General features: G+C 37.7%; 1 long non-coding RNA gene across 1 annotated transcript; it reads right to left on the bottom strand.

Moving 5' to 3' along the window:
- Positions 1-45697: 45697 nt before the first annotated feature.
- On the bottom strand, positions 45698-64104 carry LOC149803732 (uncharacterized). The gene is made up of 3 exons (XR_016419978.1): positions 64021-64104; positions 55823-55947; positions 45698-46149 (listed from the first exon to the last, which is right to left on the bottom strand). It is a non-coding gene; the product is annotated as an uncharacterized LOC149803732 (long non-coding RNA).
- Between the last annotated feature and the right edge of the window lie 7985 nt (positions 64105-72089).

The following is a 72089-nucleotide window of genomic DNA, read 5'->3' as shown; positions in this document are numbered from 1 at the left end:
TCCAACGTGGAGGAATTTTACCCCTCTTGCTAGGCCCATTGCTGAAAGGAGTCTTGGGAACCATGTTTGGAGGACTGGTGGGACAAGATAAAAAGGCCCTCTGAAGTCCCAAGATCTCAGAATCGACCCCTGACATCCCATGGAAGGACGAAAACTAGCTTTAGTGCCTTACAAACGATGGATGGAATACCATCGTTGGCAAGAACAACGCACCCCGGATTTACGCCCCTATCCCAATTTGAGCGAGATGTCCAAGTTACAACACGAATTGCAGTCCTTGATGGATCGCCAAGATTTGTCCGAAAGAGAAAAATCGCAAAAGTACGGTCAACTCTTGCAACGACTGCAACTCTTTCACCAGAAAGCCTCAGACGAAACAGCTCCTCCCACTCTGAAAGATTTTAAGACCTTGATGAAAAGTCCAGCACCATCACCAGTACCACCAACACTGTCAGTGACCAAGACAGAAAAAGGAGGAGAAGAAGAAGGGTTTCAAACTCCACCAGAAAAAGTACGCAAGTTAACAACACCACCTACCTCCAGAATTGGATGGATTAAAAAGATGATGACCACCCCTTCTTCATCACAAGAGAAAAAGAAGGTGAAGACAGAAGTGAAACAAGAACCGATAACCCCTGTTCAGACATCTTCCTCTGCGACACCTATTACCGGTCGCACACGCAAAGCATTGCAATCCAAGAAAATACCCCAAGAGAAAAAGAGTAGCATCCTCCAAGAGTGGGTGCCTTATTAACAAACAAACAAAAAATGTAAAAAGTGTTAGCCAGCATTTACTACGATCCTGGAGGTTACGCAGGAGTTCAAACATTGTATCGTGCTGCCAAAACTCGACTGAAAAGTCTCCGTTTACCTCAAGTGCAACGATGGTTACAAGAACAAGCTACTTACACTTTACACAAACCCATTCAACGCAAGTTTTCCAGAAGTCGCACCCGAGTGGAAGGCATCGATCATCAATGACAAGCCGATTTAGCCGATGTCTCTCATTTGGCCAGCTACAATCGCGGCTACAAATATTTGTTTTGTGTCATCGACGTCTTTTCCAAATTTGCCTGGGTCGTACCCCTGACTTCCAAATCGAGCAGTGAGTTAGTGCGAGCCCTGCAACGAGTGTTGAAACAAAGCGGTCGTTACCCTCTTCGATGGCAAACGGACAAAGGCACCGAATATCTGAACCAAGCGTTCCAAAAAGAATTGAAGAAACGTGACATTCATTTTTTTACCACCGAGAATCCCGAAACCAAAGCCAGCATCGTGGAGCGTTTTCAACGCACTTTGAAAAACGCATGTGGAAATATTTTACGCATCACCACACTCTGAAGTACATCGAAATCTTACCGCACCTGGTGCAAGCGTACAACCAATCTTACCATCGAAGCATTGGACGTGCCCCGCAAGAGGTGACTCCCGAGAACGAAGTGCTGGTGTTTGAGCGCCTGTTTGGTACGTCCCCGACGAGGGCAGTCCCCAAGAAAAGCGGAGTGTTGGCCGTAGGGGATTGGGTATGCATTGGCAAAACCAAACGCACTTTCGACAAAGGTTGCTTACCTAACTGGACTACCGAATTGTTTCGTGTCACTGGACGAGTGCATGGCCGTCATCCTGCCGTCTATAAATTAGAAGACATGAACGGAGAAGTGCTCAAAGGAACGTTTTATTTGCCCGAGTTACAACGTGTCACCAAAAAAGAAGACGACGTGTACGACATCGAAAGCATTCTCGAACGCAGAACCCGTAAAGTGGGCAAACGACGTGTCAAAGAAGTCAAAGGACGTTGGAAAGGATATTTACCCAGTTTTGATTCTTGGATCGACGCTTCGCAAGTCATCGACTATAAAAAGAAGTGACCATCATGCCCTTTCACAGAGACACAGCTACTACTGCTACTACTCCTTCACCCAGTTCGTCTCTGCAAGATTTACAAAAACAACCCTTGTGGGTGTGGTGTGGAGAACGTGTGCCTAAAACGCAAATCGTCTTTTTCTGCCAAATCTTCGTGGTGTATTGTGTCATCGGGGCAGCCATTGCCAATTTGAGTTTGCAACAAGAAGACAAACAATTGTGGACCATTTTATTAAGTAGTTGCATCGGTTACCTGCTTCCCAATCCCTCCCTGAAATTCTTCTCGAACGGGAACAACGGGAACCTTGTGTCCAGTGCTAGAGTCAGTCACCACTCCAACAACAACAATAACAACCCCATTTTGGGCGGAGACACTCCTCTGACTTCCAGTAACCCCTCGGACAGCCACAGAACTCTGGAATTATGAGTCACCAAAACCAATTTTACTTAACCTTATCCAGTGACAGTTCTATGGAGGTTTTTCCCAACAACATGTTGTGCTGTTGCACAGCCAAATTACCTCAGGCCATTCAATTAGATCACGAAGCCCATTGGGAAGTGGCTTTAGTAGAAATCATTCACCCGACCCAAGTCCTTAATGTCCTTCTTAGTCAAAATATTTTTACGGTGGAAGTTCATGACGAGCAAATACAACAGTACTTGAATACCAACGTCAATTATGATAAGAAAGCCCCTAACACAAAAAATCAAAAGTGGACCGACTATTACTTCACCATTCCCCCAGGCTATTATTTTAGAAGTCAACATTTTGTCAGCACCATAGCCTCCAGGTTTAATGTCGTGCTTCTGAAAGCTTTAGAGAGTGTCAAAAAAAGTGTCACCCTGCACTACCACAAAGTAGCTCGTCGCTTCCTGATGAAATTTCCTGAGGGGGGTAAAATCATATCTTTCTTATTTTGTCCTGAATTGTTTGCCATGTTGGGCGAGGACATGGAGATGAAGAAGAAAGTAGAACAAGAAAAAAAAATTACTAGCAATTTCCGACAACGATTCTTTTGTCAAGTATTTTCGTACCCCGGTAGAACTGAACCAAGGACTGAATTCGATGTTTGTGTACTCCGATGTAGTGGAGTACAACGTAGTGGGACACACCTCCGTACCGTTACTGCGTGTCATTGCTTTCAAAGTGGATTCTGCCACGGCCGCTGACGAGGAAGGTGGAAACACTTATCACGTCCACCGCGAATTTGTACATCCTCGCTATTTGCCCGTCAACAAGTCTTATTTGGACACGGTCAACATTGCTATAAAAGGAGATCTGGGACAAAATATTCCGTTCACCAAAGGAAAAGTCACGGTGAAACTCCATTTTCGAAAACGGTTCTCTCACGACTCGTAAGTCATGTATCCAGTGTACCGAGGGGTTGCTCGACAGCGAGGACACGGTTTAGGAGATATGCTAAAATCAGCCTTTCGTTCGGTGGCCCCAGTCTTGAAACCGTTGGTGACACGCGGATTGCACGCCTTGAAAGATGCCGCACTGACGCAAGGCAAAGAATTTCTCCAAAATGTTATCATCGACAAACAAAACCCCAAAGAAGCTTTCTTAAGGGCAGGCAAAAATGTCTTGTTGCAAACGGGTAAAGACCTTTTAGGCCGACGAGAAACTCCTATAAATGCCCTGCACGCTACCGAGTCAGGCATTCAGCAAGGACAAGGCAGAAAGAGACGACGACGAAAACACCCTTTCACCATACTTCACACTTCTAAAGCTAGAAAGGCAAATAAAAGAAGAACCGTTCGAGACTTAGACGTTTTCGATTACTGAGAAACAAAAAAAAAATGATTCACCGAGAGTCTTGCGCTTGTTCCAGGTCGGAACTGGATCTGTTTGCCATGTCCCCCACCATGATGACCATGCAAGAATCCCAATGGGTGGAATTTCATCCCGTCTCCTCTTTGACAGCCTCAGCCCCCATCGAGTTTGAAATCAAAGGACAACCCGAAGATTACATCGATCTGAATAGTAGTTACCTGTACCTAAAAGTCAAAGTTGTCAATGAGGACAATACGTCCCTTGAAGGTGACAAGGTAATAGCTCCCGTCAACAATTTCATGCATTCCTTGTTCAGTGGAGTGGACTTGTACTTAAATAACAAACTGGTCAGTAGCAGCATGGATACTTACCCTTATCGTGCCTACCTGGAAAATCTCTTGACGTACGGAATAGACGCCAAGAACACTCATCTCAATGCCTGTGTGGTATGGGAAGCTGACGATGCGTACCAGTTTGAATTATTCGAAATTATTACAAATGATGAAAACAAAAAATACAATGAGGGATTTATAGAACGAAGAAACAGAATCATGGGAGCCAACAAAAGTTTGGAACTAATGGATCGTTTGCATTTGGACATGTGGTTGCAAGAAATGTATTTGCTGAACGGGGTGAATGTCCGTAGTCTGAATCGTAGTAGTACCGCTTTCCATTTGATAGGTACTACTGCTTGCAAAACTGTCATCGAGGAAGCGATGCTCTACGTACGACGCGTGGAAGTGTTACCTAAAGTGGGAAACGACATCAGTAACACATTGAGCAGAACGACTGCCAAGTATCCCATACGATGCGTGGAAGTGAAAACCTTCACCATTCCCAAAGGGCAACGATCCATGATCGAAGATCATCTGTTCCAAGGACAGTTACCCAAACGTTTGATCGTTGGTATCGTCGATAATACAGCCTTCAACGCAGACTTGGCTAAAAATCCCTTCTACTTTCGACACTTTGGCGTGTCTAAGATCGAAGTCAGTCGCGATGGCAAGACCTTGTGTACCCGACCCTTTGAACCTGACTTTTCTGTCAATAAGATGAATTACTTGAGATCGTACTTGTCCCTGTATGAAGCTACCGGACAGTTAGGAACCAACACCAGTCATGGCATTACGTACGAAGATTATGCAGGAGGCTACGCTTTGTGGGCTTTTGATTTCACTCCAGACCAAGGCAGCGACGAGGGACATTTCCACCCTATAAAAACCGGCCAGATTCGTGTGGAAATTCAGTTTGCAAACCGAAACCCTGATGAAACGGTGAACGTCATCCTGTATGCAGAATTCGATAATACGATAGAAATCAACAGTTTGAGAGAAGTCATTCTAGATCATTTGAAGTCATGGAAGACTGTTATCTCTCTTTACCTAGTGGAGAAACTTTGGAGATGGAATGTGAGGAGGCTGTGGAAGAAGAAGAAGTTATCATGATGAAGTCGAGATGGCCAGAACAAGAAGCTCATTTAGTCTCCTGTTTTGCCAAACACTTGGTCGAAAAAGTGACGGAATTGATCAAGAAAGATTGCTATGGATGTCAAAACGATCATCCCAGTCAAATTCAACACGATTAATGCCTGATGCTGAGTCAAGAAGAAAAATTGGACGAGTATCTGGACGAAGCTTGGAGTCTCATCTCGGACGAAGTCGTGTTGCGTCAGTGGTATAAAGACTTGCGTCAACATTCTTGTCCACCATTAACCACTCAAGAGATCCATCGTATCGAAGCTGTCCTGAATCAGAGTGGGGAGACAAAGCTAAACGCCTTTTACTTGTCAGACATTTTCAAGTAAAAAGTCAAGATCGAATTGATCACTTATTATTACCTGTGAAGAAGAAAACCACACAAATCAATGGATACCTGGAAACTTTATTACCTTTTGAACCACAGCTCGTACACAGCTTCTTGGAATGCTGTCGTTTGTGCTAAAGATGAACTCCCTCATCGCAAACCTCAAGACCATCTAGCTTATGTGATCAACACAGACGACAGTCATCTCCCAGGAACCCACTGGGTAGCCGTCTACTTTCCTCAAGAAGGATGTGTGGAATATTTCGATTCCTACGGATTGCCTCCTTTGGAAGACGATATCATTAACTTTATGAGAAGAAATGCTCAGACCACCCGATTCAATAATGTGAAATTACAAGGCACAGATTCCTTGATGTGTGGACAATATTGTGTGTATTTTCTGCATCATTGTAGTCGGGGCTATTCCTTAGAAAATTCAGTGACTCAATTTGATCCTCGTTCTTCTTCTAGAAACGATGTGAAAGTAGATCGATGGTTTTGTGACCATTATACTGGTCTTTTGTCTCAAGCTAGGAAACGTAGTGTCCATCAATGGCCTAATGACTTCCAACAGTGGAAATCACAATTTCATTCACAACGTTGTCAGCCCTGTCCAAAATAATGTGTTAGTTGAAAAAAATGTTTGTGATTTGAAAAAATGTTTGATGTTATATTGTTGGATTATTGTTAAAAAAATGTTACAGTTGCTAGTGTTAAGTGATTTTGAATAAAAAAAATGTTGTGTTTTAAAAAAAAATGCCTTTGTGGTTTGTTTGGCTATAGGAATCTTGATTCATGCTCTTTGACTTCTTACTATCCCTCTCATGACACTCATTGAACGTTGCGGCTCGAAAACCGTGTAGGGATGTTTTCCTTCACGTCCGCTCTTTGACTTTAAAGCCGGGGTAGCCCCCAGTCTAACCATCCATTGTCGACTCCTCCTCCTACGAAGATGTGCTCCAGACTAGCTAAGCTAAACGAAGCCTACGTGAATTTACATAGGGTCAGACACAGTCTGATACCGAATACAGAAGAGATAGAGAATGTGAGAATGTTAAAAGTCACTGAAGACCTGATAGAAGAGCTCTTCAGAGAAGAAATGAACAGGGAGAAAGAAGAATGGACAGAGAAGTACAGACTTCAGAAACAGCAGAGAGAGCAGCAACAACAACAACAGCAGCAGGAACCTGAACCTGACAGAGGCGTTGTCGATTGTCGTATCGACACCAAAGAGTTCTTCTTCTCTTTCCGAAGAAGCAGACCTATCGTCAGAAAGTCTATCGTCAGAGGACGTCGCATTCTTAGAATATAAAAGATCGCCCTAGCTTCAACTTCGCACACAAAAACAGCCCTTTTCAGGGCTACCCCAATCTCTAGAAAAGAAAGAACAATCGATTGCCTATAATAAGTTAAAACATAGAAGTGCGTGTATAATCACATTAATTGTGTTTTGTTAGTTAAAAAATGTGTGTGTGTGTGTGTGTGTGTGTGTGTGATTGTAAGCGCTCACGTACGTTTGTGTGGATAGTAGATTATGATAATGTTTTTTGTTGTTTGAAGTGTGGGGATAGTAGATTTGGGTTTGATTTGACTGATTTAAGTATGTGGATAGTACATTATTGGTTCAATGAAAATTTTTTAGAATAGTGATGGGTAGTATAAAAAAGTGAGTGATTGTTTCTTTTAAGTCCGCGCGTTGTTTGGTCATGATCTAGGTAATATAAGTCTTAGGTTTATGTGGATGTTTTCCTTCACGTCCGCGCTTTAACTATAAATTGAAAATCGCTCGGCAGTCTAGCTACCCTTGTTGATTGATCAACACTAGAGAATGAGCAGAAGGCTAGCGAAACTGTTGGAACTTCATGTGCACCTGGAATATGCCAGGCTCATACTAAATGAATTGGCCGCGGAGGCCATCGTTGAAGAGGGAAGGATGAAAGAGGAGGAGAGAAGAAAAAAAGAAGAGGAGGAGAGAAGAAAAAAAGAAGAGGAGGAAAAGGAGAGAAGAATGGCTGTACCACAGACACAAGAAGAAAATTTCAGAATCCCAGAGACAGAAGATTGGGATTCTGAAGCCACTCATTCCTCCTCTGTGCTCCCACCAAAAAAAGTAAAAGGAAACTGGAGTAGAAGATATGTGTGTGGTGCCAGGCCTGGAAGGTGCCATCATTTACCAGGTGCTCTGGAGTTCAAAACAAACAGCTCTTTTCAGGGCTACCCAAACCTTTAGAAAAGAAATAGTAATCCATTTGCCATTGTGTGTATGTAGAGTAGTGTGAATATAAACACTGACTCTTTTTTCCTAGTGTGAGTGTATGAGTTTATGTATATGATTGTGTGTTTATAAGCGCTAGCATAGGTTAGTGTGGATAGTAGATTATTGGGACTTGATTTTAATGCTTTGCGTGTGTGGATGGTAGATTTTGGGTTGGTTTATTGCTTGTTCGCGTATGTGGATAGTAGATAATATGAAATGAGAAAAGTAGGGGATGTTTTCCTTCACGTCCGCGACTTTTAAGTGATAATCTAGGTAATATAAGTTTTGGGCCTTAGGGGATGTTTTCCTTCATGTCCGCGCTTTTCGTATAAGAACCCACAATGTTTTCGTCGTTCGCACCATTCTACGGAATAACTGAGACAAAATGATTCAAGTATCAGTTTTATTTAATCTATTGAGAGACATCTATTTTTGGATAATGGATGTAGAATATGTGGTGGAAAGAATAGAAAAGGAATGGAGGCATGGAGATATGAAAGACTTGGTAACCAGTCAAGTTCAAGGTCTAAAGGCAGCCAGAGATATCATAACAGGGATGATAGAAGAAGAAGTCAGTAAGTCAAGAGGCTTCATTGACCCACCTTATGTCAGAGTGGGAAGTTTGAAGGAAGCACTGGATCATGTCATTCAAGTCCGGTGCTTCCTAGAAAAGATATTGTACTGGACAGAGTGGAGGAATGTAAAATGGGGGTTGGAAAAGATGAAGATAGGGGAGGATCTGATGAGAAAAGTAATGGAGGAAGAAGTCGAGAAGATTAAAGAGACATGGAGTAAAGAAAGAAAAGATCAGGAAAACAAAAAGAAACAGACAGAGTTTGAGAGGCTAAATCAGAATTGGATGAAGATACAGACCAAGTTCAGAGATTTGCGCCATCCTGACTGGTTACCAGAGTCAGAAATAAAGAAGAAGAAGAAGAAAGGATTATTAGGAAAGATAAGGGGATGGATGAAGAAGTGGAGGAAATAGAAGAGGAAAACCAAAGGCCTTTTTCAGGGCCACTCCAATCTCTCGAAAAGACCTTGACTTTCATTGCCTACCCCCATTTTTTTTTTTAAAATAGAAACCCCTCCCTGTTTCAATTTTCCCCCTGTTCCATTTCCATAGACCCATCAGGTCGAGACCTTATTAAAATAGGGTCCCGACCCTGTTCCATTTTCCCTTGAGGCTCAACAGACCCAAGATTTTTTTTTTTATTTTTTCTTTTTGCCTATCTTAAATTTCCCTTGAGGCTCAACTTGCCCAGAATATATTCCCATGTTAATTTCCCTTGAGGCTATCATAACCCAGGGGTTTCCGTAATGTTAAATTTCCCATTGAGGCTATCATAGCCAAGGGTGATTTTTTTTAATGCTAATTCCCATTGAGGTTACTCTAACCCACTTAACTACTAATGTACTTAACGCCATATCAAAATCATCCAAACCGCCACATAAAGTTGTGCATGATTATACAAGTAACCGCTTCGTTGCGCGCAAGGTGTTTTAAACAGATCAAGGATCTTATATAATGGTTGATATTTACGGAAGATCTACCTCTACGTGAGGGGCCACGAGTGGCCGAGTGGTCTAAAGGGCTCACCGTTCCGGATCACTGCCATCTCAACTCTGCCTGCGTGGGTTCGAGTCCAAGGCTCGGCTAGGGTAGGTACGTGGGAAAGCCTGCCAGTAGCTTCTCGTGGGTCGGTGGTTCTTCCCTGGGTTTTCCAGGATTCTTCCTCCACCAGTTATACTGGCCGCCATGTATAGCCTATCTTGTGCTGGAAAATGGCGTTAAACCCGAGAAGAAGAAGAAGAAGGAGAAGAAGAAGAAGAAGAAGAAGAAGAAGAAGAAGAAGAACCTCTACGTGTAAGAAAAGTAAGAAAAAATCCGATGACATCGATTTGTCAAAGTACGCATGTAAAGATGAACTCGCTGATATTATGAATCTTGCTGAAGTTGACCGAGATGAAGTTGTTGTTTTTCAGGACCGATATGGTGTTTTAAAAACGAGTAACATCAAATGGAATGACATAGTTCGACTGACATCGGAAAAATCAGAGACTCAAGTATATCGTTTACAACCATCAGAGATGAAATTGCAAGAAACGTTGCTAATCGCGTGAAAAATACCGGTGACACAATGACATGAGAACTCAGCATGAACGGGAATAAGATAGTAGTGTTGAGGGATCCAACATCCGACGAAGACGCAGCAAAGAAAAAATACGTCGACGTCAACTATAACACCGTAGATGGTAAATTATCCACGTTATGGGCCGAGTATGATGTTCACGTAAACGCGTTCACAAATATCCGTAGAAATTTTAGAAAAATTAACGAAACCGCAGAGGAATGTTTTGGTACTCTGCCCACCGTTGACGCAAAACTATCTGATATCAAAACGAACATCGACACGATTTAAAAAAAACACTCGAAGACATCGTAGCGGGGATTCCTGAGATCGTTAACAAAATTAGTTTGATTAAAATTCCACCTGGAATAACTCCCGGCCATATTAACAACATCGTATACACGATATCATCCGTATTTGCAACATGGTCAACGCAGAATAAAACTATTAAATATACCGCAATAGTCACTGGCGTGTACAGGCTATCTCTGTTCACTGCTGCAAAATCGTACTCGTGGTGTTTGGAATTTGTAGCTGAAACACCTCAATTGGTTACTGCATAAAATATAATGAGTACCTCAATCGACATTGCATCTCAATACAGGTATAATCAAGCGCGTGAATGGCAAGTAAAATTAAAAGATATCATCGAACAATATACGGTAAAAGTAAAAAAAAATGTGATTGTTTATTCAGTATCCGCTGTTGTTGCTTGAACAGGTGTTATATTGTCAACAATGACGATGATGGCACCAGTAGTCGTAACAATCTGTATTTCAGCAGCAACAACTATTGCAGGTGTTTTTAATATCGTAGCAAAAAAATATGCACCTGCATAAATGAAAAAGTATCCGATTACATAATAAAATTGCACACAGCGACGGTCGCATATTCCAAATTATCCTCGTTGTTATCAGCAAGCCTCAGCGATGGAATGATTTCTGATTTTGAGTTTTCAGAAATGATTAAAATATATAACAGTGCTGTTAAAGGTACGAGTATTAATAATGACATCAGTAGAGCTACTTCAACAGATCGTGACAAACACAGCTCCACCAAAAACAACAATGATCTCGATAAGATCGACTAATCCTGAATTTAGTGTTAATTTTCCAAGTGCGATTCGCGCAAATGAAATCGCGTTAGCACAATTACGAGTATATTACAGCTGGCCAAACATCAGATCGAAATCATTTAATGGTACACCAGCAAATAATTCGCTTGTATTTGCTAATAAGAACAAACCCGATGGAACAGCTGACTGGAACGTTGTTGGGATACCCACTGGTAGTTATGAGATCGAGGAAATCAATGGAGAATTTCAACGTAGAATAAAATCAATAAGAGGAAAAGAAGCAAAAATATCAATTAACGTTCATGAGCCAACTTTATCAGCAACGATTGAAATACATTCACCTGATTACGCCGTTGATATTTATCAATCATCGATAAGATCCGTACTAGGTTGGCCTGAAATTCCGCCAGAGTATCATGGATCATCAGAACCGAAGCTAAGTGAATTTCTCACCGACGAAGCAAAACTTATAACGGTTCCAGGATATCCAGCATGGAGAGATTCTGATGCTGCTGCTGGTGGAAAACTTATTACACTAACATTTCCTCATTTTGTTGTTGTTGATGTGACAGCTTCAACCACAAATGTTGGTGAAAAATATGTCAGGATTATATCCGACGAAATTAAGGCCGAGTTTACAAATGCATCAACAACATTAAAACATTTGTTTAAAAATTATATCCTGGAGTATCCTAATAACGAACTGAAAAGGAAAATTATTGAAACAATACAACATCTGAATCAAATTATATTAGATCTTAAATACGTTAATCGGTATTTTATTGATGTTATAAATGAAGGTATTCTTCCGCTTAAGACAGTTAAAGTACCAAACAAACTTATCTTGATCATTACAAGATAAATGAAGCAGATTTATTAAATTTTATGCTACCAGGATTTGCCACCGACGACTTGACAAAATCACTCAAGGATCTTATCAACGAAAACTTTCCTAAAATACTTGATGCATGGAAAAAAATAACTCCACCGGAGTTTATTCTCAGACACGACAATGACCCACAAGGAGGTGGTAGACATATTTCACCAGGAATCGTTAATATAACATCAACGATCACAGTCAATCTTGTTTGTGACGTAATCGATGGCAGCTATCAAATAGATCTTGGAAAGTCAAATCAGTCTCAACAAGGATATATTTTATACACATTTACTCCTCAAGTATCTCCTGGGAGTTTGATCGTGCAAGAGCCAACCAATCCTGTTTATCTACGTACACATAATCAGTATTTGTCACGAATCAATTTCAAACTCACCGACAACGTAGGACGATTAATTGACCTGCGTGGGGAGCAATTGATTGTGAACCTACATGTAAAGTCTTAAAGACTTTTATCGTAGATCTTCGTCTTAAAGACTTTAATCGAGGATCTTCATCTTGAGGACTTTTATCGTGATGATTTTTGATCATAGATTTTGATCTTAATATTTTATTTTATTTTTTCTGAAATATTTTATTTTATTTATTCTGAAATATTCCGACATTTTTAGTCAAATTTGTTTTTTTTTTCAGCTGTTTTAGTCGATTTTGTCAAGGAAAATTCATCAAATTACAGTTTTTTGTCAGGTCAAACCTCAAGCGATTCTCTAATTGATTTATCGATAAATCACCAAAAATCAGTAAAATTGGCTGAAAAAATGAGAATGAGATTTTTCATGCGATTTTTTTTATTTTTCTGGTAATTTTCGAAAAAAAAATGAGAATTTTTAACGATTTATCTATAAATCAATTAGAGAATCGCTTGAGGTTTGGCCCGAATGATATTGGAAAATTCATCAATTTTCCTTGACAAAATCGACTAAAATAGCTGAAAAAAATAACAAATTTGACTAAAAAATGTTGGAATATTTCTGAAAAATAAAAAAAAATATTTCTGATAAAATAAAAAAAATATTTCAGAAAAAATAAAATATTTCTGATAAAAAAAAATATTTTAGAAAAAATAAAATATTTCTGAAAAAACTATTTCTGAAAAAATAAAATATTTCTGACAAAATAAAATATTTATGAAAAAATAAAATATTTCTGAACAAATAAAATAAAAATATTTCTGATAAAATAAAATATTACACGTGCTAGGTCGTTTCATCAGTAACGAAGTTACTTGCTGACATAATTTTTCTTAATTGTCTTATACGAGTATTGATTATTTTTTTTGCTTCGTATTCGTGGGATAACTCCGATTTAATTTTTTCTACTGCAGCAGAGAGAGGAACGAATTCCTTCACTTGATCATCTTCTATAGTAGCTAGCGACTGAAACATCGGAGCCTGAATTCGTTTTATGAACCTGTATTCGGATGATAATACATAACCACCATCATTTTTACGTTCTTGTAAAATTTCAAATTCAGAAATTATTTTTTCAGCATTTAGTTCATCAGATATATTAATTCCATCTTTTTCCAATTTTTTGATAGCAACAATTACATCATTAATATTTTCGTAGTTCATTATTATACAGTGCATATATATATATATATATATATATATATATATATATATATATATATATATATATATATATATATATATATATATATATATATATATATATATATATATATATATATATATATATATATATATTTAAATTGCAAAAATATATCCCCATGTGAACCCTTATCGAGTGTTTTAGCAAGTTCAGGAGGATGTTTCAAGGACAGCATGGGGATTTCTGACAAAAAAGATAAATAATTAAATAAATATAATTTTACGTAATTACTTGATAGTGATGATAATTTAACTCATTAATAATATTGGAAGATGATTCTTTGTTTATATTTTTTGAGAAAGCGGATTTGTATATATTTTCCGCAACAGAACTTATTGAAAATCTTTCAATATCAAAATATTTACCAGCTGCATACATTGATTGAAACATTATTTCTTCGCCAGTCTCTAAATTTATGGATAAAGCTGCTCTGGCACTATTATCATTATAGCCAGTGTTTCCAAATTTTCAATTCTGGCTTTGTGTGACAACCCTCAGATTGGATAAATCATTTTTCTGAGGATTTCCGTCAATATGATCAATCACAAGATCGTCTTTGATCAACCCCTTGTGATACTCGTATGCAAATCGATGACAGTAATACCTTTTCTTCCCAGTAGTAAATCTTAGATAACCAGTATTACTAACAACACCAACTTGTTTTTTCAACCTACAATTTCTGATTACACCATCAAGATTTGATTCGTAGTTTGTTATTGTGGAATGTGGGACAAATTCATTTTGCTTCATTGTACAATAATATCTTTGTTTAAATCATAATTTGTCTGAAACTTATTTAGATAATCCTCCACGGATTTTATACCTCCGTCACTGACATTTTTTTTTATCATAGTATCTTTTAAGTTCGCGATATTTTTTACACCACAACGCGCACATAACTCTGTTTTACCATGTACTCCAACACCACATCGCAGACACGGTATCGGTCCTAAACAACCCTTACGAACGGAATGCAAGTGAATCCCGCAGAATTACTTCTTGCAGGGTTTATTGCAGGGAGTTAATGATCCGATCATCAACCATTTGCACTTGTTCTGTTGAGACATTCTATATGTGATATTTTTTATTTAAATACTTGTCTGAAATATAATATGGGAGAATTCGAGAGATTATCCAGAATCGAGCCCTGGAAAACAAGTAAATTCAACCTCGGCAGGATATCTTCTGATTTACCAATAAAACATCTAGTTGATAAGAAAAATAAAAGTTTGATCAATAAAATTCACGACGCCAAGAAAGAATTATACGCGAGAACGATATCATCGACGCTACGATGAATGACAAACGAACGGCAGCTATTATTGAGCAGCTCGATGATAGAAGTTATCTTTTTAAATAAAATTTATCGTGTTAACAGAAACAGATATATGGAATTTTCAAAAATAAGCTGTGTGGCTGAACGAGTAATAGAACATTTTGCAAACGCGGCCCGTGGAAACGGTTTAACAGATAAAAGACGTAAAGTAATAAATGAGTGGGGCGAGATTGTTAAAGATACCGGGGCGTCTATCAAAGATGTCGCTGAGTTAGGAAAAAAATTAAAATTTCCAATAATCGTAGCGACGATAACAGGAGAGATCTTATATGAATCAAAATATAAATCAAAAGGAGCTTCGATCGAAATTATTGATCATAACGCGCACGCGTGGACTAGCGCAGTAACAGTGTTTTCACGAGATCGAACTGTTAAATACTATCGCGGGGATATGTTTGATTTTATTAACGAGATAAATAAAAACGATCCTGTCTCAGTATGGCTGTTTCAGAGTTCTAACGACGAATCAGATATTGAAGAAAAAATCAAGTTTTATCAGTTTGTAAGACGGAATGGCGTTATTTATCGAACAGATCTTCTCCACGAAAAAATGAAAAATCTTGCGCTGCAATATACTGATGATACTGACGAACTATTGAGCAACTGTTTTACTGTTCCGTCAGTTGCGGCTCATTTTGCTAGAAAGAAAACTTTGTGGAAACCAACTTGGACTGATTTTCTTAAGGATATAATACTGAGTTGTGTCGAATACGGACACGGTGGATTGTGGAATACCAAGTATGATTATAAAGATGCTATTTCGGTTGATATGGTTGCATGTTATCCTGGAAGTTTTCTTGGATACGGGGATTGTTCTGTGTACTTTGAGCGATTCGGTCATCCAACGCACGAGCTGACACGAGTATCGATAAATGGACCATTACCGGATTTTGACTTAACTGGATTTGCTTGTATCGAGTCATTTGAAATGTCTAAAGATCTCCATGCGATTTGTTATGTTTGGTTTGGAAAACATTTTTCAGAAAAATGTGGGCACCAATAGTACTATTACGGTATATGCTTGATTGTGCGATATTAACACTATTGATTGTAAGTGAAGCAATTATATCAGATCGGAAACAAACCGAAGTTTGGTTACCACAACAAAAGAAATATTCCGATGATGAAAACCCCGATATAACCGATTACGAGAATAAAATCGCAAAAGATCTCGATAGAAAAATAATCAGAAAGTTCACCCAAGGAGGAGCATATGATCACAGACGACATTGTACAAGACTGATCATGGACGATGCTGAGTTAGATTTTATAATCGCTGATACAACGAACAGAAATACGTTTATAAGTCGAGAAATAGCTTTCTTGTCAAATGGAACTAAATTAGGTACAATTGTGAGTTATATGGACGGTGAGTCACCGCAGTTTACTCATTTAAGATCATCGATGCTCGCGTACGTTTCAATAAATCTATTATCGATGATAAATAAAGTTTCTACACTCGCTGTCAGAGTCGCTACAGATTCATTTTATATCAATAAAAAATATTCGGATTGCTAGAACAACTACATATCGGTACTTGTGCATCATGGGGTTCGTGGAGAATAAAAAAGGAAAATATACTCGATTATTCCGAATCAGCTAATGTTGCGGTTAAAGATATTTATTGTAAAAAAACATCAAACACTACAATTATCACCTGCACCATCGGTGTATTATCCAATAACTAGAAATAAAACAGTTTATCTAAACGGACCGGGGGGTTATGGTAAGACGACTCGAGCAATCGAATTATTTCAGAATTCAGATATGATTGTACTAACACCTACACATAGACTCGCGCGAGAGATGAAACAACGAGGAGTGCAGTCGTGTACCTATCACAGCTTCTTCCGATGAAAGGGTGATACATGGACTTCTTCGAGGATGGGAGAAAAATACATTCCAAGGATCATAATCTGGGATGAAATATGCACTGTGCTGTTAGAAACATTAAAAGCATTTCTAGATTGGTTGTTAACAAGAAATACTGCTGTAATACTGTGTGGCGATCATGGTCAACCACCACCGTTTGTTGGACCATCTCCACATGATTGGTGAAAAATTTCGTTGATTATTACGAAGAAATAAATGATGATCATAGAGCGCTTGATGCAGAATTATGAGAATTTAAAAAATTAATCAGACTACAGCCGAATAAAATTCAAAGTGAAGTAATGCGTGGAATAATTTCAGAAACACCCATGAACAACTTTCTGCAGACGTGGAAACCGAATGATCTGATAGTTGCAAATAGAAAAATAGTTCGTGATACACTTCAACGGGAATTGTTTCAGTTACATAAAAAAAAATTTCCAACATAGCCGGTTCCGTTATGTTATCGACCAGCTGATACACGGCGGCAAAATGTTGACAGTGATATCCCAGGACAGACCGAGAAACAGAATTTAGTATTAAATGATATTATCACAGTTGATATCAACGCTGTTGAAGATGCATTGTCGTTGAACAAATCTCCGTGGACACTAGGATATGCAATGACGATTCACTCATCTCAGGGATTAACTATTTCTGATACAGTTGTTTGAATTATAGATGATCGTATCGAGTGGTCAAACTTAGTTTATCTCGCAGTGTCTCGAGTCAGAAGAATATCTCAGTTGCGGAGAATTGTCTTGGACGAGTCAGTGACTAGTGATGATATTGACAATGATATAATAAGAAAAAATTAGCTGGTTATAAACAATCTGATAAAAAAAATAATCGAGAATTTGATCTCGATGTTGAATTTATCAGCACGTTGAAACAACAACAGAATAATCATTGCACAAGTTGTAATTGTGTAATGTTATGGAGATATTCGAGTAATAATTCAAGACAATTTACCGTAGATAGAAAAGATAGTAGTCGCGGTCATACACGAGAAAATACCATGTTGACCTGTCTTGAGTGTAATCGACGTAGGGGTGCTAGTTAAGTGATCGCGGTGGTAATTGCATATCCTCAGGAATTACTTGTAATGGTTCACGTGTAAATCCACGTTGAGGAGCAGTTGAATCTAATCTGTAGATTGCAGGTCTACCTGAGGATCTTGTCACGGTGGATCTTATGTGTGGTAACACTCCAAATAGGATCAGTCGCTCTTTTTTTACCACCTTCGAGTTCGCCGGGTTCATATAAATACCTTACTGTAACATTACCTAATACTGGCTGCGCTGAAAAATCACGTCGTTGTATTGGTATATTTTTTTTTTGTAATTGCATTAATAGGTTTCATGTTGGTCGTTCGAGTTACTTCATTATTTAACGCAGTTATCACACTTGGTAATCTTGCAACCCATTCACGAGATCTCTTGTCTTGAATAAATTCCTTCGCGTATTGATATCCAAATAACCGCTCAGCGAGTGTTCGATTAAATCGCTCAACAATTGCCTGATCACGATGAATTGCGGTATGTCCTCGTCGTATTCTGACATTATGTTGCTTCATCAGCGATGATACTGGACCAAGAAATTCTTTGCCAGGATCAACCTGTAGCAGATGTGGCCATTGTAGACCACCTTGTGGTCCGGGTCCGCGTTGATAAATTCGTTTAAACGCAGAAGCTACTTCAGCAACTGTCTTTGTTAATAATGGTTCTGCTTCTTTATATCTACTTGCAACATCAACAACGGTTAGCGCGTATTTATACGTTTTTCTGCGTACAGTATCATGTGGTAAAAATAAGATATCTGCTTGATGAACTTCGTTAGGGACGCTGACATCGAAATACGCCTACTGAATTTGTTTCGGTGGTGGTAGATAAATTTGCCATATTGCCTGTTTAGATAACCACGCTTTAGCAGTAACACGTGTGACTTTTGCTGCATCAGCGAGTTTGCTAATTGCTGCGTTACCTTTCCAGTATCCTCTTGGGGAATAATAAATCGATTCCATTTATACATTACAGCACCTAGCACTAATTTACCTTTCATCGCGGATCTTATTAACCAATTAGCTAATTTTTCTTTGATATTTTTATTTTTTATAGAATTTAACGCATGAATTAATTTCACATCTGCAATATGTCTGTCTTGTAGACTTTCACTTTTATACGCTACATCATGAACATGACACGCTTTATCAATAGCGTTTATTGGTTCCTCGCCTGGTTTTGGTTGATCCTGATTGTCAAGTCTGATATCAAGTCGAGTACCAGGACCGCAATAATTATATCCTGGTAGATGTTTTTCTCCTTGGTATTTAGCCCACGGAGTTCCTGGGAACTTTGACATTAATTTAGCAATATCACCACCATCCTTTTTAGGTTAAAAAGAAAACTTTTTTCTGTTACATACTGCACATCTTCCACCATATGTTATTCTCGCATTTTTTGTTGTAACCGTGGATAGATCGTTAGTTGGGGTTTTGGTTCTACAGCGTAAACAATATAGATTCATATGTTTATATAATATGGATATAATTGTTTTCTCAGCGACTCGAAAACAAGAGCCAGTTAAACACCATCCTGGGTTGCCAAATTCGATCAGAATGATAATAATAGGACCATCTGGATCGGGTAAGACGCAATTACTGCTTAATCTAATAATGAGATGGTTGAAATGGGATAAGTTATATTTGGTGGCGCCATCAGTTGATGATCAACGATGCTACGATGTGCTTAAAGATTTTAATGAAAACGCGCGATTACTGGATGACGATGTCATTAAATTTATAACCGATATTGATGAAGCACCATCTGTAGATGATCTAGATGGATTTATTAATAATTTAGTTGTATACGATGATGTGATGCTAGACAAACAATCAAATCCAGCTAGAATAGTTTCTCGAGGAAGACATAAAAACACTGCTGTGATATATGTAACACAACGGTACGTACAGATTCCGAAAGTAATCAGGGATAACTGTAATGTTTTAGTTGTGTTTAATGGCGTAGACACACATACGTTGCGCAATATTCATCAAACTTGGTGTAGCGGAGATATGGATATAATTAAATTTAGAAATTTCTTTTCACGAGCGCAAGCTGCTCCGCATGGATTTATAACAATAAATTTATATGATCCTAGATCCCGATATCGTGTAGGTCTCGATAAGATATTTGGATGAATAGCAGCAGGGAAGGCGCTACCTCAATTAAGACGTTAATTGCGTAAACAACGTGCATAATAAACTAGAAAAAATCACCAACGACAATAAAGTAATATTAATTAGAAATTCCATAGAGACTCTCTCAGTAAAGTGTCGACGCTTTTTTAAATCTGTCGACGCTTTTCTTTTTTCGATCATTTGTAGGAAGGCTTGGTATGTTCGCTTCCCTGCTGCTCAAACTTATCCATAATCGGTGAGATGGGGGATTTAATCAAGCGTCACAGCAGTTTGTCCACTTTGAAATATGCAATTTAATATACAGATGAGATATTCGTCACCAACAGAAGAGACTCTTTTGTTTTTGTTTTTCATAGGTTTTTATTCAATACATACATGTATCACAATCTTCATACTCAGACCATACAATACGGTATACCAAGACATAACAAATTCATAATAAATGTTAGTGTGCGCAGGGCTTAGCAAATGTGAAATGTACAATGACTGGAAAAACAACATAAAATTGGTTGATATTATAGCATAAATATCGGTTGTTCAGGCGTGTTATCATTACATATGTGCCTTAATTGTCTAGTGCATTTTCTATATTTTGTTTCTTCAGTATTTACAATACAGTATACAAAGAAATGGCAAATTCATATGACATGTATGTGTGCACTACAAACGTGAGATGAACAGTGGCTGGAATAAATACCCTCCAAACGCCAGTCCTTAGCAGACAACCATATGTTGAACTTTCAAGTTCACGGTCTTTTGGAAAATGGATATTTTCTGTCTTTGTGGCCATTGATGTGTGTATCATGTGTGTCTGGAACATTGTTTTCTGTTAGATTCTGTCCGAGATCTTTTCTCACGCTTGAGTTTTTAATGCGTTTAGAAGCCAAATCTGGCAAGTTTGCTTTCATAGCCATTTTTTAAATTTATTATTGAGTTAAGCTTTCTTGCCCAAACTGGTGCCAGTAAAATTTTCTTTTTCTAAGTTATTTGTTTCTTACCTCGATAAACCATTCTGGTAAATTTTCGAAAGTGTCGGCGTTTGTTTGTTGGAAATCAACTCCATCCAGCCAAGCAGAAGACAGCAGTGGTTGCGTCCCTTGATAATGTAGTTCTAAGTGCGTGACATAACCGACACGACCGCAGTGAGACTACCGGACTGAGATCGAAAGGTTATGTAAGCATAAAAGCAAGATTTCTCAGTCTCATGGGTGAGAAAACATAGTTTATGACGCGCACGTGAATCTTGTACTGATGCCGGCGTTGACAGTTTCGTTAAGTTCTTACTTGTTATAAAAGATTCTATCTGAGTGACTGACTCTTTTGATTGTTGTGTATATTTTATTTAATTGTTTGTCTGTTAGTTTTAATTTTTTTAAATATTTCATTACATGTTTTTGTAATGTAACATTGTTTGCTGGATTTGACCTTGTCCAAAACTGAGTTAATTTCTGCTTGACCTGATTGTTTTTTATTTTATTTATTTCATTTATATAAACAACCAATAATAGCTTCATTATTCTCTATGTGTATGAGCGTGCTAACCGAATTATTTTTCAGGTAAACAAGAAGTGGTAAATATGTTGATCAGGGTCAGGGTTTTGGAGATTCCTAAATGAATTTTATAGGCTATTGTGTTGTAAATAAACAGGGCTCATTTAATAAATATAGAAGCTTATTTTCCATTAGGTAATGGTTGTTTTTAGAAAATGCTAATGTGACCTGAGGTCAAGCAGAGAACTATATTATCTTGTGACTGTGATGATTTTACCAGTCGTGCTTTAACATTTAGCACTTCTAATTGTATTTTGTTGTGACCAGTTTGGGCTGAATTTTATTTTCTTCAAATTATTGAATTCAAGTAATTATTTTCTCTGGAAATACAAATGTGCTCTGACAAAGTTCCTGGATAAAGACATTCATTGGAATTTATACTGAATTCAAAGCTGGAATAGTATTTCTGTGATTCGATAAGAGACTGTTGACACATCAGTACTTCGTAGGCTATAACAGACACGTTATCGCCTTCAATTTTGGATCTCATCGGGTCTTGAACTGAGTTTTATTCAGGACTTTTTATTACTTGGACTTGTGTCTTTAATTCTTGGATTATTTTTGGATTTAATTCGCAATACCGTAAGTTTTTTTCTTCTCATTTTTTACTTTTGTATTCTAGTTAAATAAATTATTTGTTAAATTTTACAAAGACTGTCGTCATCACTCTTTTCTGCTACTTATTTTAAGAGCATAGACTCGTAACATGATTCCTATGTAGATTCATGTTTGAGTCTACAGTGACCTTTTGGGGTCCCAGGCATTGATATGAATTTTGTGTCGCACGTGTGACTGACTATTTTAAGAGAAACATTGTTTAACCAACTTGGAAAACACTGGAATGTCTATACAGATTTTTATCAATATAAAATGAACCTATATCTACTCGGACGGTTTCTTCGGGAAATCTGTTTTTCATTGACGAAAAGTTAATACTGACATCCGAGAAAAGAAGTTTTTAAATGAGAACATTGAACTTGTCCTTCGTCATAATAAGGATTACATGAGGATGCGTTGATCTTTAAGAAAATCACGTATTTGAGTCCCATAATCTAGCGTACCTTTTCTTTTACAGTCATTGATGAAAAACAAAAATCCAACTCATCTGGGGATACAGTTGTCGGAGGCTCTCGAGGTAAACTTAACTATTATATTTTGTCCTATGTCTTTACAGTGAGATACTTCTGCCTGAGCCTCATCCGGGGAAGGAATTCTGAGCCAAACGTGTGTTATCGTCGTTGTAAGTGATGATAGCTTCTGCCACGGTAAGACGAATTAATATTTTTGTTCGAGCATTAATCGTAACACCACAATAGAGGCCCATCAACGATCATTTCGCGATTTTCTTTCTCACCCGAACGATAACCGGATGACAATCTTGCTAAATCTAAGTGAAATCATTGTCGGGAAGAGTTCCATTTATGGAAACTCTGACCATATCATGCGTGGATGTCAGAAAGAAGGTTGATATTCTCCACGTACAAGAAAACTTGCAGGACAACACGCAACCAACTCAACACAGACGACGTCATCGACATCATAGTTGGTAGTCCAGATACCTCTACAACCATATTCAAGGCAAGACTGCTGAGCGTCTTCTAGAAATTATTTCGGGGATGCTTTCCAGATATAGTTTTGTCGTGCAATATACGCTGCAAGTGACAAAACCCGTAAAATATTTATAAGCGATCTCTTGACATTCGTTGTCAAATAAATATACATGTTTCTACAAGTAGTTGATTATGCTATCATTCTGTACGAAAGCATAAATGAGCAATTAATCCATTTATAGGATCTCTTTAAAGGAGCTAGACAAAACAGGATCAGATTTGACAATAGTATGCATACTTTGGGAAACATCTCCTTGGTAAAATTGTTTTTTTTTTTTTTTTTTAAGGAGATTTTAACGTAGGTGATCGAGCATGGCCGTCATGATTGATAAGTTCAATGATACCATTTTTGTTTCGACATTTATTCGAGTTATAAATTATATCTCCGATGATTGTCCTGAACACAATGAGTAATTTGAGAGCACTTTCCAGTTTGGCTACGTCGGCCAAAATAGCACAGCAATAAAGAATATTAGACTCCCATCCATGCCATTCCCATCGTAGAGGTTGAGCACGTTGTTATTTGGTTATTCGATGTCATTTAACGAAGAGGTTATAATGTTTGAATACGCGTTCAGCAACATAATTTATATTGGAGCTACGTTGTCTGCGTTTGGTTCGTTCATCGCGCTGATCCCGTACACGACTGCAGTCACCGGATATACATTTTCGTTGTAAATTTAGTAAATTCCTGTTACTGTACCTGAAAATGAAACACTAGGTAATACAATAACATGTTGTCATAGACGACCATGCCCGAGTATTGGCTCCAATTTATATTGGACGAACCATTGATCGTTATACGTGATAAATGTAATCCTAAAAAGATAACTTTTGTCTGGTTATAACATGATATGAGTGTATGTGCTCGTGTGAATCGCTTTGTCCATTGTAGATGATGTTATGTCCTCGTATTCGGGGATATAACTGGGGAATTTCATCGGGTTGTTCTTTTGGATCTGGCCGTGCCTTGAAGAAATGAACGGTGCCATCGATAATAAATTTATCTCGACCATCTTAAACGTTTGTGAAATACGAAGGTAAATTTCGCGTAAGAGTTATATCGGTCTGGTCTACTACGTCAAAATTGAATGTTCTTGCAATTTCAGTAGTCAACGTTATTCTCCCTCGTGTATAAGTCGGTCTATCATTATACGAAGTTCATTTAAAGTCACCCACGATCGTGTATATGGTGGGTTTACTCCCGGCCAACAAAAATAGTTCTTAACGTGTTTTACGAGCCAACGGATGGAAATCTGTCATCGTTGTTAAATGCGATATAACAATTTTTCATAAATCTAGTATATATGCTATTTGTACGTGAAAATATAAGGATAAATATTTTACAATTGTAAATATACGAACAAAATAATATGAAAATTATTTCGCCACCAAGTTTCTTTATTTCACACTTAAGTATATAATAAATAACAATATTTGAAAGAAATATGAGTTATATTAATAACTTATATTGTTTTTATCGTCCTAATGATAGTGTGCACATACAAATATATTTGCATGTTACTGTCGGCGGAGAACATAGGGTTGCCAATTACTAAAGTTAAATTATTAGTGCAAAAGGGAGTCTGCACAAGATGTGATCCATAGGATCTGAATATTTTGAACACTGTAACACAAAAAGTTTTCTGACGTCTGTATTCCAAAAGAAACATCGATCAAATATAAATCGTAACTAAAACTACTACACTTTGTTTTTACCGTAGAATGTGCATATACTTGCGGCATTCCGTCATCAACATAATAGTACTAAGTAGTTATTTCTTTTTCTCGAGTAATGGAGGCTTTGAAATTATGCAGTGAAAGATTGTTTCTTTCTTCTAGAGGTTACAAGTTGCATGCTCGGAAATGCTGAGGATAAAAACGAATTATGGAGCAATTTTATTCCACACATTGGAGGTCGAATAACATTTGTTGATCGAATGGAATAGATTGTATTTGTTATAACTAACTATCGAATCACATGGGATGCACATTTTGTTGTATTTGTTTTTACTCTCATTGCCTCAACATTTCTTTTTTTTCCCTACGAGTTCTTTATCCTGCATTGTATAATTGCCCCAGATGTGATAGGCGTAATCCCAAATTGGTACTATATAAGATTTGTCCATTTCTCCTAAAACAATCGATCTAGGCTGAATTTTAATCTTTTTAAACAGTTGAATTTCTATCAGACATCATCAAAAATATATTTAATTTTCGCGTGCAAAATGCCATAACTGGCTAAGATAATGCCCAAATACTTTTGCTGAACAACTTGTATGTTTGCTCGTCCAGCAGCAGAGGGGGCGAATCGGACATTTTGTCCAATCGTTATTTTGCTTAATTATTACTTTCTGCACTCAGCGGATCCGGTGTAGTCAGCGCTGGTAAAAAAAAAAACGACGACGTCGTTGGGGGATCGTCGCGTCGTCATTTGGTTTAATTAACACCTTCTGCGCGCCGATCCCCAGCGTCGTCAGCGTCCGGTAAGCACATCGACGACCGCGTCGATGTCATTGCCCCCTCTGCTGCTATGATCTTACAAACAGAGTGATCACTAACTCCTCCTCTTGCAGATCAATTAGGTTATTTGACTGATCGGTAAGTCTGAAATTAATTCTCGTTAAAAACCGATCATGGCATCGCATATAGACCGGATTAATCGGACTCTCAATGATCAAAAATCCCGGAGGGGCTGTTGGTGAAAACGAATAAAGGATATACCCCTGTTGAGCTTGATTTGATTGCTTGGTATCCACCTGATAACTCCCTTCGATAACATCACACACTAGATTGATCGCTATCACTGATGCGATATTTACGTTGTATGGAGCAATATGCCTACCACCATCTCCGTTATCGTGTCTGAGGATAGTTGATGGGGGGGTGTCCGCGGCTGGATTCTCAGGCCATCCTAGTATGGTTCTTATTGAACTGTTATAAATATCAACCATATACCCCGGTGTGCTTATTTCAATCGTCGACGATAACGTCGGTTCATGAACCGTAATAGCGATTTTTGATTCCTTTCCTGTGATCGATTTTATCCTGCGTTGAAATTCTTTATTGATTTGCTCTATTTGGTATGACCCAGTTGGTATTGTAACCTCCTCCCAGTCTGGGGTCCCATCGGGTTTATTTGTCCGTGCAAAAACCAGCGAGTTATTAGGTTGTTGTCCGTTAAATGCGTCCGCTCGAATATTAGGCCAACTGTGATATACTCGCAATTTTGCCAGCGCTATTTCCTTCACTGGAACCGGTGATGGGAAGTTCACACTGAATTCGGGTTTCGTTGACGTTATTGATATCATATTTGTTTGTACCGGAGTGGTGTTCTCCGCGATCCGCTGAAGTAATTGAAACCCTTCGGGGTTCAGCGACATTATTATTATTCGTTGTTTTTAGTGTCTAATTTTAACAACCAGGTGGTTTCGGCTTCCAGTTGAAAATCCTCGATTTTTGACATCGCGGAGCTATATAACTGGACCATCGTGGAGAATTCAACATCGGATACGAACAAATTATCAATCGATAACGAGATCAACCCGGATAATTTCGAGTACGCGTCGGATACTATTTGATGTTTTACTGTATACTCGTTGAGTTTTTTCTGAAAACACGATGATATCTTCCTAGTGATTGCGTTGGCGACTCCAGCAATTGTTGTCATTGCGGAGACAGCGATTGGAACAGCGATCGGGGCTATCGTGGTCACCGTGGATAAAATAACACCGGCGCCAGCTACTATACCCGACACCGAGTACACGACCGCGTCGATGGCGGTTATTTTACGACGGTATTTTTTTATTTTTGCACGGTATTGTTCGGAAAGCGTTTTCAAATTCGCGGAAAATTCTTTTGCGGTATCGAATCGATATTGATGTGACGTCGGTGATACCTCTGATTCAATTTCCTTGGTGGTCATTTTTATTTTAAAAGAGCTAGTGTTTTTAATTACTTAGATTCGCTACAAATTCCACATACCATGTAATGTTTGCCCTGGTTAAATTTCCATCAACGGCCTTAATCACAAACGGTTCAGTTGCGTCCTTGTCTATAATTGTTGATATTGTATTGTTAAACCCGGATGAACTCGACGATAATATATTAAACTGCATCATTGAAACCAGTGTCAGTCGATAAATGCCCTTAACAGTTGCGGTGATATTTACTGTATTCTGTGTAAGAGTCCAATCGAATAATCCATGCCGAATTGTGTATACTGTGTTGATGATGTTCTCATGAGGGGTTTTTATTTTTTCGAGTTGCTCTGCCATTCTCGGTAGTCTGTCTTTAATCGCTTCAACATCAGTTATAACTATTCCTACTCCCCGCCAACTCGCGTCTATATTATTCTTGTTCGCTGCAACATTAGTTTTGATTATTTCTATTTCCCGTGTATTCTCGGTCATACTTTTTTTGTTCGCTGCAACATCAAGTTTGATTGTTTCTATTTCATATGTATGCACGTCCATACCTTTTTTATTCGCTGCAACATCAGTTTTAATTAATCCTATTCCCCGCCAATACGCGTCTACATTTTTTTTGTTCGCTTCGACATCAGTTTTGATTGTTCCTATTTCCTGTGTATGCGCGTCCACACCCTTTTTGTTCGCTTCAATATCAGTTTTGATTGTTCCTATTTCCTGTGTATGCGCGTCCATATTATTTATGATCGTTGTAACATCAGTTTTGATTGTTTCTATTTTCCGTCCATGCGAGTCTACATTATTTATGATCGTTGCAACATTAGCGCCGATTATTTCTATTTCCCGTTCATGCGCGTCTACACTCCTTTTGTTTGTTGCAACATCAGTTTTGATTGTTTTTATTTCCTGTCCATACGCAGTGATATCATTTATAGTTATTGTAATCTCATCCGGCTTGGTATTTTTTTTACCAAAGAATTTATCAAAGTTGTCATCGATCCTGTTAACATTTTTTCGCAACGGGGGTAAATTGGCCGACATCTCCATAAGATCCGAAATAGCATTTTTTATTATTACAAGATTTGGTTCGTCTGCCGTCGGGGGTCCCCGAAAAAAACTATTGACAATGTCTCGCATTTCGCTGACGTGCGTTATCATCGACCTGAACTGTTCTCCATGAAAGTTAAATTCACCACGTAAACCCTTTAACGAATTTGACATGGTTATATAATTGTCGCCAAGTGTACTTATTTTTCCATTTATTGTCAAGATGGATTCACCCGGTTTGAGTCGTCCGTCGCCGGTATACAACGCGATAGTGTCCTCGGCGGCATCACGCTGTCGTATTAAAACGTCATTCAGCGACACATTACTGGATTTCAATTTACCCTGGCGGTCTTGAAATACAACTATTTCATCTGGGTCAACACTGGTTAAGTTCAACGTATCAGCGATTTCATCCTCAATTAGTTTTTTTATGTCATCGGTGGCGGGCATTTCCGTGGGCTTTTTCAGCGCCGAAACCGGTCGTCCCCAGATATCAATCATCGTTATTGTAAAATAAACCAGCGTTTCTAATTAACCCGCCGGGCCTCTACGACCCCACTAGTATATTCGTTTACAACCATATGAGGTGGTTTTCGCGATGATGAAATCGCCGCAAGTACGTTCAATACCTCGCGGCCACATATCGGTGGGTCGCTTAATCGCTGTGTTGGCAGCGTGGAATAAAAAACCCGGGCCGAACACGCCCGGGCTGAACACGCCCGGATATACCGCATGAACTCTTTCGGCGGGGCTAACCCGTATGAATCAAAATAGACGATCGCACGCGGATCAATCGCGTATGCAACCCAATGAGTTCCCGCTCCGGAGGACCCATCGAGGTTAATTATGCCGGTTTCAATATTCCTTGGTGCCGCCGGTAATTGATCCCTCATAAAAACACCTCTGAAGTTTTTTATCGCTAGCGCGTTTGCGGCGTCTATTAAATCAAAATTAGACATTGGAGTCATAGACTCCCGAGTCAATAAACGGTTCCCGGTAGTCTTAGACCCTTTCCCGAGTACCATGAATACGGGGTTCCCGGTAGTCTTAGACCCTTTCCGGCCACGGGTCGTTTTTTTTTGTAGCCTTTCCCGGTTGCCTTCTTCAATGCCATCCCCGCCGCGGTACCAACGGCTCCTAACGCCGCCGCCTTAGCCACTGCTGGTGCGGCCGCGGCAATCAACGCTGGAATCGCAGCTAACAGCGGAAATATCCCACCGGTCTTTTCCATGTTTTTAATTGCTGCGGCTGAAAAATCTATTTGAACACCCTTTTTATTCTTCATCGCATCATTGAAATGTTTTATTTGACGCGCCGTCAACGATATCTTATGATTACCACCTGCCATCTGCGACGGCTTCAGTGTTATTGTGGTCCCGCATTGTTTAGCCGACTCTGATCGTAATTTCTTGACTTGACCATCAGTCAACTCTACACTGACGACACTATACGACATTTTATTGTAAACGCGTTTTGTGCTTTCAATTACATGTTTTCCACTGGCGCATCAACGATTCTCATTCGTCCACCAACGCCTTCTAGCAGCATTGATTTATCGCTGAGAATGACAGCGACCGCTCTGTAATTAACACCAGCTGGGGCTATACGAGCTCTGAAGTGTATATCAACGACGGATTGTCTCGTTAAATCAAGATGTTCCAGCGAAAAATAATAAATCGGATACAGGTTTTTAAAATCAAGTTGTGATATTTGCAAACCAGTGTCGACGTTTTGATCACGACCCATATACGACAGCAATCGATGATACACACGTGCGATATGGTTGTCGCCGTAATTAAGCTGTATATCCTCGGATGGTTCCTGTTGTCCGTTTATTCTCAGCGAAACATCCCTGACTCCTAATTGATCAAATATCATATGGCTGCGTTCTTGACTACCCAATCGTTCCCTATTCTGCAGCGCTATGAATATATGACGCGGGGCTGAAACACCCTGTTTTGACGCCAGGTGCCATGTAAACGTATCGGCGACGTTATCCTCTTTAGCATCAGTTGTTACCGCTAGCCAACTCAACAACGATTTCCCTCCCTGTTCCATAAATGCTAACAATCGTGCTTCCGTGGTAACTGATGGAGTCAGCACCGGCATCCACAATGCCATTTTAGTTAAAACAACCTTACCGGCAGCGACGCCAACAGCATGCCATATTGCATTGTTATCATCGCCCCTTCGCGTCAGCGCGATTGTATGCTTAGCCCCATAGACAACCTTCCTAACATTTCTGCAGAATCCAAATATGTGATGGAGTGGAATCGCGCATGAAAACTGTCGGCGTGGTCCTTGCAACATTCCTACTCGTGTTGCGAATCCCATATTGTAATTACCGTTAAGACTTTTTATAATATTGAAATCAGCGCCTGGTTTTGCTCTGCGATCTGGATTGGCTGCTTCAGCCTGATCACCTGCGATATTTTCCTTCGCTAGCACGTTGATATACTGAATATGATCAGCGTTATTAGTGGTGTCCTTTGCGAACATTATAGATGGGCCCGCCGATCTTGTATAATCATCCGAGTATCTCGCCAACCCAATTATCGTCGTTGCAACATCAACCTCGCGTTCTATTGATTCAATTTCTCGCCCGTCAATAAGATATCTGGCGCTCTCAAATAACGCCATGATACCGTTGTTGACGAAGCCAACTCGAACACGATGGTCATCTGCGTATGGTGCATTATCGGCGGCATTTGTCACGAGTTCTCCCTCGATTTCGATAAACGCTTCACACGGCAGAAAGTATTTACTGGTATCTTGGACCTGAAGTTCAATTCGCGATCGTAGGTCAGGTTGCGCTGCATAATAAGAATAATATTGATAATCACGGACAGAATCATCCCTGCGCACTGGGGCGTCCATATCAAACGCGGGATCAGCGGTTCGCGTAAACATTTTATTATTTATCATGTTGATGTTTTCAATTGCGATTTTTTCGTCGTAAATTCTTTGAATTCTGTTTAAGACCACTCTCCCGCTATTGCGTTCATGGGCGCGTTGGTGGATGACTGAGCCGCCAACGACTCTAGTTTTTCTTCCACGGCGTTATTTATTACTTTACTGACATTTGCAGGCATCACTGTCGTTGATGGCATCACCGGTGGTTTCTGTTTTTTTCTCCTCACCAACGACATTAGTTTGTCTCGCGCGGCTGAAAGCGCCTTTCCGGCAACATCTCCAATAGCACTAATTCCCTTATCACGAATAACATCAATAGCCTTCATCCCTAATTGTTTGGCTAACGGCGCTACTTTTGGAGCCATTCTTGTAAATAACCCCGCAATGGTGCTACCGAGACCATCTCCATAGTACGCGCGGTAAACAGGCAATCTCGAGTTTACCACGTAGACGAGTACTGGTTTATCATGGTTGTAGTGTATGATCATCCTTATTAAAAACACCAGTTTTCCAATTAATCATCCACGAGTTCGTCTATGAGCGTTCGATATGCATTAATGTCTATGATACCGCCTGCAAATAACCGCTTGCAAATATCAGCAGCCTCATTGATTATTTCCGGAGAGTTATTTCCGGCTCGTTTTCCTCCAATTAGTACCTCTAGCCGTGATATATCACTGAGAACACTACCAGGGCAGGTAACACTAGCGTTTTCAACTAGACCACTACCACTTGGATACCCCTTTCCGCTTGTTTTTTTAGAACCAGCTTTTTTTTTACGTTTTTCTTGGACTTCTTCTTTTTGCTGTTGTAGTATTTCTTGTTGTTGTCGTATATCATAATCATCAATTCCTTTTTTAAATTCTTTATATCCCAATTCTTTTGTATCCAAGCGATCAATCTCTTTATTCGTTTTATACAACCAATTAACCCAGTCATCTCGTTTTATATTACTGTTTTTATACTCGTCTTTTAAAAAGTTTTTTCTTGAATGATAGCTTTGAGCGGCAAAATTACCAAAAACCCTATACTCGTCGGATTTCAGTAATTGAGGTCGTTTTATTTGTGCTATAGCCTCTTCAGTGAGTTTATCTATAAAGGGGACTCCTTTTTGAGTGGAAATTTTTTGAAGTTCACCAACATCACCCTGTTCAGAATCATCAATATCAGCTAATCGTTCATACTCTCGTTGGGTTTTTATATCACTGGAAAGTTGTTTTATCCGTTGCTGTGTTTGTTCTGTCTCTGCTGCTATCTTTTCAAGTACAGGAAGAAGAGGCGCCTCTTTCCGTTCGCCCTCCTTAGGAATATCCCCATATATTGCTCGTTCTGTTGCAGCTGTAACATCCTTAGTCGCTTTAGTTACCGGGGCAAAGAGTTGTTCGCTTCCAACAGTAAAATCGGTTTGCATTTGTTGTCGCGTTTGAAGTTTCTCTCTCACCCTGTCTCGTAACGGTATAAACTTTCTAAGCGCTGCTAGTCACTCTCTGGCTAGCCGAGTAGTAAGTGATTCACCTACCATTATTGTAAATTGATCCGCAATTTTCTAATTTTCCGCCGAGTGTACCATCGGGAGCTCCACGGAGTTTTCGTCTATAATCCTTCTAATGTTTTTGATCTTACTAGAAATCTCCCGGCGTCGTTCATAAACACGTCCGAGTTTTTTTCGTATTATTTCAACGGCAGTAAATAGTCCAATGAATGCATTTGCGTCATTGTGGTACAAGTTTTCATTAATCGTATGTTGTAATCGTTTTATAAAAAAGTACTCGCGGGCCAGGGTAAAACGCCCCCGTTTCGACTGTTCGTTAATAATCTCATAATCGGATAATATTTTTTCACTGTCGAGACCATCAGATAATTCAATTCCTTGATTTTTTAATTTTGAAATCTCAGTTAATATATTATTGATGTCTTCGATATTCATTATTCTTATAAAACATCTTGTTTTTAAATAAAAAAAAATGAAAACCCCGTGTATCAATTCCGAGGTGTTCATACTTTGTTTTCTTCCGGAACGGACAATTTATTGTCAGCGCCGGTGGCCTTGTCAGCGCCATAGGCGCCGGTGACTTCGTCACTCGCTGATATTTACATATGAAAATCGAATTCTGTGTCCGGTCCTTTTTGAGATCGCTGTTTGATATACTCGTTCTGCAACAAATCGTACTGAGGCCCTACAAATGTCGAAATATTTTCCTGCCGCATGCATGGAGTGAAATGTTTTTTCCTCGTGCGTTGATGTATTAAACGATTTGACACCTCTTGCTTGATTTGAACACTTACCAGTTTGGCCTTTTTTAATATTTTCGCTCTGAGAGATAGCTTGCAGATTACACAGTCTGTTATCTTGACAATTAGAATTAATGTGATCAATAACGAGGCCATCCTTGATCAATCCGTTAAACGCTTCATATATCACCCTGTGAACAAAATACGTCTTCTTTCCAGCACTAAATTGCAAATACCCCCGATTATTCACGGTACCAACCGGCTTCTTCAGTTTGCGGTTTCTAACAATGCCGTCGCGAGATGCCTCGTAACTGACGAGCACAGGATGCGGCTGAAATTCTTGGTCCATTTGTATAATAATACTATTTGTCTAATTTATTATTTGGTTTAATTATAAATCTTTCAACGTAGTCTTGGGGGGTTTTGATGACGAAGTCTGCGGTAGGGTCAATGACGGCGTTTTTAATTCGCTTGTCATAATAGCGTTTTAGTTCCCTGTATCGCTTTCCGCCACAATTAATACATAACTGTGATTTTCCTCTTACACCGACGTGGCAAACCAAGCACGGGAGAGGGCCAAGAGAACCATTACGAACGCTTTGTAAATGGTATCCGCAGAATTCACCTCTACATGATTTATTGCACGGGGTTGTCGACCCAATCATCAACCATTTGCAGTGATTCATTATACTATATTCTTTCATTTAAATACTTGTTTTAATTATATGGATGAGTTTGAGAGATTGGCAGCAATTAAGCCCCGGAAAAATATTAAATTCAATCTCGATAGAGTCCTCAAGGACACACCAAAAGCGTTAATAAACGATAAAACCCTGTTGAATAAAATACGCGATTGTATCAATGAATTCAAGCGTGATGGCGCATCTCACAGTTGGTCAACATTTCGAATTGATGGTGTTGTTGATGCTATCATGAACGACAACCGCGCAGCAACGATAGTATCACAACTTGACGGTAAAAGATATTTCTTCAGAGTAAAATTCATTGTCCGGGTGAAATCAGGCGATTGGATCATACGTGATAAATTTGAACCGGTTCTCAGCGACAAGAAAACAGTCATTGTCAGCCGCGACTCCAAGCCGGGGTTGTTAACCGGAATTGACAGACCATACTATGAACGAGCGTATCCTGAAACAGCAGTTGTTTATGGAATATACCCGTTAAATAAGAAACCTGATATCGGAAAACTGAAACCGATGAAACAGTCAACCGGGATAAATTGTGTAGCAGAACGAATAATAGAGCATTTTACAAATGCGTGTCGAGGAAACAAATTGACTGATTTACGACGTAGCAAAATCAACCAGTGGGAACTAACCGTAAAAGAGCGTGGAGCGACCATCAGCGGCATAGCGAGATTAGAAACATCGCTGAGATTTCCAATAACCGTTACAACGATAACCGGTGAAGTATTATACGAATCGAAGTACAAATCGAAGGGAGCCCCAATCAAAATTATTGATCATAACGAACACGCATGGACGCCCGCGATCACAATATTTCCACGGGATAGAACAGTAAAGTATATACCCGAAGAATTTTTAGGAGAAGAATTCTCCCGGGATGGTTTTCTCGCGGAGAGGAAACTATTTGATGCTATTGCCTACTTGTGTAAAAACGACCCTGTATCAGTGTGGTTACTTCGCAGCGCTGAAAACGATGCGGATACCTTTGATCAGTTTGTAAGACCAAACGGCGAATTATATCGCACTGAAGCATTTCACAACAGGATGAAAAAAACCGCCATGGAATTTGAAGAGCATGATGAACAACTGCTAACAAATTGTTTTACGATTCCATCGGTTGTAGCTCATGTTGCAGCAAGGAAAAATGCGTGGAGACCAACGCGCAAGGAATTTTTACCAGATGTACAATCCAGTTGTTTGGAATACTATCACGGTGGACTATGGAACACTGAATACAACCGCGACGCTATGATCTCGGTTGATATGGTTGCCTGTTATCCAGCGAGTTTTCTCGGGTATGGATCCGCCGCTGAGTACTTTAGACGATTTGGACACCCCAGACATGAAATGACTCGTGTTGCTATTAATGGACCACTGCCTGATTTTGATTTAACCGGATTCGCTCGCATAGTATCATTTGAATTCGCGGCAGGACTCCATCGCTGTTGCTATATTTGGATCGGTAGACACATAGCTGAAAAGAAGTGGTTGCCAATAGCGCTGCTACGGTATATGATTGATTGTAGCATGCTAGTTTCGTTGATTGTCAGTGACGCGATTATATCATACCGGGCGCAGACTGAAGTCTGGTTACCAGAACCGGAGCGTCTAGATAGCATAATTGACGAGTCCAGAAAAAACATTGATGCCGACGAGGAATATATCATCGAATGGTCCAGGAGGATATTCAACCAACGAAACCACGAGGCAAAAGATCTCGGTAGAAGAATAATTGGTAAGTTTACACAAGGTGGAAAAAACTGCGATTACAAACGATATTGCTCACGGCTGATTATAGATGACGCAGAATATGATTTCGTAATCAAGGACGCAGTGGCGAAAAATAGATACGTGAACTGCAAAACAGCTTTCTTGTCCAATGGAACGAGGTTGGGTACAGTTGTTACCTACAGCGATGGAGACAGCCCGGCGTATCCACATTTGAGGGCGTCTATGCTGGGTTATGCCGCTATCAATTTATTCTCGATGATAAATAGATTCCCCGATACCGCGGTTAGAGTAGCCGTTGATTCATTTTATATAGACGTAAAGTACAAGAAAAACGTAGCCGAGTTTACTAGTCCGGACGAGAGTTGGGGTACATGGAGAATTAAAGAAGAAATACGACGCGATTATTCCCCGTCAGCAAATGTCATCGTTGAGAACAATTACCTACGCGGTAATAATTTATCAGAATGGTCTAATGCACCATCGTGTTCTGATCCAATTTGTAGACACAAGACGGTTTATTTAAGCGGCTGTGGCGGGTCAGGAAAGACGACTCGGGCAATTGAATTATTTCGAACGCGGGCAAGTATAATCGTGCTTACACCGACTCATAGACTAGCGCGAGAGATAAAACAACGAAATGTTGACGCCGTTACTTATCACAGCTTCTTTCGATACAGCGGCGGTGAGTGGACTCCTGATCGAATGGGTGAAAAATTTATTCCCGACATTATCATCTGGGATGAGATATGTACTGTTTCGTTAGATACTTTACAAATGTTTCTTGAGTGGTTGCTGCGCGCGAATACAGCGGTAATCATGTGTGGGGATCATGGCCAACCACCACCATTTGTCGGCGAGGGTCCACATGATTGGTTAAAGGGTTTTGTGGACTATTATGAAGAAACCGATACTGATTACCGAGCACTTGATGAACAACTGCGCGAGGTTAAAAAATTAATCAGATTACAGCCGGATAGAATTCAATGTGAAATAATCCGCGAGGTGATTCCGGAAACGCCGTTAAATGAATTCTGGGAAACATGGAGACCAAACGATTTGATTGTAGCGAGTAGAAAGATAGTCAGAGACACACTTCAGCGGAAATTGTTTGCGTTGCATAAGGAAAAGTTTCCAACGCGTCCAGTGCCGTTATGTTATAGACCCGCGAATACACGGCGGCAGAACATTGAAGTTGAAATCCCGGGCCTGACAGCGTCGGGGACAAAAAAACAAATTCTCGTGCTGAATGATATCGTGCTCGTTGATATCAGCGTCGTTGAGGACGCGCTACGTGCTAATAAATCCCCGTGGACGCTAGGATACGCAACAACAATACATTCCTCGCAGGGACTAACCATCACGGACACAATTGTTTGGATAGTTGATAATCGCATCGAATGGTCGAATCTAGTCTATCTTGCAGTGTCCAGAGTACGAAGGATAAATCAGCTTCGAAGAATTGTTATTGACGGAGCCGGTGACGGAGTCACTGACGAAGTCACCATCGATGCAAGCGTCATTGATAGAAAACTCTCGGGTTACCGCCAACAGGATAAAAAAAAACAGCGGCGTTTTGATATTGATGCCGAATTAATAATCTCGCTACGACAACAACAGAATAATCACTGCGCGAGTTGCAATTGTATAATGAGTTGGCGTTATTCGGATAAAGACGCTCGCCAATTTACCGTGGATAGGATCGATAACAGTCTCGGTCGTGTCAAAAACAATGTGAGGTTAACTTGTCTTGAGTGCAATAGACGCAACGCCGCTAGTTAAGACCACGTGGGGGCAATTGAGTATCGTTAGGTATCACTTGTAGTTGCTCGCGTGTAAATCCGCGCTGAGGAGCAGTTGAATCCAGTCTATAGATCGGTGGTCTACCAGTTGATCGTGTTATCGTTGATATGTTATGTGTGGTAACACTCCAAATAGGATCGGTAGCCCTTTTTTTACCGCCTTCAAGCTGTCCTGGTTCATATAGATATCTAACAGTGACATCGCCAAGAATCGGCTTAGAAACGCTATTTATTTTTAATTTTCCGGGTATATACTCGTATTTAATCGCGTCGCTGGGCTTCATGTTGATTACTCGGGTAATCTCGTTATTTAACGCTGCAATTACACCTGGCAACCTTTTAACCCATTCACGAGATCGTTTTTCTTGGATGAATTCCTTCGCGTATTGATATCCAAATAACCGTTCAGCGAGAGTCCGATTGAATCGTTCAACAATTGCCTGATCACGATGTAGCGCAGTATGACCTCGTCGTATCGCGACGCTATGATGTTTCAGCGTTGATAAAACAGCGCCGCGAAATTCACTACCAGGATCAACTTGTAATAGATTTGGCCAGCGCAGAGGACCTCTTCGATAAATCCGCTCAAACGCATCGGCTACTTCAGTTGCCGACTTTGTTTTTAACGGCTCCGCTTGTTTGTATCGACTCGCAACATCAACTACGGTTAGCGCGTATTTGTAACCGTTGTCATGCGGTAGAAATAGTATATCAGCCTGATGAACTTCATTAGGTACGCTGACATCAAAGCGCGAGAAGTTGATTTGTTTAGGCGGTGGTAGATAGATTTGCCATATAGCCTGTTTGGATAACCAATTAGCCGCAGTGGTCTTTGTTACCTTTGCAGCGCTTGCAAGCTTACCAATTGCGGCCTTCCCCTTCCAGTATCCTCTCGGAGAATAATAGATGGATTCCATGTTGTTATTATAAACGCTATCGTTTTCAATTACCAGCGCCAGAAGCTCCGCTTCCAATCATTAATTTACCTTTCATAGCCGATTTTACCAACCATGAGGCCAATTTTTCTTTGACGGATTTATCAGGAATAGCATTTAACGCGTGAATTAATTTTACGTCCGCGATATGACGCTGTTGCAGATCGCTACTTTTGTAAGCAACATCATGAGCATGACACGCCTTATCGATAGCGTTTATTGGATACTCACCGGGTTTGGGCTGATTTTGGTCATCGAGTCTGATATCTAATCGTGTTCCGGGGCCACAGTAGCTATATCCTGGGAGGTGCTTTTCTCCTGGATACTTTGCCCACGGTGTTCCGGGGAGTTTTGATAACTTGGCTGCAATATCACCTCCTCGCTTTTTTTTAAAACATCTCCGGGTCTAATAGAAATAAATCTAAATTTCTTTGTACCGCATTGTACACACTTGCCAGTAAGGGCCGATCTGTTATTTCTTGTTGTAGCGGTTGTCATATCATTTGTGCCAGTACGCACTCTACACTTCACACAATATAGATCCATAATTTATGTATAGAGATATGAATATAATTGATTTTTCGGCGACTAAAACAAGAGAACCAGTTAAGCATGTTGCAGCGTTACCAAACTCGATCCGGATGATTATCATCGGACCATCTGGATCCGGCAAGACGCAATTGTTACTCAATTTAATAATGAGATGGATGAAGTGGGATAAGTTGTATTTGGTTGCTCCTAGCGTAGATGATCAACGATGCTACGAGGTGTTGAAAGATTTCAACGAGAATGCATCAGCGATCGCTAAAAAAAATGTTATTGAGTTTATTACGGATATCAATGATGCACCGGGTATTGATGATATTGATGGCGACGTTAACAATCTAGTCGTGTACGATGATGTTATGTTAGACAATCAAAAGAACCCAGCTAGGATATTTTCCAGAGGCAGGCATAAAAACACTGACGTGATATATGTCACTCAACGATACACTCAGATTCCAAAAGTAATCAGAGATAACTGCAATATTCTTGCTGTATTCAACGGCGTTGATACACACACGCTACGAAATATTTGGCAGACATGGTGCGGCGGTGACATGGACTTTAATGTTTTTCGAAACTTTTTTAGTCATGCTCAGTCGACCCCACATGGATTCATAACGATAAATTTACATGATCCTCGGACACGATATCGTATCGGACTTGACCAAATATTCGGTTAGTTGTAAATAATTTTCATTGTAAGCAGCAGAGGGGGCAATGACATCGACGCGGTCGTCGATGTGCTTACCGGACGCTGACGACGCTGGGGATCGGCGCGCAGAAGGTGTTAATTAAACCAAATGACGACGCGACGATCCCCCAACGACGTCGTCGTTTTTTTTTTTTACCAGCGCTGACTACACCGGATCCGCTGAGTGCAGAAAGTAATAATTAAGCAAAATAACGATTGGACAAAATGTCCGATTCGCCCCCTCTGCTGCTCGTCCATGTATAATGGATGGTGATTATTGTTCCTGTTACGTGATATACGCATCGATTCAGTCAGATACCCGGATGTATTTTAACTAGAAAAAGTTGTATTACAGCAAAGAGTCGATTATTCTGTATTTTCTACAATATCATTTATGAAAATCACAAATGAAAAGGGTCCCAAAATGGACTCCTGGTGGACACCAGCGTTGATGCATCGAACATATGAGAAATTATTGCTTTCATGACAGTAGGTAATTTGCAAACCTTAAAAACAAATTTCCACGAACACCAATATCTGTAAGTTTAAAGAGCGACCCCATTATACCAAACTCTGTTGAAAGTCCCGCCTATGTCAAGGTAAATGGTCATAATGTCCTTGCAATAATCTAGCGCACAATCAAATGTATTGTCAATGTCTGTTAACTGATGTGCTGTCAAATCGCCTGGTTATAAACTGATGGATTATGTGAAATTATATCATGCTTATCCATGTAGCTATTTTTTTATTATTTATATACATATATTACAAACACTTTAGATAAAGTACAAAGTAACGGTACATGATGATAGGATGACACGACGGTTTTGTAACGTTTATTGTGCATAAGCACAACGTTTGCTAATTTCCAGTGATCTGGAAACACTGAAAGAAGATGTAGAATATGCATCACATTGGATGCTTGACTGATTGCACAATGTTTGGAGTAATTAAAGATGCAGTGTAAGTCAGGGCTATGTGTTTTTGATGTCCTACTTAAAGCACTGTCAATACCATCCTTGGTACAATAATGTCATCAATTAGTATCACGCATGTGAGGTACACATACGTTAATTACACTGTTCCAAGAAAAAGACACAAATATTTAATTCAAAAGTGTATCGTTGCTTTGGTCGTAGAACCAAATTTCTCTTTCACAGCATGCTAATTTAGGGACGATAGATTTAAAAGTACCATATATAGGACAGTGACAACGAACACCTTTAGCGTGAAATGGATCCAGATCGTCAGTATTGTGCATGAAATCGGGGTTTGACATTAAAATAAGGATACTTATGGTATCCGAATACTCTGCAATTTTTTTAATTGGTTATTAACTGATGAAGATTACTTAGCTGACACAACAGTGGAGTTACCTGTTTTGTAAGAAGACGAAAAAAATGAAAATACTCAGGCTTGGTTAATCTGGGTCTTTCTATTCTTCGCTCGAGGCTTTTTCCCAACGGCTACGTCGCAATAGGGCGACCTGTATACTCCTGCAACTAACAATTACTTCCTTTTAACGTTTATGTTTATTCAGATACATTCAAGGCCAGAAAGGTATAATACTACTGTATTAAACTCATTGGCACATACAGAATGAGAAATAGTCAAACCGACGCTTTCCGCCTTCAAATAAATACTACCTGCGTCACATATAAATTATCCGTATGTAACATGTACCCTAAAGTTCACATAGCGGCCACGTTTAACAGTTGAAATAAATACAATAGTCATAGAAAAAATAAGTCATAGATTTTCCTTACATACACACATTTAAATAAGAGGTCAAATCCCATTCTATCACATCTATATCCAATACCTTTATGTACTTTTCATTCATAAAAACGTGTCGAGCTGTTATCAAATCGTTTTGCTTGATAACGTAAACAATAAAAACAGAGAGGGTGGCTTGACATAAGATCTTCAACAAAAAAATTACCATATAAAAATAATACTATAAAAATAAAGTAAAGAAGGTGCCTCTGATTATTAAAATTGTTAATATATCACAAAGAACAATGAAAGCACATATGATCGAACAAAGCACTCATATAATTCGTCATTTGGGCTGTTAATGATTCAGCATGTTTACTGAACACTGTCATTGACTTCCTTCCACATAACTGTGGCAGGGTAAACTTTATAACCGCCTAGTGTTTTGTGTCTGTGATAGTCTTTCCTAAGAATCGGGTTTCTTGTACTGTGGAAATAGCGATAGTTTAAAACATCGAGACATGACTCTGAGTTTGCCTTTCACTTGTATCCTGACAAAGTGTCTGTAAATGCTTTCTCTCAGCTCCAAAGGCAGATTCTGAATGTGCCCTTTAAACTAGTCATTCACATTAATGTGTTTCTTTTAAGGAAATAGTCATTCGTTCTGCACAATTTATCTAATGGTAAAGAGTGGAAGATAAATATATATAGTCAATAACTCACACACTACATGCTGTAAAGAAGCCTATCTTTCAAAAGAAAAGGAATCGCCAATGAATTTTTAAAAAACGACGTATAGTGTATACCTAGGAGTCGCTCGACAACGAGATCATGGTTTAGCGGATATGTTAAGTTAGCGTACGATAGTACCTATTTTAAAAGTGATCGTGCCTCTATGATTGCATGCTTTTAATGATGCCTCTTTGATGCAACGAAGAGAATTTCTTCAAAATGTCCTCATTGACAAACTCCGAAAGGAGCCTTCCCTTCTTGAGAGCAGGAAAACGTGTGTTGCTTCAAAACGGGAAAATACCTTTTGGGTCGTTCAGACGTCTTCACACTTCTGGCTAAGGCATCGCTACTTATCTAAACCTAAGGACGAGGCAGAAAGAGACGTCGAAATTCCTTCAGATCTCATACACGCGTTCAGGGAAAGAATAGGAAACGAACATGAATTGTTAGAGAATAGAACATGTTTGATTACTAATTGAAAAAAAATGAAAACATGGTAGAATTTCGTCTTGTGTCTTCTTTGACTATCTCCGCCCCCATGGAATTTAAAACTCAAACGAAAAAACCGATGATTACTTGTACATGAAAGTCAAAGTTCTCCAATTATACATCTCCAATACAGGGTAAAAAAGCAGAGTTGCTCATGCATTCATTGTGTTCCTTCACATCCGCGTGTGGAACCGAAGGGATCTTTTCCTTCACCTCCGTGCTTTTCCTATATTAAGCGGCGTGTTCACCAATCTTGACTGGTGTATTGGATAGTATAGGCGGGGTACAGATTACTACACACGGCGTACGGAAGGCATGATGTGGTACGTTGGAAAGTAGATGACTGGGTTTTGGTCATTACATATCGTGTTTTGGATAGTGTCTGTAGAGTAATGGGCGGTACACACAACTTGTTCCATAGTAAAGGTGAGATATTGGACAGTACAAAGAGATATTAAATATATTGATCTGCTTGAAAGTATTCGCTCAAATACGCTATATCAACTCAAGAACAGAACTGAACCAAGACCCACCCACAAATCTACCCACACTTCCACCCCATCCGAAAAAGAAAACAACCCATTTGTTATATTTTATTCGACTCTTCTAAGCCAGGATCCAATTAAATCGTTTTGTTGGTATCGGTGTTACTCGTTTGGTAGAACTTGCGGACGTTCCTTTCATTAACAACAGTGCTCGAGAAATATGTACTCATTAATCGATTACCATCAATTACGATTGTAAAAAAACCTAGAATGTGGGCTATTTGTAGGAATACTTCTTTGCATTGTGTGTTTCAGTTGCGCTTTTTATTGCATGACGTGAAATATTTATTTGGCTTGGAATGTTTAACTAATGAATCATACAAATGAGAAACAAGAACATCCATTCAAGTGTGAACTTAGACGTTCGTGATATGTCGTCAGTGGGTAATTATTTGCAGTATTTTGGATGAAAAATAGACTTTAAATCGAGACTCACGCGAAAATTGCATGATTCGCGTTGTAGTGAGGCCCTTTGCGTGTAACAATATCAAAGAGAAAGTATTGCGTACAGTCGTCCTTAAGAACATTCGTTGCCAGGGAAATAGCAAACTCCTACCACAGAATTTGCCAAGATCTACATCAAGGATATACAAAATACCAAAACGTGCATGTTGTCATGGAGATGAATAGCTGTATTTATGTAAAATCGTGCTTATTATCAAATGTTGCATCCAGTTCTCAGTTCAGCTAAGGATGGGCATTAAATAGTTACAAAGTTCTACTCCTGCCAAGGTATTTCGATCCAATACATTTTCTTTTGCTTTTGTTATAACCGGTGAGAATAATACTTTAAACTTAGAGTATAATCATTAAATTAAAAGCGTACAATGGGTTTTAAGTGCCGGGGTGGGAGTATCTTCTTTTCTGAATGTTTTTGTAATACATTTTGAAAGTTCTTTGTTAGATTTGATTTTCGTGGGTCCCATTTGTAATGGGGTATACAAGCATAAAAATAATTTTAAAAAATCATCTATGGGTAAACATAAGACACTGTTTTAAATTTAATAATATTTAATGGCTTTTGTTTTCGTTTTCAAGGTTACAATAACTTGTTGAAAAGTATTTGCCCTCATAAACAGAACACTCTAGCCTTGTTGGTGTATCGATTTAGGTATCAGATTGTTAGAGCTCATAGTAGCTTTCAGTGTGAGTGGTTATAAATAATTGCTAACACACTGTAATAATTGCTTTCGGTGTGAGTCATTATAAAAAATAAATAACACACTGTCACAGCCCACGTACCAATGGCTACTCTACATATTGCAGGAAATAAAAGAGCATTAAATATGCGACTAGTGAATGTACTAAATCAACTGATTGCCATTGCTTCGGCCATACTATCATGTAAAAATAATAAAATCAATAAATATTTTATATAAAGGTTTGTATTTACAACGCATACAAACAAGTGGTAGGCATTATCAGGTTTGCCTCACAAACTAAATTGTCAATAAATAATGGATGGCCATAAAGCCAAGTTGTTGAAATCATGAAAAATATTGAAATGAAATAACTGGAAATAGTCAAAGGCTCACATCTATGACACTAACCTGTGTGCCATATCACATCTACATCACTAGTCTAAGATGTGTGCCATGTCACATCTACACCACTAATCTAAGGTATGTACAAAATGTCATAAAGAAGTCTTGAGCGATTTTGGAGATATGTCAAGGAAGTGAAAGTGTTAATGGTGGATCCATGGATCAACAAATAGATGCAAACGTTAAATATGTTGAAACAGCAGGACTCCGAAAAGCAAATGCATCACGAGTATGATACATGTTATTTCATCGAGGTATCTTAAACGGTTTGGGGATTTTGCCCTGGAAACGAAGGTCTTGTTTTCGTGGGTTTAATGCTTTTTTCAGCACACGATAGGCTATACATGGCGGCCAGTTTGTTTAGTGGAGGAAGAATCCGTGAAAATCGCAGACCTCTGACCCACGGGAAACTACTAGCAAGCTTTGTCACATACCCAAGTTGGCCGAACCCGCGACTGGAACCGGCGCGGACAGCGGTGACATGTAAATGATATTTAGAGACACGCGCCGTAGACAAATCGGCAAATCAGCTGGACTAATAAAAATGATTAAAATATTTAAGCTGAAGAACTGTGAAATATCAAAGTACATACCGGGGCACCCACAATATTATGTGTAGTAAGTTTTTATATCTTCAACATTTTCGGAGTTATGCTCCAGGAAAGAAAGAGTGTGTGATGGATCGGTTGATGAGCATAACATAGATTGACGCTAAAATGACTTAATCTGAAGATTTGTGAACAGCACACATCACATCTGGACCACTAGTCTAATAGGTGTACCTACTTTCATAGATGTATCTTAGATAGATCTGGTGGTTTCCGCTGGAAACAAAAGTGTGAATCATCGATGGATGGATGGACGGACGGACAAATAAACAGTACTGAAACCAAGGAATTGTAAACAGCAAAAGCACATCAGGACCATTAATTTAATATATTTAGCAGATTCTGAGAATCTATCTTGAACATTTGCGGAGTTTGGTTTGAAACAAATCCGTGACGGATTGACGGACGGGTAGAGGGACGGAGATAATCCGTTTCTATAGCCCACGCATATTCGTTTGGGGGATAATGACCACACATGGCAAATCTCTAATATCATGGCCAATTGTCCAGAAGAATCTGACAATCTTTTGTTTTTATTATAAAATGCAACAGTATCAGAGAGAATATGCTGTAGTGTGGATGATAACATTTAATCGTGGTGTTTATATCTATATAGTCTATTATTGTTTCAAATTATTCGCATTTTTCTGCAAAATTGATAGCTTGCTTGTCTTCGAATAGTCAAAAAGCCCATTCACATGCAGCAGTTTACATGCTTGTGTAAATGTACAGATTGCGATGGGTGTTTAATTTTGTTGAACTGTGCTTGCAGAAGGAGATGGCTACGTATATTATCAGTCTGTGTAATCATGACATAGCATTGTCACTCAAAATATTGTTTAAAAAAAGTAAAATATGTTTATAAAGGAAATGATTTGTCTTCTTCTTTCAGCATCTTTGCCATCACCCAAATCACAATCGTCATTATTTTCAGCATCATAGTCATGATGACAGTTGTTTCACCACGTATCCAATCTCCTTTGATTACAATTTGTGAACTGAAAAGACAAACGAGACAAAAGAAAAGTGATAATAAAACAACAACCTGCGTACTTAAAATGCTTAATTTACAAACTCTTTTCAAAAACCCACGTGAACTCAGTGCAAATTTGCTAATACATATATGTATCAATTTTCACATTTGGAAATACATGCACAATCTGCAGATTTTATTCATGAATGAACAAAATACATAATTCTCATGGCAAGGAAGCGCCTTTTCTCTATAGAAATGTATATTGGAGGATGTAATGTTGATAATTGGGTTATTGGCTCCGCTTCGGTACATTTTTTCAAGTTCTACAATGGGCTCCGCTGCAGTTCATTTTACGTTTAGTTCTATAATGGGCTCCGCTGGAGTTCATTTTACAAAGAGTTGCATAACGTCTTAAAACTATTGTACAACGAAAAACCAAAAAATACCCAGGTTTTATTAACAGCAACAATTCATCCAATATTTCGCCAGCTAAGAGTATTGAACGTTCCCGTCTCGTTATTTAATTTAATTAGTATCAACCGCTTCTCGTAAGGTATCCACTTCTCGTAAGGCTTCGGCGTTTTCACGTATAAACGGTATAGTTTAAACTACTACCAGAAAACATTTTTAAAAAATCGATAACCATGTAAACAGATATGCACATGGCTGTCCGCGACGCAGGGACTACCCTTTTAAATTGTATGATATATTTCAACACATTTGCTGAAGTGGAATTTTAGAAGGTTTTGCTAATAATTCTTCCTCTTTTAAAAGTGTTAATGGTTTTCATATTAAAAACATTCACGCTAGAAAAAAGACGAAGTTAACGAGAATGACTTACACCGAAAGTTACGCATTAGTTGGATTTGCTGATAATGATAAAATAACCTCTTTTAACTGTCATTGTTTTTCTTTTAAAAAAACGTCTTCGTTAGCAGAATCTTCGTTTAGAATTGTGGCAATTGTTTCAACCTTACATATGCATGTTATTTGTTTGTACCAGTGTCATTATTGGTTGTAAAAAAATGGAAAGATTGGGCATAATAAGATGTTTTACTCCATCTTTCTCTTACAAAAAATATGTTAGTGGCTGTTTCAGGGGCTGTATCTAATGGACATGCTTCAATCGCAATATATGATAAAAGTTCTTTGACATATTTAGGACCTGTTTAAAGAAGGGAAAAAATCATTGTCGTTTCCGCTGCCATCATCTTCACCAGGAGTGAGCAAGTCGTAAGATTCCATTTTGCCTCAAATGACCAACCTACTGACGATACATTTTTTCCTGACCGAAAATCGTTTTTGTAAATGCAAGTCAGGCGCTGTCCAAGTTAAGTATACAAGTTCATATTGACAAGATCCAAGCGTTATCACTTTTTTTATAAAACAGTTAAAGTCGTTATCGATATTCGAATGGAGGAATATGAATATTGTCGATTCAGTCACTATTTTATGTCGTCTGGTTTTAAATGCTTCCGATTAAATATGACCTTATAACCAGTATATCCACCTAGATATCATAGACAGAATGGTAAACATTTGCATAAACCAGTTAAAGCCTTTCACATATACCATATTATTGGCTTACCATGAGAGAAAAGGTAATAATTACATTTAGGAAGTCTATTAATGTTTGTTGCATAACTTTTCAACATAGTTAAAGTCATATTAATCATTCTCATTAAGCACGAGGGAACGATGGCGCTTAAACAATCATACTGGTGTACGATATTAATACACTTTAATAAAAAAGGTCAGTTATGATACAGCTGTTATGTACTGTTAGGAAATACATCTAACTAACAGCTGTTACTCACTGATAGGAAATGCATCTAAATTCTAAATAATACAACTGTTACGTGTTAATAGGATATATATCTAAATAATACCGCTGTTACGTATTGATAGGACGTACATCTAAATGATACAGCTGTTATGTACTGTTAGGAAATACATCTAACTGACAGCTGTTACTCACTGATAGGAAATGCATCTAAATTCTAAATAATACAGCTGTTACGTGTTAATAGGATATATATCTAAATAATACAGCTGTTACGTATTGATACGATATACATCTAATGATACAGCTGTTACATGTTGATAGGATATACATCTAAATGATACAGTTGTTACATGTTGATACGATATACATCTAATGATACAGCTGTTTCGTGTTGATAGAATATACATCTAAATGATACAGCTGTTACATGTTGATAGAATATACATCTAAATGATACAGCTGTTACATGTCGATAGGATATACATCTAAATGATACAGCTGTTACATATTGATAGGATATACATCTAAATGATACAGCTGTTACATGTTGATAGGATATACATCTAAATAATACAGCTGTTACGTGTTGATAGAATATACATCTAAATGATACAGCTGTTACATGTCGATAGGATATACATCTAAATGATACAGCTCTTACATGTCGATAGGATATACATCTAAATGATACAGCTGTTACATGTTGATAGGATATACATCTAAATGATATAGTTTATACGTGTTGATAAGATATACAGTTGATATATACACATATATGATAACTCTAAATAATACAGAAGATATGTTCCGATAGGACATACCTCTAAATGATACAGCTGATATGTACTGTAAGGACTACATCTGCAGGATACGTTCCATGTGTACCAGTATGACATTAATCTAAATTATAATGTCGGTATGTACGGATAGGATATACCTCTGTAGGAGCATTCATCTGCAAGACTATTGGTATGTACCGATAGGAGAGATATCTAAATGAAATATTTTGTATGTACCGATAGTAAGCTTTGTTAATCTACTCCAAATTATTAAAATTTGCTGCTAATAAGGGACGAGTGTGAGCAGTCAGTCATTGGCCAATATTCACACCGTCGTTTAACTACTGGCATAAAAAAGTTCCAGGTTTGGTAATTTATGCATGTACTACTTTAAATGGTCTTAAGGCGATCTCAGTCTTACAATAATGCTATGTGTGAATGTTTTACAATCTTGGATGTTTGTTCCGATATACATCATGCAAGAGGACATATGCATGGAAACCATATTCAAACGGATGATGTGTGTACTGAATTTAAAATAAGACAGTTTACAGAGATTGAAATACGAATCAAGGCGAAAAAAACCGAAGTCTGTTCAAGATAAAGAGATTATAAATAGCTGTCAGTGTAATTATTGCGTAGAAATGCACTGATGTCTTGAGTAGATAACCACCATATATTTTAAATTGTGTCTTTTCGATTCTTTTCCTAAAATAAGCTTAAAATAATTATCTGGATTTGTCGTCGATGTTTTATGCCTGTAATTGCACGATGTGGTAGCTACCGACCTGACCTGGAGTATTAAAAACTTTGAACTTTAACACTTTATTTAAGGCATAGACAGCCATACATTAGAGTTGACGTGTCGACATGGGTGTGAGCCCCAGGTGCAACGTGCTAGATTTAATAACAGAAAATGTATTGGCGCAAAATCAATAGTCGACAAACACTAAGAGAGATGTCTACAAAACTGGCACAACTTAAGGCCACTATAAGCGTGAGCTTGATGCGAACTCCTAATATTATTCAAGAAAGGAACTAGCCACATATACACTACCAATGTAAAGTCACTTTTAACAAAACGTGGCTCTCGTTTGTGTTGCCTGAATCAACAGTTGATCTGCGTTTTTAACGGCTTTGCATTGAACTGTGAAAATGAACTAATTTATTCTGAAATACAAACCTGATCAAAACCTTTTTCCAAATAAAGAGAATAGCTTATAAAATGAATTTGAAATGAAAATTAGCCTTATTCAATTTATTTAACTGATATATTGGAATTAAAATTTTTGTTTAAACTTGTACTGCCAACAGCGACGTATTTGACCAAGACAGGCTCTATCGGATAGTTAAAGCCCACACATGTTTATTTTTCTCTAGCAGAGAACTAAGCTATGGATACAGAAGATAGTAACATTATATTAAACTAGCGCACGGTCAAAAAATGCGAGCTTTGTATATTGCCATAGTTTGAGTATTAAACATGTTTGCTGTAGATAGGAAAAGTTTCTTAAATTTTCGAAATTAAATAAAAACTATTTTGATAAAGGGAACAAGTTAAGATCAAAGTAAAAAGGCTGATATATTTAAGGTTATGTATTAAATCAGTATCATTGTATAAAATCATATGCACACACTTAATATAAATATTTCATGCAATTGGTAATTTATTTGGTCAGTATGCGACCACGTTCAGCTGTCATTATTTCTTAATAAACCGTGATAAGTGTTACAACAATGTCGCACGACCGACCAACTGAACTGAAAACAAAGAAAATGGCGGCAAACGTACTGTGTCATACAGACAGGTACCTTTGTGTTTTATGTCCATTTTATTAACATAATAAAAGAAAAACATTAAGTCTGCAAGCTCCAGTTCAAACAGTAAGTTATATCAAACGTACACTGAGTACATAGACTGTAGATTTTACTATGTTACGTGTAAATTGGTACAATTTATTAAAAAAAAGAAGTCAATGACATTCAGTGAAGACTTTCTTACGCAATTTGGCTTTACTGCGACCACAAAAAGATGATTCTTAGCTAAATTCGTGCATACTGTATTCGTGTGTGTGTGTGTGTGTGTGTGTGTGTGTGTGTGAGCGTGCGTGGATGTGTTTGTGTGTGTGTGTGTGCGCGCAAGAGCGCTCTCATGCGCGAGTCGGGTGAGTGCAGTTTGAATTTGTTTGGCTAACAAACTGAAAACAAAACTTCAGCTGCCTTGGTGTGTATGTACATCATGTTATGTTGAAAACTACTAGACCACACTGACAGTCATTCACAATTTTCTCGACAATTTTCCCTGATGCAGTTAAAACACCAAAGCAAACCAATGTGCAGACGGAACTAGTCCTTGTTTACCACTGACAACCTCCTGTTTTTGAATAATAAGACAGCTAATCCATTATGATAAAAGAAAGGCTGGTGTCTACTCAAAGTCTCAAATAATGATCAGTTTTAATATTCTTAAAAAACGTCGTCATTTTAAAAGTTAATTCTTATATCACTATCACTTGGACGATCAAAGACAACTTTTAAGGTCTCCCATCTGTGGTTCTGGCAACATGACACCTTTTAAGGTCTCCCATTTGTGGTTCTGGCAACATGACACCCTTTAAGGTCTCCCATCTGTGGTTCTGGCAACATTCGCTCACTTCAGTGAACACTGATTGGAATATCAGAGAAAATTACAACACACACACACACACACATGCGCACACTATCACTGTCTGCAATATATAGCCTACATAGACATTAGACGCAGAAAACAAACCCATTAAACGTTTAAGTCGTCTTCAGACTTGGTGTGAGACTGGATTGAATAAGAAGTTTATTTTGTTATTCAGGCAGTTAACTCAAAACTTTACAATGTTATTATATATAATTTTTCCTCAACAAAGTAATGTTATGCAGGCTCCAGTTTTACTAAGTATGGTAAAGTGTGAGGGTCGTGTAAGTACTTTATGTAAGCCCTCTTTTTCTTGTTCAAATTAGCTATTCTGTATCCACATCTCTTTTTATACTTTTTCATATCATACTTTTCATTTGGTTTTCCCAAATTTTGCTTCACCAATCCTAACGGCAAAAAATATATCAAGGTTTCGCTTTGCAGGTGGATTGACATGAATCGAACACACCCTGTCTTTTCACCAATATAGCTTTATTGCGCCTTTGCTTCGTGTTATATTAGACGGTATGAACATTATGTGTGCTATAAATAGTTTAAACATGGAATATTTGAATATTTTGAGAAATTTGACCTGAGTTGTATGTTTCAAGAATAGTTGTTTATGTGTGAATTGCATAAACTGTTGCCTTTGTACATCTACTATCAAGCATAAAAAAATGGAAGAAATAATTAATAATTTTACTTCTTCTCTCTACCAATCAATTCATGCGAAGGAGAAAACTTTCAGATGCGAAAACTTTGGAAATATTGGTCAATGTTCGTCAGCATGATATGAGTTTTCTTCGGCTGAAATAATCTGAGTTAGGCACTGTCATATGTCGTGTTGACGGTATAGTCGAGCCTGAAATTATGTCATAAAATAAGGAACATACATGAACAGAATCTATCGAGCTGAAACCTAAATCACAAAAGACGGAAGTGGGGAACCGAAAATTGAATTAATTCGCAGCATTCCAGGCTAAATAACTGAGGGTATGAATGCCATTATAGGAATAAGTTAACCATTTCTTCCAGGGATAGCTAAAATCCATGACTGAGCTATTAACAACATCATTTACACAGCAGTACACCGGATGAAATCAGGCGACGATTCCAACTCAAAACCAAACGATTATTGACAGATTAATCATATTAAGATTGAAACCTGGCTCTAATAAGGCCAACCAATCTACTCAAAGGTTATGGATTCATTACAGTAACAGACTTAACACCAACAGCAATTTAGCTCTATAGAAGACTCCTGTAGTAACGTCGTATGGTGCCAAGTGAAGAGCACGGGCTGATGAATCTGATTCAGAAGAGGTGAGCGCCGTTTGTTTTCCTTGTAAGAAAAATAAGCATCATCAGTGAATTCAGAAACGATGTCAGTGAAACTTTAATACCATTCTGTAGTAACCCCATTTTTACGCATTGAACTATATAACTAAACATCGAGAGACTATCTTTTACTGATCAATGTATGTATTTATATTCTTTTTCTAACCGAATCATTTAATCGTACTTAGGTGCTGAGATGTGGGTAACAACAGCCTTCACCAGGTAATATATTGTTCAGTATATACCTTTTTCTTCATGTAATGGCGTTAAATTTAAAGTTATTAAACTGAGAAGCGGTATAGGCCCTAAGTTTGAATATTCATTAACTCAAAGCAAATTGATGTGATGTTGATATTCCCTTTCTTTCTTCCCTTTCATCGTGTATTCGTGTTTTTTTAATAATAAAACAAATTAAAAAACATATTATCATTTTTATAATAGATTCAGACTACAATCTATTTTATGACACAATACATGACAATAGCACATTTAATACACTTTTTCCACGATCTGATACATTCTAATTCACTAATGGAATATTAAGATTTCGGAATTAAGAGGCAAAGTCAATATCAATAATCGATACAAATCAAATTTATTGGAACGCTATATTGCTTTGAAAACGATATAAAAACGCTTTCTCACATTGGAACAAGTTTGTACTGTGTCCAAGTGGAATGATAAGGTCTTACTGGACAGTTTTTTAGGTGATTTGTTTCCATTGGACTAAGACAGATTGCAGAGAAATGAGAATATTTCTACATTAAAGAAAAGGGTAAAAACAACCACGAATTTAGCAGAACACATGATTGACGGATATTAAGCAAGGCATTTTCAAACTTACCTTAAAAGTCAATGGGTATCAAATAACGAAACTAAGGAAGGAAAATATTAATTAAGAGGTTGTGAAAACACGAAACCATAAGAAGGCAAAATTCAGTAATTCAGTTTCAACTAAATATCCAGATTTTACTTCAATTTCGTGAAGTATTCACACTTTTCTATAGTTTCTTGCATATATATATACAGATACATATATACGATAATAAACATGTGGCAGATAACAACACTCACGAATTTTAGATACCTAATTTTGAGGTTCTTGACTGGTCGAAGTGGACAAGAACTTATACTCCATTGTTTTCCTACAATGATCTGAAGCAGGAGAATACGAAGCCTGTATAGATAACATTCACCTGTCATGTGATTCCTTTAATTTTGTTTCAATGTAGGACTAGGTCTCGTAGTGACTGGTAAAGTTACCAGTTGCCAACGCAAGTTTTTATCTTTTAATTATTAAAATAAATTTTAAGTTTCTCAATTATTTGTTTTCACAAGCCTATTTATGGAACAGCAAAAGACCAATTGCCTTATATAATGGTCATAATAAAATAGCATTGACTATTAAGATTATAATATTATCACGAATATTATTTAAGGAAATTTGAGCTTATTGCAAAAATAATGGTTTGGGGGGTCTCGCTGATCAGAGTCTCTTACACAAGGTTTACTTTTAAATATTGGGTTGTGTTTGTTATTTCCGTTAAGTTTTTTCTTCTTCAGAGAACGATTTTGAAGAGGACCACATATTTGGTCATATAATTGTCGGTCTTCTTCTCCAATTAAAAATCAGCTGGGGTATTGAAAAATAATGCGACTTGGGATAATGAGAGGAAATGTTAAAATTCTCTGAGAGAAAAACCTGAAGCATTGATCTTAAGAGTAAATGGGGGGATGAAAAGTAGAGGGGGAGTGAAGTAGTAAATTCTTTTGTAACCTTGAGAAAAAGCATTACACTGAACTATTCAAATCGAAGCTTATCATTGATGATGTAAGTGAGCAAGCAGATCTGAATAGCATTTTAAATTAACACAAATCCTTCTGCAAAACTCTTTGCACAGCTGGAAATCCCTAAGGTAATAACTTTTATTTGAATACCTTTATATGACCCTACAGATCCACTATTCGCAATCTGTCTGCACGCGAGAAAGAATCACTCGAATTACCTTTCCCATTATTGGAATGTGCGAACTGAAAACACAAAGACTATCAAGACACCTGGCCTTCTGATCCTATATATTTTTCTGGATCGACCTAGGTAATATTTGGGCAAAACTCTAAATAATGCATATAAAAACAATACTTTATTGGTTGCATATAATCAGTAAGTTATCACCTGTATTTACAGAGAAGGAATTCAAAATTTACCGTCATTATTGTCGACCCAGCTCTATCTTGAATATGGATCTAAAAATTGCAACCGTCACAGAATAAAGGAGATACTACCACAAATTAAAAGTGAAACACAATACAATATTTGGAAGTATTCAATAGCTGCATTACATATCAGACGGAAAGAACCAAATTCCAAAAGGCACAAAAAATTGGATTCCCTATCACATTCTCGCAAATCATAGATAATAACAACCCAACATAAACATAACTTACCAAAACATCTTAGATTTCCTACAAGAAACCGGGCTCAAAGAAAAAATATAACATTCTACCCTGTCAGACATTAACCAAACTAGCCAAAATAAATAAACTAGCTGAGGAACGGGTATCTTTGATAGTCTTAAATGACATGTTAACACAGCAAAGATACCTGCCTCTAAATATGTAAAATACCAAATAGAAATAAAATCTGTGCTTAAAAATCAAAGCCCGTAACAATTCCTCTCCATATCTTGACCGCGCCATTGTCAGAAAGATCAGTGCGAACTTGAAGGAAACAAATTGGCCTACATTGACAGTACCGATGTTTTGGGCGGCTGCATCGATCCCTGGCTAACAGATAAAGAGCGGGCTAAAGCTGCATATCAGGGTGTGCAAAATGCCAATACGGCCATTTACGTTTGGGCGGTCGCAATATTGCAAATGCTACTCAGCCCGATGCGTCTCCTAATAACGGTGCGAGCTCTGTCTGTAGTATGCCGTTGTGACCCACACCAAATTCGCTTGCACGATCAGTCAGCAGTACATAGGGAACAGTATACTTGCGATAGCACATGATTTGAGTAAACAAGATCCAAAACAAGGTCTATGACGAGGCAGTCCATATATCGGCAGTAGGAAATTACACTAAAAATAATCGAGAACGAGTCTATCAAGGATACAAAGTTACCGTCTATCAATGTTGGTGCCTTTTACCAAACCCCGTTTGCCCTTGTCCTCGATAAGAGGTCAAGGAAACACTACACTCTCCACGGGTCATGAAGACGCATTGAAAACGCAAGCGAAGCTGTAACGCTGGAAAAAGAAAAGACGACACAAATTGTATGTATTTTAAACATGTACATCATCGTGGAAGCTCAGTTCAACAAATAAAATTACCTCTTGGTCCAATACATTTACTAGCCAGTCGAAACGGCAAGAGGAACGCATTTGAAGTCCTACCACTGCAATCTTTGATAATGTACTGCCACATTGTACCTCGGCTTTGTTAAGAGAGTGTCTACCCGAGAACTCCTTGAAACAGCATTTAAGTACCACTTTGATTTTATTGTACACATTAATTGTAAGCCACTTTCTGCCTATATATAACCGAAAACGTTTTGCGAGCTACACTGAAAAGGATACAAACATCCAGTTTTAGAAATAAGGTTATTCATATTTCCTCCACATATGAACTTTAAGAATATAAAGAAGTGAAAGTGTTGAATAGACACTGAAATTGCGGATGATGGACTGGTTGATAGTATTTTTTTCTACCTTTAATACATGTTTATAAATTTGACTTGAAACCATTCTAATCTGCCAGTGTTACTTTCGGACCAGTTCAACACTTATACTTCCACGGACCTTACGTCTCATATTCTTGCAGAATATTTTGCCCTATAGATTGTCGAAATCATAGGCTATGGTGGCTGCGCATAACTACACGAACACCTTTACTAGATCCCATATTGCTACTCTTCAGACGTATTCGAAATTCATCTAAAAATGAGAAAAACAGAATCACACCAAGTGTGGTGGTTCAGATGCTCTTTATTGTAACGTCATTGTTATGTTGTGACATCTGCCTACGTGCTGTATTGTTACATCAAATGCCCTGTGCTCCATTACTGCAAATTAAGACTATCGGGATTTTTACTTCTACGTAATGTAACGCATCATCACGTTCAGCTCAAAGCTCAAATTGCGGTGTTATTCTGCCAATTAAAGGTAGCCAAGCAAATATTTGTTAAGAAAGATAACATTTGCCTGCAAAGATAGATTTGAACGCTCTTACTCTGAACTCATGGTGATTAAATTAAATATAAGACGCTTCAACGGTTTGTCATGTTTGTTTATTGTTGTTCATCTTACTTATTATATTAGCAAAACTGATTGAATACGATGCACTTTGACAAAGATACCTACGTTTCGAAACGTTTTAAAGTTTTCAAATCGATGTTAAAGAAGAGGATGAACCGAGATCAGTCGAATAAAAAATGTATAAGCTCATGGCGAAGATTGACATTATCAAGTGACTTCACTGAGATAACGTTTCTCTCACCTTACGTTCATATTTGGGATAAATGAACTAGTGAGAACTGATGAAACTTCAGATGTACTAGGTCTGTATTTTATATGTTGACTTAAAAATTGGTCTGTATTTTATATGTTGACTTAAAATTAGGTACACATTACACTTTTAATCAACATTTTAAACCAACTGAACTTTGACATAACATTTATAAACACAATCTTACATTTATATTCGTTGATATGAACTCCTCACCTGTATAACTGTTGCACTTTTGTGCAGCTTTTGTTTCATTGGTTCTATTAAATTATAGGTCTTTTAATTTTAAATTAAGCGCTAAGTTAGGAATTGAAAACGCATAGGTTTGTAAAGATTTTCTTCAGCTGGTATCATCATCTTCAGCAGGAGCAGCAGCATCACTGAACGATACTGTTATTGAAGAATGTTATTACTTGAACCCAATCAAAATTATTTGTGTTCATAACAATGTTAGACTTGATGAAAAGGAAGTAGATAGGAAAGGTATGTACTTTTGTCTTTTCTTTTTCGTATTTGGATCACCCCCTACAATGTTTGTATTCACAATGCATAAATAGATGTTATCCTAAAACCTTCAATCCTTTCAATGTTGTCAAAGGGAAAATCTTGCACAAACAATAAAGTGTAGCATGTGAGGTGTGTAATGGCGCATCAGCACACTCCTGGCTATACAGTGTCAAGATAAAGTATGTCGGTACAGCTATACAAATTATATATTGCTAAAAGTAGTCTGAAAAGTTTTAAACACGTTCTTTTTCAACCTTTTTAATTAAAAGTATAATTTTAAAAATTTAAAAATCCTTTCTTTTTAATTTAAAAATAATTTAATTGCACTTTTTAACAGTGTAAGAGCCTTTTCAAATGCACTTAGGGATAACACGATACTTATAAGAAAATTCACTTACATATTTTTACAGCATTTAGGTTTTTGAAAACAAATGATTTAAATGGTGAAAAATACATTATTTTGTTTTTTTCGCATGATTATTTTAATATAAGGTTTTTATAAATGTTATTAAAGGCATTATAGAGGGCTTAAAAATTAAACGGATACAGCAAGACTGTAGGTCGATATAATTTTTAATAATAATAACAATAACAAACGGCTAGCTTCAAAATACTGACACAATAATTTGTTAGTCCAAAAAAATATCAAATAGAGCCTGAACGGAAACAATCAATTCTGTCACAATATCCGGGAAGCTGAACGATATCATGAACCGTAACTCAAATATTTACAAGAAGAGAACAGGTTAATGAAAAAAATCCAGTCTGTGCCAATCAAAAATATGTATATGTCATTTATCTGTCCAGAGAAGTCATACTATTTTCCATTAAACCCCAGAGTTTTAATCGGCTTTAGCAAATATTCGCATGGCCAAATTAATCAGTGCTCAGTTACATTTACAAAGTTAATCAGAAATAGGAAACACCAATCTTAATTTCACCTCTCTGATTCAACAGAAAGAATTCATCATAAAGTATATGTCTTGCAATGAACCTCATATCATTAACTGCTAACATGACGTTGACTTGCCATAGATGGTAAGTAAAGAGTCAGCTTTTACTTACTTAGTTTCAGATAGTTTAAGATAGTGAATTTTAGTAGATTCCAAATGCCCAGCGTATTGCATCGCGATTAACCAGTGGCCGGAGTCGCAGTAGACTCTAGTCCTATTTTGCTACGTAAAGTATTCTCTTTTAAATGGTGAGTTAAAGATTGTGCGTTTTTCTTTATCTTCGTCAGAAAACGTAAGGATATGTTTCCTTTTCAAATTTAAAAAAATAATTTCTAATAAAAAATAATATATATATATATATATATATATATATATATATATATATATATATATATATATATATATATATAGTGTGTGGTTTTTTATTTTATTAGGTTTTGATAACTATTACTAAAGGTATTATAACAAGTTTAATTTAAACCATTGACAATTTAGAGGTATTGATGACTTATCGAGTAATATTTTTTAAAGACAGCAGGAACTATCACAGTACCTGTTTTAGTGTGTTGTTATAATAAATTATTTGATTTTTGATACTTTACGAAATGCTGAACCGCAGCAGTTATCGCGCTCATTCACATATAAAAAGAGTATACATATGCCATAAAATTCTACAGGGATTGACCTTTTACTAAATATTTACTTCTATTTTAAATGAAAAATTTGTTCAATTGATCCATGCAAACGATTTGCGCAAAACCCAGGCAGATTTTAGAACTGAATAGTCTATCGTGACAACATTGTTATCACAATCGCCTTGCCCTTTAAGGCTTTTCGGAAATAAAGAGGTATATATTCGCTTTGTTCATGATGAATAATGCATTTGAAAGTATTGATCGGAACGTACCTTAAAATGAAGTATTTGACGAAAATATTGGGAGTAATCTCATAATCTGACAGGCATATATGCAAATATAAAAGCTTGCGTGACGACGTGTAAACTCATCAAAGAAGCAATTAACATTCTTGGTCCTACTTAGGCTAGCTTGTGTTTATCAATAAGTTTATTTTTATGTGTGTTTTCAAATGATTTAAAGACACATATTTCTGACCAAATTTTGGGTTGTAACTTTTATTTGCATTGCTATACGCAGATGACTTGGTTGTCTTTGCCTAAATTGCATTTCAAAAAATTCGAAACAAATGAAAAGAATACCGCAAGATCTGAAAACAAAATATAAACCTAGAGAAGACTAAAATCAAAGATTTTCGGAAAAAGAGATATTTGAGAGGATTTCAAGATTGCGGTTTTTTTTTTGCCATAGCCTTATAGTTACGCCACGTCATGCGTATATCTGTGGTGTATTCTATTCTTAGACCTTATGGTATATGTTGAGCTCTACGGTTCCGTTCTTTGCATATGAATTATGTTTTAAAGATAAGGAATTTCCCATGTTATCCAGGCTATTTCAATCGAAGACATTGTCTATCTTAGGTAATGTTAAAATATTCTTTAATTCCCTTTTTTTTGATGTAAGATTGATAGGTATAATTTGGGTTAAAGCTTTTCCTACCTATAAAAAGAAACGCTAGCCCTGCTTGATCATTTTCACTGCCTGGGCTTCACATGTACATTTGTTAGATAAAGGAGCCAAAAACGTTTTCGCTTGTTATATAATTTGTAATTTGGACTATAGGAATAACAATCTCCATCAGCTGTGTACCTAGATCAATCACGATTTCCACGACTACAACATGTAAAAGAATGTTCAGCCACAGTGCTTAAAGGTATGTTAATATTCTCTCCATTGTGCAGTTACAGATGCCAATATTTACCTTGCACTTTTCAGTCTGTCAGAAGTATGTAAAATCTGCAGCGCAACCATATGTGTCAAAATAATTAGGCTCCAGATGCAGATGCAGCAAAGATAATAGTTATGGTATAAAGACTAGGTACGCCATTTTTTATAAACTGTTTTCAAAAACTCTATTCCAAATATCTAATATGTTAGGTGATTCGCCTCTGGCGGAGTGCACTAAAAATTACAGCAATAAAGGCGGAGATTATTCCGATTGTCTCCTTCCGCCGCCATATTATTCCATATGAACGAAAATTAATATAGTTCTTAATGGAGACGAATTACTTCCGAGGTTTCTTTCCGACTTGACGGAAAAGACCGACCATGTCCCGGCTGCTGATTGGTAAAACGCAGGCAGAAAAAGTTTTATGTCGTATAGACGTTCATGATTTGTAAGAACAGACACAGACTGTTTGATAACTTGAAGTGTAGTTTTGTTGCTGCATTAGCAATTATAGGATCTGGTAGCCTCGACCGATCCATATATTGGTTGAAGCTATGCTATCGTAGCCAATTGTTATTGCGTGGACCTTGATCTGCCAAACAAGTTTCCATAAAGTTATTTTAATTTGTTGTTTTTTTCTTCTCATTCAGATAAGCATTATAGTGTTCACATTTCTTTTCTGAATAATAGAGCGTCTGCGTCGGATGCGGGAGGTCGCGGTTTCGAACCCTGGCCGAGATATATCAAAGACTTATAAAAATGATACTAACAGCTGCCTCGCTAGGCGCTCAGCATTAAGAGGTTAGTGTTAGGACTGGTCGGCCTGATGTCAGGATAATGTCACTGTGATGAACTTGATGCTACATGTCTGCGGCATGATGTCTCAGTGCTAGACATCACTATAAACTGCCACACAGCAGACATCGTAGCGATATGACTGAAAAATTGTTAAAGCTACGCTAAATATCCAAATCACACACACACACACACACACACACACACACACACACACACATTTCTGCGGTATCTGTAGACATCGGGAACACAAGTATCTAGCAGAATGGAAGCTAGCTTTGACCCTAGCTCTTAACTAAAATTTTGAAGCATTAGCTACCATTCCCTTTGAGGCATACTGACCACATTCTATTAAAAATGCACTGTCTTTATCTCTGTGTTATAAATTAAATAGAAGGGAATTATTTAAGAAAGAAAATATTTACATTGATTATCTAAAAAGGCGGAATACTGCTAAGTAGAAAACATGAAAATTTCTTTGCTCCTTATGTTTGGTTAGTGACGTTCCATTTCTGCCGGTTTGAGGGAGGTTATAGTTTTTACTGTTTTACTTCCTATTTGCAGAAGAGAAACAAAAGTGAAACAAACAAGGCACTGATAACTCTCGTAAAATGGTTATGACGGAGTTAAACGGCAATAACGAGCCGTGCAAAGAAACAATAAACTCCAGAAAAGACTTGCAGAGGCATTGCTTCAGCAAAACACCAAATACTGAGAACGACACACACAAACGCACAGACAGACAGACAGACAGACAGACACACAATGAAACCCATATAAAATTGGCCAAGTTGGGTTGAAACTTTTCATATATACTACTATAGCTGCCGTCATGGTTACAATTTTGGCAAAACAAAAACGTCATCGGTAGTTTTTACCATGGAAACCATTCGATACATTTAGTGACCACCGGTACTCTAATGAAAACAAAAACAAATTTCTTTACTGCATTCATAAATAAAGATATATTGAAAGATATTTGGTTACTGTGTAACACGCAATCGAAATATAGGATGTATGCGCACATCGATTCTCAAGCCATCCGATGGGAAAATGGAAACCAGCCTGGAAACGGGTGAAAGTAAAATAGAGTATACTGTATATGGGTTTGGCTGGTCAGGATTGGTTCATAATGTAAGTTATGTTTTAGGAAAAAGAATCTTTTGAGAGCTTGCCCTATTTGTAAATGAAAACAATTGAGACATCGTTTTACTGATGGGATTTCAGTCCTTTAACAGTCTTGAGTTTGGAACTATCGTTACTGAAATTAGCACCTGACTCTTTGGTGTGGAATTGAAAGCACGTGTTTACACATGTATGTCCAGAAAATGCCGCGGTTCATATCATTTTCTCTACAAAGAAGCTGACCTCCAGGTTCCGTCTATACTGATAAATATAGGTTTGATCGTGAGCACTCAGAAATTAAAAGTTATTGAATTTTTAATATCATGGTGTTTGCATATGTTTACTATGGGAACTGAGTTAGTACCGTGAGTCCTATAGACAGCTACATCAATACAGTGACTCCACATATGCAGGTGCAATTACCTTTACTATAAATGTAGTCATATAGTTATATTTGTGAATAACAAAGTATAATTAATACCTTTTGTAAACCACATAGTGACTTTCAGTGTTATATTAAACACATATTCAGATACATCAACTGCTTCCAAAAAAGGGGGAGTGGTGCAGTGTGTAGAGAGTGTAGATTTTTCTATGTTAGGTGGAGTGTTTTGCACATTCGTTATATCTATGCAATTACTTATATAAAGTTTATACAATTTACCATTTACAGTAGAATATGTTGAGCAATATGATATGTACTAGTTGTGTTTTGAAAAATAAATCTTCAGATATGATCACTTATATATCTTCCACTATGCTTAATGGTGATGACCTCTCATGACTTTGCATCCCACTAATTTCTTTCAGTGAATGTTTTGAAACTTCATATTTTGTATTTTAGTGGACTTTTATATCTACCTTACTTTAGTTTAAAATTATATATGTTCATGAATAATTTTATGAAATTTCTGAGATTTAAATCTCCTTTTCTGTAATAATACATGTACATATAACTGGTCACCTTGAGCTTTTACTCATTCATTACATATATGACATGGATGGCAATGTGTTTTAGCATTAAATTGAAGAGAGATAAATGGTGATATTAGAAAAGGTGACTCTTATTAGACAGCTTTATTTTAATATTGTTTTCTGATTTTCTTAAATAAAGCTCAAATATTTAAATGCTGCCTGAAATGCACCATTGCTATATTGGTGAACATGAAATTTGCAATATAATTTGATATTCACTAATTTAATCTTTGACAAGCAGAACTATGCACATTGCTTACTTATGTATTGAACTACTACTATTCCTAGGTCTGTCAAGAAAATCAACGGTGAATATAGGACACACGGTACTAATTGCATGGAAAAATGGGAACATGCCTGGAAATGGGTGAACATAAAATAGAGTACATATGAGTTATACTGATACATATAGGTTTGATCATGAGCACTCAGAAATTTAAAGTTATTGAATTGTTAATATCATGGTGTTTGCATAGGTTTACTGTTTGAACTGAATTAGTACCGTGAGTCCTTAATGTCGTAGTTCTCGAGAGAATCCGTCTCTCATCGATGTCACAACCACGTTTGTTTACACAGATCTGCATTGAGTCAGGCAGACAGAACCATTTGTCGAAATTCCGAATAGTATCACTTGTGAAATGAAACAAAGGTACATACCATAAAAAATGCATTGTACTAATTTTTTTTTTCCAGTCAGTAAGTCCTCGCGAAAACAATCCTTATCAGCCATAGTCAGCATCCACGCTGGTACACAACATGTGTTAGCCACGTGACTAGCAGCTGATAGTACATCAGTAACTTGCTTGAGAAAGATGTACAACTTATAAAGTTTTATGTAGATCTCTAGTTACTGATATTCTGTGGTGGTTCTTTACTTATTCTAATTTGTGGTAAATTAAATGAAATATAATTTTATGATATATTTCACAATCAAATCAGTATCATATATATATATATATATATATATATATATATATATATATATATATATATATATATATATCTTACGGCTTCTTAAAATTTTAATTGGACGTTCAATCTGACAAATAAGCAATTTTACGTTAACAGTAAAAGTTCCCATTTTATTTTAACCAATTTATTACTTATGAATTGCTTTGATAATAGTAACAATTACAATAAGTGAAAATAAATCCTCCTGCAACAGTATATCTTCTGTCTACGATTATTTACGCTTTAGGGACAGAAGTTATGAAGGATGCAAACCAGTTTTAAAGTTCCAAAAACAGCACATTCAAAGATTGAGGTCCTGTATATTCACTATGCCTGTTAATTATTGGAAAACAGTGATACACTAATCCTGTTTGTTATCATAAGTACACATTTTTATCATTATACGAACATTACTTTCCCCAATTTGATTAATTTAAGTTTTTGTGGAAAAGTGTGTAAAAAAATGAACCTTATGATAACAATAAGAAAAACTTTAGGAATGCTAAATCAATTTTTTTTCCTGTAATGTTTCCTATAGACGTTAGTTGCCTATGCGTTATTGATGTTGTGCAATACATTATTTTCTCTGGAGTATTCCTATAATGTTGCTGCAGGAAAAACGAACTTCTGTGATGTTCATCAAAATATTCGACGCAGTACACGATCTTTACTACAAGGGTCTCTCTATGTTAAAGCTCGCTAAACAGATTATAGGGGAATGTACGAGTAATTTGTTATTCATACCTAGCTAACAAAACTAACGTTTCTAAAGTGATGAGAGATCCAACTATGAAAGAGGTATGTTTATGAAAAGGTGAAAATGCGTAAGTCGTCAAAACCAAGGAGTCTAGGATATGTTGTCTCCATAATCAAAGGGTTTTAAATTAGTGTAAAAATTTTATTATACGTCATTCATACTACGTCCAAAAGATTCACAATGTGACGCCACAATAAGTACATTTACAACGTGTATTTGACCATAAAGACATGTGGGCTCAGTCAATGCCATTTTCACATTATATGACTGAAATAAACTGACTTGTTGTTAATAAAGTCTATTGGATCTCTGTGTCCGTTTGTTTGAAATACACGATAGTTGTTCTTTACTTACCGGGCTCTCAGAAACGTGGAAAATTTTCAGATCGTTTGCGGACAATGAATGAAATTAATGTGAAATAATAATAATAATAATAATAATAATAATAATGAGGACATTGTATAGTGCCTAATCTTTAGAAGCTCTAAGCGTTTTACAACATTAGACAACACCTATAAGATAAAAAAATATAATGATATTATTACAAAAACAAACACCATGAAATTAGAAAACATTAAAAAAAAACGTGCTGAGAATATTTAAGGTAGGAAACATTATTAGGTCTTTAAGTGTGTTCTTGCAGTCGAAATAAGTGTCTTTTGAGAGCACTCTTGAATGTGATCACTGTGTCTTTGTGTCTATGTTCAGTGGGCAATTCATTCCACGTTGCTGGGCCCTGGTATGCAAACGAACGCTGTACATATGACTTTGTTTTCATAGTGGGAATAATGCGTTTACAATTGTCAGAAGAGGATCATAAGTATCTTGCTGGTGTGTACACATGGGTGAGGTCGGATAGGTATGTTGGACTAGAAACCGACACTGAAACGTAGCACAGAGAACAAATTTTGTGTTTGATTCTAGATCGAATGGATAGCCAGTGTAGGGTACAGAGCAGCGGTGAGGTGTGCTCTGATCGTGGTACTCTAAGTATGATCAGAGCAGCTGTGTTTTAAACCTTTTGAAGTTTCTGGAGCAGATATTGAGATGAACCATACAGAACTGAGTTACAATAGTCCAGTCTTGAAAGTACTAATGAACATACAAGTGTTTTAGTGGCATCAGCTGAACGATATTTGCGAATTGAGCTGATGCGTCTCAGCTCAAGATATACAGCCTTGCATATGTTCATGACATGTTGGTGCAATGTGAGAGTATTGTCCAGAGTAACACCTAGGTTTCGTACTGATTGTGTGAATTTAATGTTGGCGTTGCTGATATTTATTGCTTGAGGTAAAGGATATGAATGAGAAAGTCTTTGTGTTGTAATCGGAATGGCCTCAGTTTTATCATCATTTATCTGCAGCTTGTTACATGTCATCCATGATTTCATATCAGAAATGTACCTCTCTACAACTTGGATGGTAGCATTAACTTCACTTGGGTGGCTAGATTTTTATATGTGGATGTCATCAGCGTACAATTGGTGAGACACTGGATGATGATATATGACATTTGAGCGCAAGTGAGTGTACCAAACGAAGAGAACAGGTCCAAAAACAGACCCCTGTGAAACACCACAACATAGATCAACTGGGCTGGAGTGTATTCCATTTGCAGATATAATTTGTGTCCTGTTGACCAAGTAGGACTTGAACCACAGTAAGGCTGTATCATGAATGCCAAATACATGCTGGAGACGGTGAAATAATATATCATGGTCTATTGTGTCAAATGCTGCAGACAAATCAAGGAGGGTGAGCACTGTAATCTTTCGGCTATCGAATGCAGAGCGAATGTCATTAGCTACTTTTAGAAGAGTAGTTTCAGTACTGTGGCAAGGGCGATATGCAGATTGTACATTGCTAAAAAGACTGTTTGAATTTAGAGCTGGGATAGAACAACCATTTTTAATATTTTTGATATGAATGGGAGATTAGAAACTGGGCGGTAGTTCTTTAAATCGTTATGGTCTAGTGTTGGTTTCTTCAGCAGAGGCTTTACAACGGCAGTTTTGAAAAATGATGGGAATTCCCCGGATGAGAGAGAGGTATTAATAACCTCAGTTAGTGAAGGCAATACTGGATCTAAGCACTCAAGCAGCAGTGATGTTGGAATTGGATCAAGTTCACATGACCTTGGTGCACTCTTCATCAGGATTGTACGTACGAAATCCATAGGATTGTACGTACGAAATCCATAGAGACAGGTTCAAATGCTGCTAATGGTTGCTGCTCAAATTCTGTATCCCAACTGTACGGTGACGACGAGTCAACTGAAATTGTGGTGTCCAGCTTATCACTAAAGGTTTGTACTTTGTCACGGAAGACATTTGCAAACATGTCTGGATGGTCGACTGGAGAGAAGGTAGTTGGACGTGGTGTAGATTTGTTCCTTGACATTAGCATGTTAGTAATCTCGAAGAGCTCTTTGCAGCTGGAGCTTTCCATGATCTTAGTAGTGTAGTGGGCTGATTTCGCTGCATGGACTATATTTGTGACATTCTTCTTAGCGGCTTCATAGATTTACTTATGAATAGTGAGTCTGGTGGAAAGCCAAAGCCTCTCAGGTTTACGGCGGTCTCTGTTAGCAGTGCGAAGCTGATCCCTAACACTGCTATACCATGGAGAACACTTTTGAATTGATACTCTACACTTGGTAGCTGGGGCATGTTTGTCAAGCAATGAACGCAGGCAGTTATCGAGTTGTTTTGCTGTTGTTAGGTTGGCTTGGATGTCGTGCATTAGTTTGGTTCTATTTATCATACGGAGGTTTCTCTTAGTAGCAGATAAAGGTGGAGGGTTAGGGACTGATACGTCAAGATGGCATATAATGCAGAGATGATCTGATGCAAGGTCATGGGATACCAGAGAGGACCGTAGAATGTTATCATCAGGTCTATGAAGACTCCAGTCTAAAATGTGACCATGTTTATGGGTGGGTTGGTTAACTGACTGTTTGAGGTTGAAACCATTAATGGAATCTATGAGTTTTTATGTATTTCGGTTTCCGGGACAGTCAAAGTAAAAGTTGAAATCTCCAAGAATAATCAGGTTGCCTTCTATCGAATTTCAATAGTCCAGGAGATTCTGAAACTGCTCCAAAAAGAGAGAGTCAGCCAGCTTGTTTTTTCTACTAGGAGGAGGGCGGTATAGGCAGAAAAAGTGGACTGACCTTAGTTCCAGTGTGAGTGTGGTTTGGACTAGTTCGAAAATTGAATGTTGTGGTGTGGTTAAGACGTTTGATCATGGAGTTCTTTGTGATGACAACAATTCCACCTCCGCGAGAATTACGGGGGAACGACTTGATGGAGTAACCAGTGGGTGTTAGATCCGCACACTTGGGCTCATCGCCTGATGTTTTTAGCCATGTTTCTGTCAGGAAAAAGACGTCAATATTCTGGTCGTTGATAAAATTAACTATTTCTGTGCGCTTTTCCGGTGGTCCTACTGACTAGGCATTGAATAATGCAATACGCAGAGGTATCTCTTGGATAGTTGACACAAAGGTTACGAATTAATAGGGATTTGAATTAGGTTATCTAAATTAACGGTCGAATTTGTTTTTAAATTGTTGAGCCGAAGTAAGGGACATAACTGGAATTCTTCTTCCTGTTCTACGCCGGCCAGCTTTGAAACAACGTTTCTTTTTTCGCTTCTGTTTACATTTAGGTAATGATGAATGTAGTCCTAGTTCGTTTAGTCTAAAGCACAATGTAGTGTGGAGAGCCAAGGAGTGATCATTTAAAGCAATTAATGAGGGTCCATCGTAGCATAAACGGGTTGACTGGCGAGTATCACGTGATGGCGGTTTGTTCAAAAACAGTGGAGCAAGACAGCTAAGAAAAAGTCTAATTGTTCTCATTTCCAAAACAAGGAGATGAAGAAACACATACGAATTTAACAGCCAATACATAATGAACACAATAAAGTAGATGAAGACATGCAACAAGCACAAATATCATGAAAACGGCACTCAAAAACGGAACAGCTGCTTCAAGAAGGTTAATCGATAGCGGCCATCTTGTCCATCCAAAATACTCGATAGAAGTTTGTTACTCCTTGGTTTAAATATGTCGATCTCAATTTTAAATACCTTTTCATTTGTTTTTGGAGACTGATTCTTGTCACCACTCTTTGTTATATTGTATTCAATATTTCTTTTTCGCTTTTCCTCACATTTTGAGAAACGTTGCAGATGGAAATATTTTGTTCGTTAAAGGCGATGTCAATGTTTAACATTTCTGAGAAGATTAACAAGAAAGGAGAATTATATAGCGACCACTTGAACAACATCTTTGGAGGTTAGCTGAGTGTTGGGGCATCTAAATTTAAATATTATCAAGCGGGAAATCGAACCCGGGCCACTGAGATGAGAGTGCAGAATCTTAACCACTAGACTACGTGTGATTCTGATAATTTTGCTCGAAACCCTCTTTAATCATTATAGTAATGGTAAGAATTAAATACGTGAATATAAATCATTCTCCTGCAACATTGTGTCTTCTGTCTATGATTATCTGTCCTTTTAGAGACATTTTCTGAAGGCTGCAAACCAGTTTTAAAGTTTCCAAAACAGCATCTTCAGTGATTGAGGTTCTTTATAGTCACAGTGCCTGTTAACTATTGGAAAACAGTGATGCACTAAACTTCTTTTATTAGTAGAACTTTGTCTCATAATATTGATTATTTTAGCTTTTGCGACAAAGTTTAATGAGATGATGATACTTGTAAGAGAAACTTTAGGAATGCTGAATCAAATTTTTAATGTAATTTATCGTATACACGTTAGTTGTCTATGCGCTATTGATGTTATTGTGGAAGATATTATATTCTCCTGAGTATGCCTATAATGGTGCCACAGGAAGAAATAGAGGTATAAAGAAATATGCCATTTAAATTTATTATACATACTTGCTAAAATAACCAATGTTTCCGAAGTAATAAGCTATCTCATTATGAAAGAAGTATATTTTTGAATAGGTGAAATCACGTGTTTGTCATTATAATAACATATTCAGCACGTACGCCAAAGGCTTGGTTAATATGCCATATCTCCTGGCCAACAAAGTATTTGGCTTTCTTACCTACTCAAGACGTTCAAGTTTAGTTCGTTTTGGGTTGATTGTTGCCAGGTACTATTTTATACAAAATAATGTCCAGAATCCAACAGCATATTTACTGTAACAACATTGTCGTTTATATTTACTATGTATAGTGGATTTATTATTTCTAATAAGCTGGCAGGATTATCACCATCTAGAAAGCAAGCATAGTATGAATAACCAGTGTAGCAATTTCTGATACATAATTTCCCAAATCCTACTCTCTATATAATCTGCTATACAGTACATGGACAAAGTTATCCCAATATCTGTGCGTTTTTTCGTTTTAACAAAATTTTACCTGTATGCCACTTAAATGTATCTTGTGGATCTATAGGGAAGAAAAAGTACTGACGGAAAGTTACATAGTTTTAATTTTCTCCGAACCATGGCAAGCCTCTTGTTGTATTGCAAAGGCGAAAAGCCCACATAAATTCTTCGCACTAAATATCATCGCAAAGACCACAGCGTAATGATAGGCTACATGCTTCGATGTGTCGTACGTTCAATAACGATGATTTCTTAGTGTGCTTTTACTGGCCTTTTATGGATACTTGGATTTCCTGGTAAGAATTTCATTACTCTTCTGTCATTTACTGCTGACCATTACATTGTACGAAAACTGTTAGTTATTCCCTTTGTTTAGTCAAATATCCACAAGGTAATTGTACCCAGGTGGGAAACAGTGGGATATGTTTTATGCTAAATTGGCGATAAGTACGTAAACCTTTGTCTATCATGATTTCCTCTCATTCTATATATATAATATCGCAAAGAATTAATCGGGCGATTGCACTTAAAGCCCATACCTTCATGTTTAAAGAGGGAACAGAAAGATTTTCCTTTATTCTTTTTTCCCCAAACAAAGACCAGTTCGACATTACAAATACAATTTCAACAAAAAACGATTTCAAAATTTCCCGAAGATCTAACAGACTATATCGAGGTGTCTTAAATGTGCATAAGTAGGTTTGGGGGCTACACTGGGTAGATAATTTTGATCCTAGGCATTGTTTTGCTCTTGAGAGAAAAATTGGTATTGTGGTGACAACGGGATATAAAATCATAAAAGCATACACCATTTTACTGACCAACACACTGTTTTTCCTTGCAATAGACCATTCTTAACGAGATCCTCATGAACATTAAAGTATCGCGAAAACGAGGCTAAGCTAGGCAGATCGAGAAACATATGGCGTCCTACTGTATATCGAGTAACGATCTGAGCTGTTTGCCATATATTTCTATTGCGTTCGTTGACAATTTTATCACTGGTGCCTACCCGTGCCTACAGTTCAGGGAATGAACACATGACAAAAAGATTCAAGTATTACAGTGAGTGATATGTCCATTCTCTTAAACGTAAGTTGATTTACGTCCTATCTTGAGTGTCCTTTTTCTCTACAGCACACAAAATACAAGTTAACGATAGAGAAAAGAAACTATTTAAAGCGTGAATTTTGTTTCTGGTTAAGTATGGTTTAAATGTACAGCTATAATCAATCAATACTGTGGTCAAAACACGCGGTCAAAATGAAACATTTACAAAATGTGCATAGTGACACAAATCAACCACTCCCTCCAAACCAGTAGAGACTTTGTCGTGTGATTTCAAAAGTTTTGAGTACATGTCGGTATGCTTGCATTGTAATTGCTATCAGAAGTGCACAACCTGGTTGTTGTTATGGTGCGTGCTGCTTTTAGTGTCTTGGGGGATTCTCTGACATTAACTTACTACAATGATAGAATTTCAATGGCCTGTGATTTAAGTGTGCATTTTCCCTTACGTTTACACACATCAATATGTTTTATCAACAGTTTCATTAACTCATATCCAATAACGTTCTCTCTCTCTCTCTCTCTCTCTCTCTCTCTCTCTCTCTCTCTCGTAGCCCCGAGTGGCCGAATCGTCTA

Source organism: Sinohyriopsis cumingii, chromosome 3 (genome assembly GCF_028554795.1).
Source record: "Sinohyriopsis cumingii isolate HCF-2022 chromosome 3, ASM2855479v2, whole genome shotgun sequence".
Lineage (NCBI taxonomy): Eukaryota > Metazoa > Mollusca > Bivalvia > Unionida > Unionidae > Sinohyriopsis > Sinohyriopsis cumingii.
This window is presented reverse-complemented; position numbering and strand designations above follow the sequence as displayed.